The sequence below is a fragment of the Haemaphysalis longicornis genome, unplaced genomic scaffold (genome assembly GCF_048455015.1).
Source record: "Haemaphysalis longicornis isolate Haplotype H1 unplaced genomic scaffold, Haemaphysalis longicornis Haplotype H1 scaffold_2, whole genome shotgun sequence".
Taxonomy (NCBI): domain Eukaryota; kingdom Metazoa; phylum Arthropoda; class Arachnida; order Ixodida; family Ixodidae; genus Haemaphysalis; species Haemaphysalis longicornis.
The window spans coordinates 25,356,158-25,428,246 of NW_027526295.1; the positions used below are offsets into that span (position 1 = coordinate 25,356,158).

Consider the following 72,089-nt stretch of genomic DNA (forward strand, 5'->3'; position numbering starts at 1 on the left):
CATAGGAGTAGATTCAGAGCCCGGCCTCGGTCTGCTCATTGGATCCGACTACCTTTGGCGTTTGCTAACGGGAGAAGTTATTCGGAGCCCGGATATCGAAGGCCTGGCGGCGATAAACACTATTTTTGGGTGGACGCTTCAAGGTCCGTCTCGGCAGAAGGCATTCCTAGATGGGGGAACTCACCTCATGGTCTGCGTTCTGAGGGTGAGCAGCGTCACGGAGGACGAATCCGCGTCAGAGCTCTTGCAGGCTTTCTGGCAACTGGAATCAATGGGCATAGCGGACTCGAGCGAACAATCTACTGATTGCCTGGTACAGTTTAAACAAACAATTCAGAAGAACAACGGAAGGTACACTGTTGCACTCCCCTGGAAAGAAGGCTGGAAGAATTCCTTGACGGACAATCGTGACATCGCACTGAACCGGCTGCAGAGATTAGTAAAGCGACTTTCTCACCAAGAAGGGCTGCTACAGAGGTACGACACAGTGATCAGGCAGTACTTGTTGCTCAACCATGCTGAAGTCGCACCCAAAGTAGTTCCTGACGATCGGGTGGTTTACTACATGCCGCATCGCGAGGTCGTGCGCGAGGAGTCACTGACAACCAAGCTGCGTGTTGTTTTTGACGCGTCCTCGCATTCACAGGGTGTACCATCCCTCAATGACTGTCTCGACAAAGGAACGAACCTCAACCCAGAGTTACTTCAGGTTCTGCTGCGGTTCAGGTTGTATCCCATAGCTATAAACTCGGACATAGAAAAGGCATTCCTTCAAATCGAAGTGCAAGAAACGGATCGGGACGCTTTCAGATTTCTCTGGTTTGAGAACATTCCCACCAGTTCCACGGAAAAGATGGTCGAATGGAGAATGACGAGAGTGCCATTCGGCTCAACCTCAAGTCCCTTTCTGCTCATGGCCACTATCCACCATCATCTGGATACGGTGAGCGAGGACGACCATGACTTCGCCAGAAAACTGAAGAAGTCGTTTTACGTGGATGACTTACTCATAGGAGCGGACACATACAACGAAGGATTGGACGTTTACGAGAGATCGAAATCTATAATGAGTAAAGCTGCTATGAATCTTCGTAAATGGAAAACTAATAACAAGCAGCTTCAGAAGGTTTTTGACCAGAAAGAGGAAAACGTTGACGGAGCATCAACTTCTGGGACCGTGCTGGGAATGCTTTGGAATACAGAGCATGATTGTTTTGACTTATCGCCCAAAGCAGTAACCCAGTACTTGCCTTCGGTCCCATCTAACTCGAAGCGTTCTTTGCTGAAGACGGCGGCCAGGATCTTCGATCCACTTGGAGTTCTCGCGCCATTTAGTGTCACAGCTAAGATCCTGTTTCAACAATTGTGGATGAGGCAGGTGTCATGGGATGCTGAGCTACCCACCGATGTAGCTATGTTGTGGAAACCCTGGTGCGCCGATTTACTCCAGCTGGGTTCGATTAGGATCCCACGGTGCGTGAGACATGGGCTTGACACAGCAGTGAAAGCTGCTGACATTCATGTTTTCGTAGACGCCAGCTTGAAAGCATATGGAGCGTGCGCATACCTCAAGGCTTCAGACACCAATGATCATGTTGTCACTTCCTTGATTATGGCCAAATCTCGAGTGGCACCGATGAAAGCCTTGACTCTTCCGAAACTGGAACTGATGGGCGCAGTGGTAGGAACGAGAATGGTGAAATACCTGCGAACATCGTGGGATACGTTGTCGCTGAGCATTGTCATGTGGACGGATTCTACAACTGTACTCAACTGGATCCGAGGGCATCTGAACAAACAAAACCAGTTTGTCCGGAACCGAATACTTGAAATTACAACTGTAACCAAACCAGAGGACTGGATATATTGCCCAGGTGAAGATAACCCTGCAGATTTGTTGACGAGAGGTGTGTCGGCGACTACTCTACGTGAGAGTCGAATATGGTGGAGAGGCCCAGAATGGCTGCCGAAACCGCGTTCTGACTGGCCTACTGACCCAAGCAGATTGAAAGACGCTTGCGGGGAGCAGATGGTGCCCCCACAGCCGGGTGATAAGGTCTCTCAGTTTGCAGGGGTGCTTCTTCAGACACAGGGAAATTCAGAGCCCATTTTATGCCTCGAGAGATTTAGCAGTCTGCAAAAGCTGCTGCGTATCACAGCACAGGTCTTCAGGTTCATGGAACGTTGTCGACGTACGCAAAGGTCGTTTCCTGCGTCGATCACCGCCGAGGAGATGGACAGGGCCGAGATTTTCTGGATACGGCATACCCAAAATGAAGTTTTCGACCGAGAGATCGGGCAACTTCGATGTGGCCATTGTGTCGACAAACAATCTGTCCTGCATAACCTCCACCCATTTTTCGACAACAACCGAGTTCTTCGTCTAAGTGGTCGTCTTCAGGGAATGAAAGCTGCCTACGAGGAAAAGCATCCGGTCGTACTACCCAAGCGGCATGCCTTCACAAGGTTAATCCCAGGCGGCACAGAAAGTGTGCCCCAAGACCGGCCCGTCTATGGCCGCTTTCTGGCATGTCCGGCCAGCATTCAGGTTCTGGCAGCCACTGATCATGCATTGAACGGCCAACATTCGGCAACCAGCGCTTCGGCATTTTTCCGTACGCCCGTGTCCGGACGCACAACGGCAGCTAACCGGCTACCAGATATTCAGTTCTCTTACGGCTGCCGATGTTGAGAAAGAGAACGGCCGAAGTACGGCCTTAGGGCATCCGTTTTTTCTTCGGGAAGCGGTAATCGGCCGAAGCACGGCAGGCGACCGGCCACAGAATATGCGTATTCTTGCGGCAGTTGGTGTTCGAAAGGAGACCGGCCGGAGCGCGGCTGCCGTGCATTCGTTGTTTCAACGGTGAACCGCGCGTCCGGCGGACGTACGGCCCCAGAATATACGTTTTGCATTCGGTTAGCTGTCCTCGGCCGAATTCCGGCAAGCGAATGGCAACAGAATATTTGGCAACCGGTGTTCAAGAGGAGACCGGCCTACGTAAGGTATCTGGATATACGTCCTTTTTTCGGCAAACGGCATACAGCCGAACAACGGCTCGCGCCTGGGCGCCGAGAATTCATGCACAGACGTGTTCGGAAGGAGACCGACCGGTTTTTTCCTGGGGGGACAAAAAGCCGTTAGGGAGCCGAACGACGGGGACGCGTTTTTCATCCGCTCCGTGTTTCTACGTTTTAAATGAACGAACATCGTTTGTCAAACAGTAATGAGTGTTCTCGGTGAACGGGCAAGGTGCATGGACTCACTGGACATTAGCAGGGAACCTTTTAGGCCATCGAAATGTCATTTATTGCCACAAGAAGACTGTGCCACACCGACGGGTGAGCTAAGCCTCGCCAGTCATCGCCGCTACCACGCTTCTGCCGCCGGCTTCGTCGACGCATCATCTCGAGGCTATTCGCCCGCTCAAAAAATGGATAGCATTGGAGACATCGATCCGCCAGAGATGTCCGATCCGAGATGGAGATGGTTCACCAAAATAACTGGCCTTCAAGGGCGTCGAGCAAGCGGCAACCACGCAGGAGCTAAACCGCCACCATGTCAAGGACTCCCCACCAAAGAAAGGCAAGTGGGAGCAAAAGCGCAAGTTATTCTGCTTACGATTAAACTGCGACAAGCAATGTTGCACTATGTTGTTGGTGATAAACGTAGAAGAGACTCGCTCGTGCATTGGTAGGATCAACTTCATGCCCTGCACTATGTTACTTCAGCGGATTTTATGACTGCCTATTTAGAAAAAAAAAATATTTTAAATTTGCGATAACAACAGAGCGTTGTCACTGACGAAGCCTAGCTGTTAATTTAGTTCCGATGTTTGAAGGTGAGCTTAGCGACTCTTGGGATATGACTCATTTGGGTAAACATAATCGCCAGCATCCGAGCAAACACGGATTTTGTCAGGATTTTCTTGCTCAACGCAGATTGTTGAGTTCACGCACGATTTGGCTCTTGAAATAGATAAGCTTAAAGTGGTTGACTGTATATTCTTGGACTGCAGAAAAGCAAATGATGGTGTTGCTCTGCGTAGTACATTTCACCCTCTGCGTAGTACATTTCATCCTATGAACTGAATGAATCGGTTTTTGCATTGTTATTACTATTGGTCCTATAGCTTTGATCAAAAGTACTGTGTAGTTAACCGGACTATAGCGAATGAACGTGATTCCGTATACCTGCAGTTTTATTCGCATTTAATAATATCCTGGTGTGCTGATTCAGAAAAGTTTTTGGTTGTTAAAAAGTGTGTTAACAGCACCTTTACAAGAAAACCTTCATTCCAATTGAATAAGTATACCGTAAATTATGCTGCTGTGACAACGGCCGAGGAATATAAATACCTAGGAGTTTATTTAGGGAGTGGTTAGAGGTTAAATAGGCAGGTGCACACCGTAAAAGTTACAGCTGCATATGTTTTTGGCTTTCTGAGACGAAATTTCAGTGAACCTCCATCTAACTGAAAAGAACAACCGTATTTAACTCATGTGCGCTCAATCTTGGAGTACGAATGTGTTTTCGTGGATCCCTACACCAAAGAGCTCGTTGACACGTTCGAAAACATACTGAATATGTCAGTGCGATTCGTATTAGGTAATTGGCACGCTCAACTTAGCATGAGAGAAAGTAAAAATAAACTGAAATGGCAGGACGTGAAAGATCACAGACGAAACCACAGGTTTAACTTTTTTCGTAATATCTATCATTCGAAAACTGTTGTAGAAGGGGAGAAGTATGTCCAAGCGCCAATCTACATATCGCAAAGTGGGACCGCTACTTAAAGCAAATTATTATCTTTCCTTTAAAGGTGACGCCTTGCGCGATTCATTTTATTTTACATCAATACTTCAGTGTAATTATCTTCGACGTATGATCGTATTAACTGTTTATATTGACGATTTTCAGCGTGCTTTGTAGAATTATTTTGTTATTTTGTCTCATATTTAATGGTTAGTGTTATGTATCTCCCTTCTGTAATGCATGCAAAGGCAAGCAGGCATCAAATAAATAAATAAATAAATAAATAAAACAATGAATAAATAAATGAATAAAAATAAATAAATAAACAAACAAATAAATAAATAAAACAATGAATAAATAAATCAATAAAAATAAATAAAAAAAAATAAATAAATAAATAAATAAATAAATAAATAAAATTCCAGAGGGGCAAGTTTGCCTCCGACGTGTTGAGAACCCTACGCATTCAACCTTGACCAATAAAATATTTATTGCCCTCTTCGTTGCAGTATGCAAGGTTTCCTGTATACATGCTACCATTGCTATGTTATTGGTTTGAAACAAATTATGTAACTCTAATTTTACGCCTTTCCTTGCGTGAACCCAAAGGGATACAACTGCAGCCACCTGAAGCAGGGCGTCATTCGCGACGCGTCTAGAATTTCTTGAACGTAGTATGACATTAGAAGAAAATTAAACTCTTTTGGACTATTAAGTGGTGTGGACGTATACTCATGAAAACAACATTAAAATAGATTGAAAATGAAAGTACCTGTTCGCTCCTTCTTAGGATCAGCCCTGCGCAAGATCATCGGAAAAGTTGATCGAGTAGAAAATGTCTTTGCAAGAAAAATGGGCAAAAACTGGACATACTTTTTTGTGAAGGAGTTATATTAAATGCTCCTGAGTGTTTTGTTGAGAACCAAAACGCTTCGTAAAGGCATTCACGCCGGTTTTATATACATCAAAATTGGTCAAGCAACTGTTATAAAAATAGTTTATGTAGTCATAGCATGAAAGTGTTCCGGAATATTGCCCTAAAAGAAATTTGCTAAAAGCGGCGCAATTTATCTGCCTGAAATTCAACCCACTAAAGTATGCGCCCTCTGCCGCCTCGCCACTCCTCTTTCCCCGTTTATTACAGGTAAGCCGCCCCACAGAGGATATCAGGACCTGGACAATACATCTATTCAAGCTCTACAAAGAACTGAATATTTTCTGTGTTCGGCAGTAAAAGGGGCACAGCAATTAAATAAACGACAATTTGTGAGCACTGTTTAATAAACGAATTTTGCTGTCTACTGAGGCTGGTAATTAAGCAAGGCTGCGCTGAAAGCTTGACGGCTGGTGGTTGCGCGCGAGCTCACTTTGATGTGGCTGCATTGGACCCAAAATGCTGGGTTTGTGCTATTTCTGCACTGCGCGAATGAGTCATCTGCTTGCGCGACATGCAGTGACCGGCCTCAGTACAGCTAACCTACTGTGGCTGAACTGCAATGCCCGTAGCACGGCCGTATTTCCGGTAGCAGTAGTCCGGCTGGAGTCCGACGACCGCATCTCGGCCGTCCTCCGGCGGACGTACTTCGGCCGTGCACGGGTGGCTTTGGAATGGCCGGAGCCCTACGGCTGGAATCTGGCCGTATGACCGTAAGCCGGTCGACTGGCCGACGGACACTGGCCGTTGGACAGCCATGGGAGTACGGCCGTATACGGCCAAAAGGCCCACATTTGGACATGGGCCGAACATGGCTGCCGGAAAACGGCCGGACAGAAAATCACCGGCCAAAGTACACCGGCCTGTTTTAGGCCGAACAGTCCTGTGCTGCCCGGGATGGTTGTTGAAGCCCACTGTCGTGTATTTCATGGTGGCGTAGCGAGCACTATGGCCCAGTTACGTCAACGTTTTTGGGTTATTCATGCTCGGCAGGAGGCGAAGAAGGTGATTCGTGCTTGCTTCCTCTGTAAACGATTCAGCAGCAGACCTGTTAACGTACAACATGCTCCGCTGCCTGAGGACAGATTACTGGCTTCCAAACCATTTGAGGTAACTGGACTCGACTTCGCCGGTCCACTTTACGTGAAAAACACCCCGGGCGCAACTACTTCAAAGACTTATGTATTGCTGTTCACGTGCTCTACCACAAGAGCTGTGCACCTGGAGTTAACAACCGGACTCTCTTCGGACGCTTTCCTTCTCGCTTTTCGTCGGTTCCTGGCGCGCCGAGGGGTACCGTGCACTTTGTACTCCGACAACGCGCTCGCATTCAGCAGAGCTTCAAGAGATATCAAAGAGGCACGGAGGATAATGGGCACCTCTCCATTATCCTCATTTCTCGCCACCAACCGGATTAAGTGGAAATTCATAGTCCCAGCAGCGCCGTGGTGGGGAGGTTGGTGGGAGAGGCTGATTCGCTCCGTAAAGTCAGCCTTGCGGAAGGTGCTTGGAAAGACGAGCCTGAGCGCAGAGGAGCTGACCACGCTTCTTACAGAAGTAGAAGCTGTCATCAATTCAAGGCCTCTTACTTATACGTACACCAGTGCGGAGGAGCCCTCGCCTATATGCCCTGCGCACTTTCTCATTGGAACTTCCTTGCTGAGCATACCTGGCCCAGGCAATGAGGACGACTCCTACATCAACCAGGTGACACGTGAAACCACAATTAGCAAGCTTCGGTACCGGCAGAAGCTTTTGGACCACTTGTGGAATCGCTGGAGAAGAGAGTATATCCTTGAGCTGAGGTCCTTTCATCATCATCCAAGTGCGTCCAACCGAAGTTTACAAGTTGGGGACGTGGTCTTGGTGGAGGCAACTGGCACCCCCAGGAGCCTTTGGTTGCTGGGCCGTGTTACAGAAGTTTTTCCTGGACGAGACGGGCTCACTCGGGCCTGTAGCTTGAAGACGCAGGATGGGAAGATAATTAAGAGACCGGTGCAGACACTTCATTTCCTAGAAATGGGACCTCCATCTTCTGGTGGGGGGAGAATGTAGAAAAAGAGGTAGAGGAATAAAGAGAAGAAGAAGAAACTGCTCGGAACGGTGGCCTCCTGCCTCTCTGCTTCTCTTCGCCCGCCCCTTTCTTAACAGGAGTGGTACAGGAAGAGGTCCCGAAGGGAAGCACTGCCGAGGGGACCTCTTATTATTGAATGTATGACAAGGGATTAAGATTAGCGGTTTAGTCATTGTTGCAGGCGTACAATTTAAAAACAAATGTTCCAAATCGGCAGACATACATCCAAACAAATATAGCTTATACAGTCTTACGAACCAGCGTTTAATTTACAATAAGGTTATCAGCAGACAAAATAAAAGGAAAAAAAGAAAGGAAGAAAATATAGATCGAAAGAAATACAAAAGAAAAGTAAAGGGAAAAAATTAAATAAAGAAAGGAAATTTAGAAAGGAAGCAAAAAAAGTAAAGGGAGAAAAAAAAGGAAAAGGAAAAAAAAACGTTTGGTGCAATAATGAATACTTTATAGCACACAAATACCAATGGGAAAAACACGTGACTATACAAATTAACAATGCTCAATTACTTCATCAACAAAATGACCACAAAACAAAAACGAGCACAAAAAACATTTTAAGCAGAATTAATATAACGGCATTTAGTTAACGCAATATCGGTTAGAAATAAAGGAAGGTAACTTCAGTAAACCGGGAATAATTGAAACAAAAAATGCCAGGTAGTTTTCAACAGTTATTTCCACAATAGGAACGAAGTAGACGCCTAAAAGTAGGAAATCATGAGGTTGATTTGATTGATACAGGTAATTCCTACCAAAATTTGATTCCACTGAATTCAATTTGATTGCACTGAATTCAACGCCCAGTTCAATTGATTTATTCAATTGTTTTTTCCTAAAAACTGTTACTAATACGACTACGCAAAAATAGTTTTAAGAATTTCGCCCTTCGACGCCAGTAAAAGGGCGCAAAGAACTTAAAAAAACGTGAGACACGGCCTGAATTCCTCAGTCTAGAACTGTCGGCTGCCTTGATCTCGTCTGGCACTGGCACCTCGAACCTGTGGAGGCGTTTACAAACACCGCCGTTCCATCCGCGACTCTTGCAACAACTCCACGTTCCCGTCTTCCTCGTGCTCGTGCTGCCTTCGAGCGCATACCCGTGAGGGATCTCATTTCTCGCCGCTCGTCGTTGGCAAAATTCGTGTCATATTGCTCACAATATTACAGTGCCCCTGGTACGGTCTGTCGCTTTCGAGTTTCCAGCATGGATGCCGGTATCTCTTCCTGTTGTCGGGAAAGCGTTTTCGAATTATAACGCAGCCCACAACGTTGTAGCAGCGCTGCAGACTTCCGTGGGGCCATTGAAAACCGAAGAAAAAAGCGCAATTCTTGTTGTTGGAGGGCGAGCTTGTGAGGTAATCGTCGAATAAACTGCATAAACAGCGAGTGCTATCTGGTCTCGCTGGTAAGACGGCGTATCAGTGTTCTTCTCTGAGGCTATGCCGCAAATGACATACAACGCCGACAGCATTTAATACAACGTGTACAGCATTTCATGGTCAACTAAGAAGCGGCACAGCTGGCTTTAGTAGAGAAAGTTCGCAGAAAGCATTAATTTGTGGATTCGTGCAGAGTGCCAATACGTAACGCATTAACTTCTGAAAAGCCTGACTACGAGAGTCACAAGACAATCTTAAGTGCGCTCTAACACCAATTTTCGCTACTACAACTGCTTTTAAAAACAGCAACAACCCCCGCACAGTTTTAGAATTGTACTCGCTGCCTCTAGATGTTTTTGAGTCACATTTGTACAATAACTTGAGCATTTATTCTTGTTTTCTCAAGATTGCACTCTATGAAGTGCGTTGCTGCCTTTCCCTTTATTTTGGGATGTACTTTCATGAATTCTGAAGTATTTAATGTACTTCCTGCCTTGTCTGTGACGATGCTATTCTCGTTTTGCTTATTCTTATTCGTGATTCTGTTGCCCCGTCAGTCTGGGACTAAATAGTGGGCTACAGTACGAATAAATAAATAATGCAGTGAAACAAATGAATAATTACCTGCCGAGGTATCCCAATGAATTAGCCGTTGCGGTGCCAAGCCCAAGGACGTCTGTTTGATCCCGGCCGCGGTGGATCCTTTTCTGATGGAGGAAAAAAAACAAAAACTGCCGGTTGTCGAAATTTCGGCGCTCGTTAAACATCCCTAGGTCGTCGAAATTAAGCCACTACGGCGCGCCTCAAAGCCTAGGGTGCCTTCTGCGCGCAAAATTCCACAATGAATCAACAAAGCAATATTCGGATGTGAAAATGGAAGATGACGGTAGGCAGTACAGTGAACTACTACAGGAAGTACCGTGAACTCAATTCAATTTTTCAATTTCAATTCGATTTATTGTTTTATGTGGCGCTACAAAACATACCCAAAAACTGTTTGGACCCATAGCCAGCGGCTAGTAAGGGGTCCAATAAAAAAATGCAAGAATTGCAGACACGCATGTCAGTACACATCGTCAATAGTAAATTTAAAAAAACGTTAAAGACACTCTAAACACTTGTTAAAGCACATATTTCTTGAATGAATACAATTCTAAAAGCCAGTGAAATAAGCAAGAACACGTTGAATGTTTTCAGCAGTAACAACGGCAATTGCACTTGTCACGCAGGTTACAATGAATACATCATAATAAAGCACCAGAATCACTTAAAATTTAGGATGTCATCACATTGTATAAGAATAATCACGTCATTCGATAATGGAGTATAAGTGTGAGAAAACGTACAAATCATAGCTGCAAGCATGAACTCAAAGTGCGTCATTCATTTTAAGGTAGTGCGTTTTTATTGCAACAGAAAAATTGGTAGCAACTTTTACGTCATGCGGCAGGCTGTTCCAGATCTTTACACCAGTAAATTCTAGCATACGCGCACCGTACACATTTCTTTTTATGGCTAAGTTAAAGTTTCCAAAGGTATGGCCCCGTGTTGCGCGTGTAGGAGTATTAAGTGTAGACACGTCAAACGGAAGGTTGTTTCTTATTATGTTGTGGATACATTCAGCAGTTTTTTTCTCGCGAAGTAGATCAAATGGTAAGACGCGTAGTTCAGTAAGCCAGAACGCGTAATTATTCTAAGAGCTCGTTTTTGCACTCGCCTCAGGCGCTCTAGGTAAGTATTGTATGTCCAGCCCCACGACTCAATGCAATACGTAAGATGAGTGTGCACTAACGTGAAGTATAGGAGTCGCAGAACATCGGTGTCGAAGTATTCACGCAACTGGATCAGAGCAGAGCAGCCAGACGCAATCTTCGTGCAAACCGCGTCGACGTGATGTTCCCAGTGTATATGTTTATCTAAGGTGACACCGAGGTACGTAAAACAGTTGGTTGATTCAAGCTGTGCTTGGCAAATAGCTAATCTGATATCAGCCAAACCGAGAGATCGGTTTCGCGACTGGAAAAGCACATACTTAGTTTTCTTTGTGTTGACTGTCAATTTGTTCCTCAGATACCAGTCTGAGATTGCTTTCAGCTCAGCGTTTGCGATGCTTTCGAGTTCGGTAGTATGTTTGGCAGTAATTATAATGGCAGTGTCATCAGCGTACATGATAGAGTTGGCTGAGGTTAATATCTGAAGCAAGTCATTCACGTAAAGGGAAAAAAATAGCGGACCAAGAGTAGAGCCCTGCGGTACTCCTGTTCGCAGGTACTGCATAGATGACGTTACATTTTTCATTAAGACAACTTGTTGACGGTTTGTAAGATAGCTAGCAAAAAATTCAAGCACCCTATCACGAAACCCGTATATTTTTATTTTTGTTTAGCAAGATGTCGTGGTTCACCGTGTCGAACGCCTTCTTTATATCTAGAAAAATAACAGCAGCTAGTGTGTTGGTGTCTAGGGCACTATTGATAGACTGGGTGAGTGTAATGACGGCTGAGCTAGTGGAATGCTTCGGACAAAATCCATGTTGCTGCGGGCAAATATTATTATATTTATTTAGAAAATTGTGAATACGTTTAGAGAGAATTTTTTCAAATATGTTATTAATAACGCTTAGAACAGAAATAGGTCTGTAGCTGGAAGGGTCAGAAGTATCACCATCCTTAAATACCGGTGTAACTCTGGCTATCTTTAAGGAAGACGGGTATGTGTATTCAAGCAAGGAATGGTTGTACAAACGGCACAAAATTGGTCCTATGATATCACTGTTTTCCTTAATTAGTTTTGCAGAAATGCTGTCCAAGCCTACTGCTTTCTTTGTTGACAACTGCGCAATAACCGACAATACTTCGTTGGCTTCAATTTCGTGAAGGGCGAAAGAGTTAACAACTGGCGGTAGAGGAACACCGTCCAAACTTGCCACTGGAAGCTTCGAAGCTTGTTCAGGACCAACATTGGTGAAAAAAGTATTGAATTCATTAACGGTGTCTTTGGTAACGATAGGCGGAAGGGTGGAGCATTTTTTTGAATTTCTCGTTACCTCGTTGACTACTTCCCACAGTTTTTTTTGATTCCCTGAGGCATCTTCAATGCGGCGAGTAAAATATTCTTTTTTTTCTGGCTCTCATTAAAGACACTGATTTGTTACGCGCGCATTTGAACTGGTACAGGTAATATTCGTTTCCCTTATGATGTAGCCACTTATGATACCAATAGTCCTTTTTCCTTAATATGCTTAGAATTTCTTCGGTCATCCACGGACAAATTGGTTTATAGCGTTGCGACGATGCTACATTTCGGCTACTGCAGTCTATAAGCTAATTTAGGGTAGTAATCAGGTTCGAGAACTCTGTATTTACGTCTTCATGGTAGATATCATCCGGTCTGATTAACAACAGCTTGTTGCGGAATAATTCATAATTTACATTGGTTCTGCGTGTCGGCATGAGCGTTTTTACCATAGGAAGTGTGTTAACGTGTACGAAGATTGGCAAGTGGTCCGAAATTGGTGTTTGGTAGACCCCTCCGTTTATACCTGTATCAATGTTTGTCAGCGCATGGTCGATTGATGTTGCCGAAGATGTTGTTATACGCTTCGGGGCGGTGATCAGGTTGCGAAAGTTGTACGATCGAAGAAGGAGTGTGTAATCCATGAAATTCTTGGAAGCTGCATCAATGTTCATATCTTCGACAATTATGACACGAGTTTTGTTTTTCTTGGTTAAGGAAGACATGATTATTTCCATTTCATCGATAAACCCGGCAAGGCTTAAATGCGGAGGTCGGTAGACAACGCCCACTACGAGCCCCCATTCAAGTTTCAAAAATAACGCTTCAAGTGCCGGGGAACAACAAGAAACTGATAATAGGATAGTGTATTGTAATCTTTAATGGACAATGCCCCACCACCACCACGGAGCTAGGAGTCCCGTGGTTGCGATATTGTCATGTAGCCAGGAATTGCTATATTTTCGTGTTTTCTTAGCCATGTTTCAGTTGTCGCTATGATTTCAAACGGCTCGTCTTGTGTAACGATAAAAGAAATAAGGAAATTCAAATTCTTATTTATGCTGCGGACGTTACTGTGAAGAACGGATATGTTTTTTTTTCTGGGAGAAATCACGGGCTAGAGTTAGCGTGGCTTGCGTCGTTTTGCGGCTGAATGCTGGAATTGTCAGTAATTTTTAGTAGATCTGCTTCACAAGTATCGTGGACTACTTTAGATTTTTCAGCTTTCCTCATCAGTACTTTGCCGTCTGAGACCCAAGCAAACTTCCAGCCTTTAGCGCGCTTGGTTGCGATTGCCTTCCCAGAAAAATCTTATTTTCCGGGCATAGATTTTCATTGACAAAGATGGGATCCGCCCCTTGAAATCCAAGCATTGATACGTTCAGACGTGTGTTCTTTGCTGCCGGCAAAAATCTGTCTCGGGTAGTTCGGGAAGCAAAATGAACAACAATGTTCGGTGGTCCTTTAGCCTTTGTTAGCACTCGATGTGCAATCTCAATGTCGTGACTGCACAGTCGTGTAGACAAACGCGGAGCGATTGCTTCAACGACCTTTGGAATATCCTCATTGTCAGTTACAGGTATGCCCTTCACTTCGAGGTTGCTCCTCCTGCTGTACTGCTTAAGTTCAATTAGCTGTCGTTCGGTCTCATCAAGTTCTTTGCTTAGTGTTCGGTTCTCTTTCTGGCATTCAAGGACAAGATGTTTTGCCTCTTTCAGTTCATTACGGAGAGTGATAACTTCGGTTTTGAATTCTTCGAAATTTCCGTTCATGAAGTTCACTCCCTCTTTCACTAACGCAAGTTCTGCCTGGACAGAATTGTTCGATGAGTGCAGCTCTTTTACTTCATTTTTTAGTTCATTCATTACCTCCAGAAATTTGGAAGTCACGTCTGTCAAAACCTTGACTACTTTTTTTATACTGCTAGGCGCTTTTTCAGCGAGTGTCTGTGCAAATGTGGTCAAAGTGTCACCCTTTTTACTTCCCATCGTGCTAAGGCGTATTTCACACAGGTTACAGTCACACACAGATGCACAGGCTACAGTAAAACTCTACAATAACGACTACAGTAACACACAAGTTTCAGAGCAGTCCGGCAGCCGTAAATAGCTGAATTACAATGGGCAGTAAAATTGAATCCCCACCTGCAACGAGTGAAGACAGAGGTTTAGCCGAGGTGTCCACCACGGCCGCCGGTACCGCTCTGAATGTGGCTTGGCCGGTGCTCCAGTCCCTTTTGTAGCGAAGCCAGCACCTCCAGTCGTTGGTTGCCCGAAGTAAAAAGGCACGTGTCCCGATGACGGTGTCCGATGCGCATGCGCGTAGCTTCCGACGATTCCTCGCGCTGTTGACCGTTTTCTTATCGGATGCCTGCAACGAGTGAAGACAGCGGTTTAGCCGAGGTGTCCACCACGGCCGCCGGTACCGCTCTGAATGTCAACTGGTACCGGTACCGCTCAACTGGTACCCGTACCGCCGGTACCGCTCTGAATGTCAACTGGTGGGCGCAAGAGCACTAAAAAATTTGACGTGGTAAAAAAACATAATTACATGCTTTGAAGGCAAAAGCGTGCCTTCCTTTAGCGATGATTAGAGACTTTCTTGTTGCTACATTGTACTTGCCCCCGCACGGGGCACCTTGAGTAATCTCGGTGACGGTACTGGCGATACCGCGGACCCCGAGCCCCCCAACATAGGCTGTGTCCTACCATGGTGATGTGTTTTTAAGGTGAAGGGTAGAAACCTCTAACGGTGGCCGTCGGAGCCGTGGTCAAGCTCCGGCTGATGGGCTCCCTGCCTGTCTACCTGGCAGGGAGCTCCTGGACCTCTTTGACTACCAGGGTAAGGTCAAAGGAGAAAGTACCCCCGTCTCCCTGCTTTTCAATGTATCATATGGCATTTTCTAAACCCCCCCCCCCAGACGTGATCGGCCCCCGAAAAGGGGCCGCACCGAAGTTTCTTTTCCTCCTTTGCAATCGATCTCTTCCCCAAAGCCTGATAATTTCTCGCGGTTTTTGATCATGGAATCTGTTGACAAGACAAAGCCCATCACTTCCCAGTCTGTGTTTCTAATCTCCAAGTTTCTTGAAAGCCTTATCGGAAAGTCGTACAAGGCTAAGAAACTCCTAACGGGAGAAGTTTTGATAGAACTAGAAAACAAACAACAATCCTCTAACCTCCTCAAGCAAACGCGCATGGTAGATGTTGACATCAAGATCACGCCCCATCGCAGCCTCAATAGCTGCCAGGGCGTGATCTCTGATCGGGATCTAATGAATGAGACTGAAGCAGATCTGCTCGAGGGCCTCCGTGATCAGGGCGTGACAGCAGTGAGGCGAATCACCATACGCCGAAATGATGAAATAATTCCAACCAGGCACATAATCTTGACACTTGACCGCTCTAACCTTCCTGAGTCGGTCAACGCAGGCTTCTTGAGATGTCCAATCCGACCCTACGTGCCGAACCCACGCCGCTGTTTCAAGTGTCAGCGGTTTGGGCACGGCACAACGTCTTGTCGTGGTAAATTGACGTGCGCAAAATGTGCAGCACATGATCATGAAACTGACAATTGTAAATCCGAGAAATTCACCTGTGCCCACTGCCAGGGACCACACGCTGCCTATTCTAGGAGCTGTGAAAAGTTCAAAGAAGAAAAACAGATCATTGCCTTGAAAGTCACCGAAAACATCACCTTCCCAGAGGCACGGAAGAGGTTCGCCTCCTTCCCTCTGGGCAGGTTCGCCGACGCAGCTCGCCGGGGGGCGGAGCGGCGTCTGGTTTCAGCGGGGACCCAGTACCGCGAGTCGGACTTGGTCCCGCCACCGCCCCCCCCCCCCCCCCCCTGGGTTGCCTATGGCAGCCCAATCCACCTCCGCACCGCTCGCTCACCCAGCAGCGGCTGTGGTGGCAACGTCTGTTGGGGATGCCGCTGCATCCACTTCTTCCTCTCCACCGGCCCAAAGCACACGCAAGGGCACGGAGATGGAGACGGAGGCAGTCGCAGCGACCCCCTACCCCGCCTCACTGCCTGCGCCATCTGTGGTGCTTCCCACGCCTTCGGCACTGGCAGCGCAGGCGAAGAACACCCGAAAGGGTTCAACGTCAAGGGGGCCCAGTCCGCTGGGCACCCCTTTGCCTTCAGATGACGACATGGACGTCGTGTCCTTCCGGCTTTCATCGCAGCAGAAGGAACGGGCTGCGACGTCCAGGTCAGTAGAGAAGGCCAGAAAACCCCTTCCAAGAGTCCAAGCCCCGAAAGACCCTACATAAATAGTCACACTCCAGTAGCTCTGAACACATAATAATGGGAAGAGAAAACATAATTCAATGGAACTGCAGAGGCCTTCTGAATAATCTTGATGATGTATACGAAATACTGCATGCTTATCAGCCAAGTGTAATGTGTGTTCAGGAAACACATTTGAATTCTAAACACACAAATTTCTTGAACAGTTACTTGATATATAGAAAGGACAGGGATGGCTGCATGCACTCTTCTGGGGGTGTGGCCATAATTGCCCGGAAATCTTTAGCATGCCACCCTGTCACTCTGAACACTGTCCTTGAGGCTGTGACAATTCGAACAATAATATTTAATAGGTTGATAACGGTATGCTCCATATACATTCCTCCTGATGTTTCACTTTTAAGCTCTGACTTTGAGGCGCTGGTTGACCAGCTGCCCGAACCGTACATCCTGAAAGGCGACCTTAATGCCCACAACTCTCTATGGGGCTCTATACGCACGGATGCCCGAGGTCGCCTGATAGAGAAATTCCTTACATCTTCAGGAGCATGCCTTTTCAACAATAAACAGCCTACATACCATAACATAGGACACAACACATACTCATATCTTGACTTGGCGATTGGCTTCGCAGTTCTCTTTCCTCTTCTCGAGTGGGTGTGGGCACTGACCCATACGGTAGTGACCACTTTCCCACCTCACTAACGTATATAGGTAAAGGCCCATGCAGTCCATCTTCCCAAAACAGGTTCAATGAAGCAAGAGCTAACTGGAATACATTTACACAGACATCCAATCTACACCACACATCCATAGGACACCTACAGGTTGAAGTAGCTACCCAACTGCTCACGGCGCACATCCTCGACGCCGCCGAAAGGTCCATTCCCCACGCCTCTGGTGCCCCGCGCAACCAGCGGAGGCCGTGGTGGAATGAGGTCTGTAGGCGGGCGCGAGAGGCCCAGAACAAGGCGTGGGGTATCCTTCGTCGGTACCCCACGTCGGGAAACCTCCTCTTGTTCAAACGGGCCAAGGCATTAGGAAAACGTGTGCGCCGTGAGGCAAAACGACAGAGTTGGCGTACATTCATAACATCAATAAACTCCTACACAGACACACGGAAAGTATAGACACGAATACGCAAACTCAAGGGACAACAAAAACACAGCCTGCCTCTGGTCAGCACTACAGGGGACACACTCGAAGACCAGGCTGACACACTCGCACAACACCTCCAACACGTTTCTAGTTCAGCACACTACACAAACACTTTCATGAAACACAAACAAACGGCCGAAAAGAAGCCTATACTAGATAACAATAGGTCAACATCTTCTTATAACTCAGAGTTTTCACTGCATGAGCTGAGGGCTGCTTTGAGCACGTGTAAACCCTCAGCTCCAGGCCCAGACAACATCACATACACAATGATACAACACCTGCACGCAGACACTCTTCTAACACTCTTACACCTATATAACAAGATTTGGCTTTCGGGGCACATTCGAAACTCTTCGAAGGAGGCTATAGTTGTAGCTTTCCTGAAGGAGGGAAAGGACCCGTCGTCCCCCTCAAGTTACCGTCCTATTGCCCTGAAAAGCTGCCTGTGCAAGCTCTTCGAGAAGATCATAAATCGCAGGCTCGTGTACTTCCTTGAGTACAACGGTCTTCTCGAGAGCTGCCAGGAAGGCTTCAGGGCAGGGCGATCCACGAATGATCAACTCGTAGTTCTTGAATCGTATATTAAGGATGCCTTCGTGCAAAAACAGTATTGCGTAACTGTGTTTTTCGACCTCGAGAAGGCCTACGACACCGCTTGGCGCTACGGGATCCTCAGTGACCTGAAGTCATTCGGTGTCTCGGGTAACATGTTAAACACTCTTGTCAGTTACCTGTCAGAAAGAACGTTTCGAGTGAGAGTCGGTGGTGCACTCTCAAGGGTTCACGTGCAAGAAAATGGCGTGCCACAAGGTGGTGTGTTAAGCTGCACTCTCTTCATAGTAAAAATGAACTCTCTTGGTAAGGCACTGCCACCCACAATCTCTTCTTCCATGTATGTGGATGACGTCCAGATATCCTATAAATCATGTAATATGTCAATCTGCGAACGTCAAGTCCAGCTTGGTGTCAAGAAACTTGCCGGCTGGGCAGACAAGAATGGGTTTAAATTGAATCCTGCAAAAAGCTCCTGCGTTGTGTTCTCCAGGAAGCGCGGGGTCCATCCGGACCCAGACATTACTCTTAATGGCGTGTCGCTTCCTGTGAACAAGGAGCCCAAGTTCTTAGGTGTGGTGTTTGATCACAAACTCACATTCATTCCCCACATCAAGGAACTTAAAAATAAATGTCTCAAAACAATTAATATACTTAAGGTTCTCTCCCACCAATCCTATGGTTCCGACAAAGAACTCTTGCTTCGCTTGTATACTGCTTTGGTTGGGTCTCGTTTCGACTATGGCAGTGTGGTGTATGGGTCGGCGACTAAGACAGCCTTGCGAATTCTTGACCCAGTTCTACACCTGGGCCTTCGTCTTTCGTCGGGTGCTTTTCGCACTAGCCCTGCTGAGAGTCTTTATGTTGAGTGTAATAAGTGTAGTCTTGAGAACCAACGAACATACATGGATTTGCTTTATGCTTTTAAAATTTCATCGCTGAATAATCATCCTTTTTATCCTGTCTTTAACGGTACATCCACATCTCTGCTCTTTGTAAATAGCCCATCCGTTCCTCTGCCCTTTTCACTTAGAGTGAAAGAGCGAGCCTCGGATCTCAGTGCTTCGTTTTTAGATGTGTACAGGTCATCATTTTCAAACAGTTTACCGCCTTGGCAAGTTCGTCCTGTGTCGTGCGACCTTTCTTTTATGAAACTTGACAAAAATCAAGTACCGCGAGCTGCAATACTGCAGCACTTTCTGTCTCTGCAGTTTAAATACCCACTTGCAGAATTTTACAGCGACGCGTCTAAAACCTCCACCATGGTCTCCTGCGCTGCTCATGGTCCGGATTTCAGTGCAGCCAGAACCATGAGCGTCCACACAACAATTTTTTCAGCAGAAGCATATGGAATTTTACTGATTGTACGACACATACTTGAAAATCATATTCCAAAGTCTATCATCTACACAGATTCCTTGAGTGTTGTTCGCGCACTGTCACCGCATACACCCCCCAAAAACCACATAGTTAATCTTGTATTTAACACTATCATGTCTGTGTATGCGCATAAGCATCAGCTGCTCCTCTGCTGGGTCCCAGGACACGCTGGGATCGCTGGAAACGAGTTGGCAGACGATAGGGCAGCTGCTGCTGCACTCAGGAACACTGTAGACATAACAACCGTACCATATACAGACCTCAAGCCACACATAAGACAACACTTGCGTAGAACATGGCAAACACACTGGAGTGAACAGACAGACAACACGTTACACGTTATAAAACCACGCTTGGGACCATACACCACTGACACACGCAACAGACACAGAAGTCGCCTTGGGTAGGCTGCGGATAGGGCACACCCATGCGACGCACTCGTATCTGCTGACGGGATCTTCTAGACCCCAGTGCAGCAGGTGCGGAGAGGCCCTATCCGTAGTGCACATACTAATCACATGCAAGGCACTTCACACAACACGACACAAACACTTCAGAGAACTCTACAGACAACATATTTCCCTACATCCATCGTTTTTCCTAGGTGATGATGCCATTGTTTCCGTGAAACGTGTGTTTGAGTATTTGTCCGACGTCAAGTTCTTAAACCTCATTTCCTATCACGCATCATGAAATCTGGCCCTATACACCAGCCATGCTCATTGTCGTTTTGTGATTTTACTTTTGTTTTTGCTGATTGTACTTAGTGTTTAAGGTTTCACCCCTATCATCGACTACTGTTTTGGCGCTCTTTGCCCCAGTTGGCCTTGCGCCATAAACATCCAACCATCATCATACATTGTACTTGCGCCTCCTGCTTTGTTTTCACTTGTGGCGCAAATTAGTCGCATGCTTTCACTTGTGGCGCAGTGCAGCCAGAACCAGCCAGAATAGAGTAAAGGACATATTTTCCGTCTGATGTTTTGTTGACCACGTCAGTAGTATTGAATACCGGCGCACGCTGAATATTTATTTAATATCCTTCTTTCAGGATGTGTCTCATAAAGCGTCTTGTAAATCCTTAACTAGTTCCAGCTGTGGTGGTGCCCGCCTAACATGCCCCTCGGTGGTGACGTGTGATTTGAAGATGTCGACCACAAAGAGGACTGGCCGAGCTCTGTGTGGCACCTCTAATTTATTACTGTACGACAAATCATTTTGATTCCACGTTAGTTCGGCCTTGTTTTTGTTTTTTATCGCCTGCACGTGTGAAATAAAATATTTCGCTAACTTGTGGAACTCCTTCCCGCCTTGGTAACATGATTTTAACTTCAAATCACACCCGGCTAGCTTTGCAACAATTGATTGCAGGGCACGGCCTCGTATTCTTCAATTCTTCCCTCTTCAAACTTTTTCAATAATCCATTAACAGCCGTTGCCTACCCAGTCACTGGAAAATCGGTAAGGTGATTGCCGTTCACAAATCAGGTAGCAAAGAATCTCCTTTAAATTACCGCCCTATATCCCTTACGAGCATTCCTTGTAAAGCACTAGAACATGTCTTGTATACAGTCATCGTAACATTTCTAGAATCCAACTCATTTTTTCACGGATACACAACATGGTTTTCGAAATGGAGTTTCATGTGGAACAAAATTATTGTCCTTTACACACCAGCTTCATCGCATTCGTGACAGTCGCTCCAAAGCAGACTGTATTTTCTTATATTTTGCAAAAGCCTTTGCGAAAATGTCGCATAATCTCCTGCTCCTGAAACTAAGCAAACGTAACCTTGATCGTGATGTGTGCAAATGGTTGGAATACTTTTTGTGTGGCCTTACACAGTTTGTTGCAGCCAACTCGTATAATTCCCCAGAATGTCCTGTTCATTCGGGTGTACCCCAAGGTTCAGTCCTGGGTCCCCTCTCATTTTTAATTTACATCAATGACCTCACTGATTGCGTGTCATCGAACACCTGTTCGCTGATGATTGTGTGATATTTTGCGAAATTAGCGGCACAAGTGAGGTTATTATTTTACAAAACGACCTTAATGCTATTTCAAACTGGTGTAGTCTTTGGATAATCAAGCTTAATATTACTAACTGTAAAGTATTACGCGTCTGTCGAACGTCGCCCACTCCCGCCTCGTAACATCTTAATAATGTTTTACTCGAATGTGTTTCATCCTACCGGTAATTAGGGGTGCACATTACTTCTTGCCTAACCTGGTCCATTCACTTAAGCAGCATTATTAACAATGCAAACCGTATGCTACGCTATCTTCGTCCCAATTTTTCTTCTTCACCAGCCTCCCTAAAACTACTGTTGTATAAGAACTTCGTTCGAAGTAAATTAGAATATGCTGCTTTAGTTTGGTACTCGAGCATGGTTTATCAAATAAAGGCCTCGAAAACAGCTCTGCCCTTATTTATTCTACACAATTACGATCGAACAGCAAGCGTTACAGCTGTGAAAAACTTGTTGCAACTGACTTCGCTTTCTTCTCGCCGGAAGATATTTCGCCTTTGCCTTTTTCATTATATCTTCCATAATAACCCACACCTCATAGCTAATCTTTTTCTGTCACCGCCATACATTTCGTCTCGCATCGATCACCCGCACAAAGTTGGTATACCGGTATGCCAAACAAGAACGTGTTTTGAGTCTTTTGTCCCACGCACCAGCAAGGAATGGGACCAGCTTCCTCACGCGGCTGCTACAATTACCGAGTATCAGCTGCGTCGCACTGCACTTTCGAATATGGTAAACTGAGATAACTTATGCCGTGTGCCCTTTTCGTTTTTTTCTCTGTTCTTGTGTGTTTTAATGTATTTCGTAGCTAGCATTGCGTACTAAAATTACTTACAATATGTAAACTATACCTCCTTTATTCTGCTTTTGTGTCCTAACTTTTTTATCAGCTAAAATTGCTTATTCAGAAAATGTCGAATCCTGTGCTCCCGTTTATTCACTTTCTGAATCCTTTTTTGCAAAACCCACTCCCGTCTTCAATGCCTCTGGCCCTGAGGGTACAATAAATAAATAAATTAATTAATAAATAAAGAAATAAATAAATAAATAAATAAATAAATAAATAAATAAATAAATAAATAAATAAATAAATAAATAAATAAATAAATAAATAAATAAGTAAATCAAAAAATAAAATAAATAAATCTACGAATGAGCAAACCCTGCTCCCGACGGGGCAAGTTAAGCGAATGACAATGGGGAAACCCCTTTATTACTAAATACCGCCTAATGGTTTACGTGCGCGCCTAGGAGCATAGAATAAATCGCGCGTTTTTTTTGTGTGTGTAAGTCATCGTCAACTGCAGCTGCCTGCTCGTTTGCCGCCAAAAAAATGTCAGCTGCGGCTCACCGAGCTCCTAAGGTTTTATTATTCGCCCAAATTTGAAGGCGAAATTCTTAAGTGCCCCATCCTGCGAAACCATTTTTCGTGTTTCAACGCGGTTAAGCAAAGTTTGCAAAGAGAAAGGTCAATCTTCACACCAAGAACAATTATTGAAAGCCTGCACAACTGCACCACAAGAAAATACACAGACCCTGCTTGTGATGTCTCTGTTCTAGGCACTAACGCGTAGCGCGGTCATATCCAGCCAGCGTCTCCTTGTATCATTTTCTAATCGCATGCGCCTTTACTTTCCTTCCCACCCCCCGATCCAAGCCACCCCCACTCTAGGGAATGAACGAGCGATTGGGCGGCATCAGTCACTGATTATTTTCTTGTTTCATTATATAATTCAGTAACTGTTTCCCAATTCAATTCTACAGGCTGATTGTATAGGGCTATGAGGTGGCTGTTTTAACCAAAAAAAAGCCACCCCGTTTCTTGGCCAATCCACATGTGGGTATGGGACAGAAGGAAAGGTACAACAACAAAGACAACGACGACGACAAGGAAATTAACAATTAACAACACAACCACCACGACAACAACAACCACCCGCGTGGGTCGCTGGCTTGAACTTGGAGGTCAGATTCAGAATACGAGGTCTGGGTTTTTGCCTGCAGGAAAAGAGCTTTCGCTCCAAAACTGTCATCATTGTGTTCCGGTAAAGAAAATGGCGTCGCATGAAGGAGCGAGGTGCGCTTGCGTCAATTTCAGCATTTTTTTTTACTTTTTGTGCTTTTTGAGGGTGCTCTGTCCCCTATAAACTACTATTCAGTTCACGAAAGTCACTCTACGCCACCAGTTAGCAAGTTTTCATAAAAAAACAAGGATTTTTAGCGGACCAGGCCAACTTCGCCCCCAGGCTTCTGTGTGGGTTCTTGTACCGACAACAGGATAAATATGGCCATCGCCTCCTGTGGTGAGGGCCCTCTGAATGCTAACATGCCATCACCATCACCATCGACGTCTTTTCCGCCCGGAGAAGCCAACGAAATAGACACTTCAGCGGCACCGAGTGCTGACATCAGTCCCACTTCGACGCCTACAGCTCCGTTTCTCGTTCCTTCTTCGTCCTGACCGTGCTCCATCTCGCGGTCCGAAGCTGTCCTCGCGACAGGCGACAGGCTGTACATGTGTTCATGCTGTCACTTTAATGTCACTTTAAAACCACGTGCGTCAGATTCGCACGTGGTTTTCTCTAGAGAGAGAGAGAGAGAGAACATATTTCACTGTCATCCCTTTTAAGACGAATGCACCGTGCGGAAATGTCCAGTATATTCGTCGCATCAGACGGTGGTCAGGAACCCGTGGTCCCTGGCGGCGACATCTGCCAGTTGGATGACAGCAGCTTGCATCTCGGGAAGAGAGCCTAAACCCTATCTCTGCAGCTATCACTGCATGAGCTTCATACCGCGTTGCGCTTGCCCCAACTGTAGTTGCAAATACAACTAACAAAAACCCTGAACCCATCCCCACCACCATACAAGATGACCATACAAGCGCCAAATTTGATTCTCTCGAACGGCGACTTGGCGCCTTAGAAGAAGACCAAGGTCGTACCTTCCACAACCCTCACAAACGCGCTCGTTCCCTATCAGCTAGGCCTCGGCCTCGCAATGTAAGCTCCTCTCGTACAGCTCACAAACCATTAACAAGCGGAAACCTTTAATAATCTGGCAATAAAACTGTCGCGGCCTCCGCAAGAAACTTATCACCCTCAAAGCATCTATGAAAACTCACGATAACCCCCCACCCCCCTCCGAAATAATCCTCCTTCAGGAAGCCTTTCACATCCCAGCTGTATTGGGCTGCAACACGTGTCACACCGGTGACCCTTCAGACCCATATTCCATTATTTTTGCCACTTTAATAGCCAAACCCCTCACGTACACGGCCTTTGACACTTCACAGATTAACGCACCCTATTTTGACACTTAGGGCATTCTTGTGAAACTAGACCTTCACTCACCCGCCACCTTCACATTTATCAGCGTACACCACCATCAGAAACCGACACCTCCTCTTATATCCCTCTTCACGCGCTCTCGCAGTCCCCACCAGGACTCGTTCATCGTTGGCGACTTCAACTGTCATCACACTACGTGGGGCTACTCATCCATACTCCACCGGGGTCGAAAGCTCAGTCGCATTTTTGAAAGCGGCTCCTCTCGACTCAACGACACGTCCTATCCTACACATATAGGCAACTCTGTCGAGCGGGGTAGAAACCCTGACCTTGCATTTTATCAGGGCACTCTCACACCCCTATGGGGGCACTTACATGAAAACCTCGGGAGCGACCGTGCAATAGTTTCAATCACCCTCCCCTCTCATAAGTCAGCCCCGAGATCACAAGCCCGCATTTCGCTCACTAATTGCGCAAGGTTTCGCGACGAAGACACTCCCACCCCAGAAATCCTGACGCATGACTATCCTCCCATCTTGGAAACTATAAAAAACACACCAAGCTCATTGCTCCCACACTCGCAGTCCCCTACTTAGACCCACATGTACTTCACATATGGGACGCTCGCCGATCTCTTATGAGGCTATGCCGCAAAAATAAATCTATCCGCCGTCTTCGACGTGGCATAAACCTACTAACACAGGAGGCAGACGAATATGCCAATAAATTGGCCAACACGAACAGTTGGACACTCTGTGACTCACTAAACTCCCATTTAGCCGACACAACCCATGAATCCGATTGCGAAGCCCTTACTTTCCACACAGGAGTCAACTACCGATCTCGCAAACTCAATCCGCAGCTAACTGTTCCAGAATAGTGCAGACCACCCTACAAGAAGACTTCCCGAACGGTCGTTTCCAGTGTCGCCCATGGACACCGCCTGCACTTTTCAGGAGCTACAACGAGCACTAGACGCCGTGCACCGCAACACGCCCTCCACGCCCCCCAGATAAAATCACGTACAAGATCGTGACAAATCTTAACTCAGGGTCTCAATAATATCTCCGCACTCTTTTTAGCCTTCTGGGACGCTGGCACGATCTCCTCATCCTGGAAACATCCTGACATTGTTCTTATCCCAAACCCCGGAAAACCTGCTTCTAGAGACAATCTTAGACCCATTTCTCTTACCTCGTGCGTTGGCAAAATTCTTGAACGCACGGTGCTTACCTGCCTCGAATGGCACATGGAACACCACTGCCCCCTGCCCTTCACCCAAACCGGCTTCCGTCACAACATTTCGACACAGGACACACTGCCTCATCTCTCACGATATTTATGAATTCCCGAGCTCCTCCCAACATCGCGGCCTCCTAGCCCTCGACCTTGACAAAGCATTTGATACACTTTCACACGAGGCAATCCTCGCTAACCTTGCTCGAACAAACTGAGGGAGAGGAATGTACAACTGCATCAAATCCTTTCTCTCAGACCACACAGCCTCTTCAAGCATTCGGGGATCGTCGGCTCCATCTTTTTATCTAACCTCTGGCACCCCACAGGGCTCAATCCTGTCTCCAACACTTTTCAACCTCGCACGAGCCACACTGCCTCCCCTCCAAGACTCTATCCCCACCTCTCCTACTCCATTTATGCCGATGATATTTTACTCTGGTCCTCCCATAGTAGCCTAGCCCAACTCGAAGAAACACTTCAACAAGCATGTGTTGCAATAAACAACCATGTTCGCCCCATAAGTCGCTCTATCTCCCCTTACAAATCGGCCCGCATTATCATAACCAACGATGAAAGGCAGAGCCTCTGATCGTCACCTCATCAACATCTTTATTGATAATACCCCAATTCTCAAAACAGACTCACTAAAAATTCTCGCTCTTACTTATCACTACTCTGGTAGTTCCTACCCTACACTTTGAAGGATCCCCCTTCGAGCGTAAAGCGTTCGTGAGCCCGAACCCGCCGGACGAAGTAACGCCGATCCGCATGAGAACAAATCACCGGTTTATTCCGGGAAAACCAAGGTACGAAAAAACAAACAAAGCAAGTTGGGAGCAATACGAAAAGAGTACAGCAAGCAAGCACGGAAAGCGCGTAAAGAAAACAATGCGGCGGTTGACGCCCTTCTTGTCAAGAAAGTTATAGCATGGTGCTGTACACTCACGACGACGTCTTCAGTCACTTGTGCCGACGACGGGTAAAGAGCGTCCGCCGCGGGCGCTGGTTGCTCCTCGCTGTCCGGGCGTCATTCCTGTGGCCGGCCGCCCGTCGGTCCCGTCCGCAGCCCGCGGAAGCAGCCGCTCTCGCGTGTGCCCCGGTGCGCACTCCTCCCCCCCCCCCCCGGCGCTGCTGTGAGCGCCGCTTTTACGCCACTCCGTTGGTTGTGCGCATGTTCCGGGTTGCATGCGCAATACACGTATTTGTCCCGTCTCACTGTTCATCACACACGCGCGCACGGGCTCATGACGCACTGACGCCACTATCGCTGTTCGACGCGCGCACTTCACCGTAATCACCCTGCGCGGGCGCTCGCTCGTAGGGGCTGCGTCCCTACAACTTGGAAATATAGACTCTCAGATCGATCAAATGTCCATCTCCTGCACTGCGTCACAAATCGCCAGACTGGTTTACACGAACAACACCTACTCAGTATTATAGACGCTTTTACCATGTCCCGCATACTATACACAGTGCCATACCTGCATCGCACGCCCACCCAACTAACCATACTAGAAACACCTCCGTAAGCTCTACCGCATTGCCCTCGGCCTGCCCCACTATTCTCCTTCTAACAATTGTATCGAGACTGGCAGATATGACACTATAGAAGAACGTATTCAGATACACAAACAAGCCGAACTTCAGCGCCTTCGTATATCTCACCAGGGTCGGGCACTACCCCACTGCGTCGCTTCCTCAACTCCCCACAACTCCCCCTCCTTGGGCCAGATTCCCACGTATCCGCATAGAACCAATACCTAAGAATATGAACTCATGCAGGCATGCCAGCCGTCGCTTTCTGCGCGGTAAAGCCCTCACCAAACGTGTATGCTTTCTAGAAAAGCAGGGATCAGCGGTATATTTTACAGACGCCAGTCATTTCTCCTCCACGCAAACAGGAACCGCGCCGTTTTACGCCACTCGTCGCTGTTTTCCGCACAGACGCCTTTTTTTCTGCCCGCCAGATGCCACCTCCCTAGAAGAGCACTCCATCGCTCCTGCCATAGAGCATGCTGCTCTCACAGGCTCCATCGAACACCCCACTTACATTTTCACAGATTCGTAATCCGCCATCCGAAAATATTTACGCTATACCGTAAACCCCTTTTCGTCTAACCTAGTGACTGACACGGTCAACAGACATCCTTCTCACCTCTTTGTCCTGGTATGGGTACCTGGCCACGCTAACATGGACCGCAACGCAAGAGTAAACGCGCTTTCCCGAGAACTATCCCCGGGTCCGTCTATGCTCTGGCCAACCTCATACCATCCTCCTTCCACTCGCCTTCATGATCGTGAGACCCATAAGTTCACTTTACTTTCCTATCGCCTCGCCCGCCAAGTCTACCCTTCTCCAGACCCGTGCCTCACTCGTGCCCAAACCGTTCTTCTCCGCCAGGCTCATACCCGCTCCCTTCCATCTCATCACATTCTACATCGCATACGTAAGTGCTCCGGTCCCCCAACCTGCCCTTCTTGTGGCGCGTACACCTCGATTCCACACTCCTACTGGGACTGCCACCCCTCGAAGCTTCCCCCTCCCTCTCCGCATCACTTCATGGAACACTTGGCTGGCTCACCCACCCGGAACGGACGTTCGGGCCGCCCAAGAGGCTCTCTGCCTTCATATCGAGAAGATCTCCAAGGACATTCTGGACTACTATGGAGACAGTGACGCCTAAGGATCCATCATTTAGCCGACCTGGACATAGGTCGGTGAATGAGCAATAAATGTTTCTCTCTCTCTCTCTTTCTCGGGAAGAGAGCTGAGCAATGCGGCCTCCCACTGCTCACTACTTCTTATATGTGTTACTCGTTCAAAGGCCCGTGGTTTATTAGGGCATTGCCAGGTAATATGTTGTAGTGTGGCTGCTGCAATGTTGCAGCACTTGCATCTGTCCGTGTACCTATCCGGATAGCTGCGGTGACACAGCGCGGGGTGAGAGAACATATTTGATTGCAACCTGAGCCTAGCAACTGTTTGTCATTTGTTTAGCGCAGTGTGGGCAGCAGGAAATTTCAGTCGGCTCAGCCTATGCTGTTGAGTAATCTGTCTGTAAGTTGCCGGTGACTCTCCTCCCCCCCCCCACCGTCACAGACGGCTGGTTGTCGGATTTGAAGTCAGGCTGGTTCGTAAATCCTCGGGATGCTTCAGCTTCCATCTCGTCCCCCTGGAGAGACGAGTGAGCTGGCGTCCATACCAGGCGGATGTGCCTTGGAACTGGGGTCGTGCTGTACGTAAGGATTTGGGCGGCTGTGGTGGAGATCCTACCGCGCGCATAGTTGCGCAGGGTGGCCTTGGAGTCCGCAATTATGGCAGCAGCCTGCGGGCCCGTAATTTCAAGAGCCACGACCACCTCTTCAGCCGTTTCTCCTTTGGACATAGGGATTGCACAAGATGAGGTTGTATTCCCCTACTGATTTACCACCACGACCACTACCGCACGTTGGCCAGGGTAGTCCGCCGTGTCGACGTAGCATACCGCCGGGTTTGAACTGTTCTGCTTGTGGAGCGCCTTCGCACCGTAAAGCCGTCGGTCTTGATGGTACTCCGGATGCATTTTCAAGGCAGTGGGGCCACAGTTATTTTGTCTCGTAGGTCCGCGTGAATTACGTCTGTGGTGCCGCGTTGATTTTTTAAATGCAGAGCATTTCAGTAACTCACGATGTCACCCGCGTTGACTTCCGTAGTCCGCACCGTCGTTGTCCCTACTATATAAAAAAAATACTATCCGGCGCCCGGTTTCGATCCCTCGACCCTGCGAGCGGAACGCAATGTACATGGTGGTTTACCCACTGCGCCACAAAGCCGACACAGAATGGGACGCTACGAACGCGCCTTATATCGTTGACTCATTCAAATTACTGCTGACGAGCGCTCACTCGTCAGCAGTTGCCACAAGTGCAACAACATTAACGTAATGCAAACTACTTAACGTCGTACGCCCCCAGAAATGCTCTGCATTTGATCGTGCCCCTCGCGATGGGGATGTTTCACTGCGTCTTCTCTTGGTCGCGGGACCCGTGGCGCCATCTGGCGGAGGCGCGGCACAACTCGTAGCACTTTGAAAAGATGCGGCGCCAGCCAGCTGTGTGTGTGCGTGCCGCACTTGTACAAATGGCGAGTGCATTGGCTGTTCACAGAGCAACCCTTTCGAAAATGCCATATATGGCCCATATATAAATTATATGTGGCCATATAAAAACATATATGTCTTCATATAAGACTACCGAACGCCATATATGGATGCAATAATGGCCATATATGGCGCGGTTAGCCCATATATGGCGAAAATGTGGCCATATATGGCATCAAGTAAAGCCATGTACGGCGCAGCCAGCCCATATATGGCGTCAGACACAGCCATATATGGCGCAGCCAGCCCATATATGGCGTCAGGTACAGCCGTATATGGCGCGGCCACGCCATATATGGCGCGGCCAGATATGGGGTGGCCTCGCCATATAGGGCGTAAATGGACCATGCAGGGTGCTTTAATACATGACAAACTCATATGTGGCACTGCTGTGGATTTATCCAGTCAAAAGCATCTATGCTAATAGTAGTAAAAATTGCAGGAATTGAAATTTCAATTTGCTGTGGCATATCTTGTATATAATTATACACCATATCTAAAAGTGCACCTATAGTTATCTACAACAAAGGAATTATCAAATAATGATATTTGTTTCATAACCACAAAAGCAAGAAAACTGATTTATATGCATCAATAGTATGCCAACATAAAACTTGCACAAGTGCACACATTTACAACAAAGCAGTTGCCCTAATTAATACACTTGATGTGCATGTGAAAGCCACTTAAAGTGAAGCTTTCGTGTTCTGACTGATGGCATCTGTAACACAAAACACCCTGCAGGAAAGTCAACTCTCTGACAATGGTGATGATTGAGGGTGAAGTGAAAGAAAAAAATGCTTCAGTGACCAAACTCGAACCTAGGTCTCTCGCATTACAAAGTCAGCGTCTATCCGACTGCTCCATTTCGACATGGTCAAAACACAGTCTAAACTCAGACAACCAAAGTATCCATCACACAAGAAAGCTTCGCGTTCAACCATCATCGTTGTTAGATGGAGGGGTGCAAGTTTTTGTTTACGAAAGAACAACCTCGTCACCAATCATGCATACACACCAAGCTTCCGAAAGTCTCACAATTACCATTAACCATTCTGACTACTGCTTCAGAACCTTAAAAATTCTGTTGTTTACTCAAATTGCAATTACTTTGTCTTACTATAGCGCGAGAATACAAGGTGCTTTAATGCATATAAAAATTGTCAGCACGCCTTTCAGGTTCATGATGACATGAAACTCAGATTTTGCTGCCTGCACAGTATTAACTAAAAAAATAAGTAACCTTTGCATGCTTGTTTGCCGCATTAGTACATAATGCGCGAGCATTACAAGAATGTTAATAACTGAGTCATCAGGGTTTTGCTAACCCCCTATGCTGTGTATTCAGATACTTTAAACTGCTGACACCTTAAGTGTTGCCAACAGAACACATTTAATGGTGGGTGCAATAGAATTGGAAACACATTACACAGTTTCCAAATTGTGTTGGCCACCTTTTATTTTCACAGTTCAGACAACACTTAGAATATATACACAATGTTGATACAGCACACAGCTCCATTCACCGGTCCGTCAGTTTTAATCATTTCTTCACTAATCTGCCCACATGCAGTAGCACTGACCGTGCATGCATAGGCTAAAGTAATGGGATACTCTACTCTGTATGTAACAACTGAGCTTACAGTTGATTTTAAACTTTTTTAACAATGGTACTTTCACAAATCTTGCAAATGTGCTGGGAACACGATTACTCGAAACAATCAAATCAAGACCCTGTACATGTGCACAGATAATGTCTACCACCCAGGGAAAGTACACATACTGTGTTTGAACTTGCCAAAAGCAAAGTACACTTGAACACATTGCAAGCCATGTAGATTACACAGGTACTATTTCAATACAGTGACCTGCCTGAACACCAACTTTTCATTCACAAAAAAGCAAAGCATTGGCCGCACGCAGCCCATTATAAAAAAAGCATCCACAGAGTAAAAGACGCAAAAACTGATCTTAATTCAATCAGGATCAAACACATTTTTGCGGTGCCTCCACCTTGGCAACCACGAAGCTAAAGGTACATGAACTACAATCAAAGAGGAACACACACATGATCACTTATTGAGAACAGAAGTATGCATACACTTACAGTGAGTGAAATTATGCTCATTTTTTTAACATCTAACAAGATGTGATCTGTTCATTCACTGATACAAACAGAACAGTAAACAGAAGCAGCAGGCTGCACTACCAAAGAAACAAAAAAATTCTGTTTACAGTGTCTCTGCAGAGTAAAACTCAGACAAAAATAAAAAAAGCACTAAGTATATAGGGTGCACCAAATAAATCGTAATTGACAAGACACACACAAAAGGATGCTTAAGTACAAAAGGAACAATTCCGAAATTCTCATACCATAGTTTAATCAATCTGTTTGAGGTCCATTGACCACTCTCTAATTATTATATTTGCCTTCTGTAAGTTTCATTTTATCAGTTAGCTAATTAAAGCTGATTATCAGGAATTTCATGCTGTAAAGTTCTAAATACTTGGAAGTAACTTTGTACAATGTTCAAAACCGAGAATGGTTGAAATGAACTGGTCTCAATCCCCATGGCACACTACATACAGCCTGGGCAAACACTTTCAAGTTAAAAACATGGTTACCTTTTTCAAAAGTGCCAGCAAAAATTTAAGCTAAAAAACCGTGAGTCATTCCACTGTGTGCAGTTGGATGACCAAAGAATTTTTAGTGCATAACATAATGGTATTACGTAATTTAAGTGAAAGGCATAAGCAAATTTTATTTCGCTTCAGCACTGGCGGCAGTCATTCCTAAGTAATTAAGACACATACAGTTAGAGCAGTTTTTTGCTGAGCATTTACAATAAAGTTGTCCGCGCTGCAAGGCACCTAGGTTAAAAGATCATCAGTTAGAAGATATAGTAGATGGCACCTAGTAATGTGTTCTTGTGTAATATTACTCTTAGCACTCAAATGTCCAGCTATAATGGGTTAAAAGCAGACATCCATATGTCGAGATTTGCGCGCGTCAAGGATCCCTGGGTTTTCACAATGGAGCCCTCCCCTACAGCACACCTCGTAGCCCAGGTGTAGCTTCGGCACATTAAACTCCACAGTCAATCAACAAGAGTGCCCCACACAGGGAGCCAAATTCTGGAGCCTTTCTGTTATGCTCGGTGACAACTTAAGAACGGTACCGAAAGTTGCCGCTGTGCCTTATAACCGTAGCCGGATGTTTCTCCACGCGGCGCAAGTAGGGCATTACTGGGAGTATTTTGAACATGGCGTGAGCCGTTTCCGTGATTTTTTGGACTTAATATGCTCATAAACGACTCCAGTGACGACAAACAAACTGCGTGGGACAAGGCAGACGATATCACGCATTCATAGCAAACCCCTTTCAAAACGCGCGCGCACTGACGTCACGGGTCCGGCGCTTTGGCGAAGTGATACACTACATGAGGTGGTGCCGTTCTTGAGTTGTAACCGAGTATAGGAAGAATGATGAGGCATTGGACAGTCATTGCTCAACAACACTTGCTGCAGAGGTTAAATGGCTGACACGCCAAGGTGGCTCACTGGATAAGGCATTGCGAGCCTAACGATGCGGGGTCTGACCCCAGCTGCAGTGGCCACTTTTCTGATGGAGGTGAAAAGCAAAAACGCCCACGCGTAAAGATTTCAGCGCACATTAAACATCCCCAGGCAGTCAAAATTAATCCGAAGCCCTCCACTACAGCCCGTTTCATAACCCAGATGCAGCTTCGGCGTGTTAAACCCTACACTCAACCAAGGCTCCAGGGCTAAGGCTTTCCACACTAAGCACAAGACTGCTGACTCAATCCTGGGCCCCAGCAAGTTTTTGTTCCTTGTGTGGGAGTGAAAAACAAAAATGGCCACGTGTACGAGATTTTGGCACACGGTAAATATTACCAGGCGGTCAAAATTTACCCTTCACAATGGGGCGCCTCAGTCACAGCTATGTGTAGCTTCAGCACGTTGAAATCCGGAATATCTAAAAACTGCAAAACGTGAGCTAGGCATGAGTAGCTACAGATTCATCTCAAAAGAATTTGGAGAAATGCATACAAAGTCCAAAACTCTTAGGCACTTTGTCATGTTGCATGGAGCTGGAACTACATTAAGGTGAGCACTTGAATGTACCTGTACAATGTGCGGTGATGCACCTTCTGTTTGTTCACCATGCTCAAGAAGCTTTTTAATCACAAGGAACAACTAACCTTTCCATTTTACAAAGCACTGAACTAAAGCAAATGTTCTCTCCTCCCCGACAACCCACATTACGGTGAAGTTGTTCCTTCGAGACTGATTGCTACATAAGGTTGAAGAGAATGTCTCAGAGCCGATAGTAACTTTTTTATAAACAGTGATGTCATCGACAGTTTGGAAAAAACCCTCAAGTGTTTCTTTTACTCCTGCACTTGTCCAACACGGTGCTACATGAAAAATGGTGCTACATGAAAAATGCCATTGGGTGCCGAAACTTTCCTAAAATGAACACTGTCTAGCTTGCTCAACACAAACTCGGCAGGAGACTGAGGTTGGATTCGTTTGTAAAGCACACTCAATGCAGTATTAACGCCAACCAACGTTGCAAGTTGCTTTGCAACTGCTTGTGTTCCCTTTGCGAGGCGCACGAGCTGCCCATTTCTGTCCTCAAATAAAAATGCTGATGTAGCCCAAAGTGGGCCCCAGTTTCTAACAGAGTCAATGATATGTGTTAACTGGTGCACATTAAAGGAACAGAACCGCTCCCCATACAACACATGGTGGTCAGCGACAAACCTAACCAAAAGTTGCTCTGCAACATCCACCTGTTCTTGAGTAATCGACTCTAAAAGCAACGTGTAGATTGCACTAATGAGCAGGCCAAAGTGATTCAGGTATACAGCAGGGAGAATATTAAGCAAGACCAGAAAGGAGGAGGAAAAAACGTTTATTGCTCCCATTGAACAGGAAGAAAGGAGCGCGGGATGGTTGTCAGTCATCCATGGTGGGTGGCGTCCCTAGTCCGGGATGCCATGGCCAGCTGCAGCTCGAATGGCCCTGGTCACCAGGCCACGCTGGTTTTCCAGGACATCGCTACTCAGCAGGACCTCCCACTGCTCCTGTGTCGGTGCGATGACTTCAGGTAGTTCGGTGACGCCTTTACACTCCCACACCATGTGGTACAGGGTGTTGGGCGTCCCAGAGCAGAAGTTGCAGTCGTAGCTGAAGAGCGTGGGGTGTATTTTGGACAGCTGTGTGGCCTGCGGAAATGAATTTGTCTGCAGTCTCCAGAATTGTGTGGCTTCTTCTTTGGGTAGCTTCGGGTGGGGTGGCGGGTATCGTCTTCTTGATAACCTGTAGTGCTCTAATATGTCTCTGCTGCTCTTGGGGATGGACGGGTGGTTGTCGGCAGTGTGGTGAGTGCCTATGAGGGTTGAAGCCTGGTGTGAGTGGCCTCGGGCTGCGGTATCTGGCGCCTCATTACCCTCTAAGGACTGGTGACCTGGTGTCCAAATGACAGAAATGTCCAGTGGAGTTTTCCGTGCTTTTAACGCCTTATGTAGTAGGTCAAGTGCCATCGCTGAGATACGGCCCTTTTGAAAATTACGGCAGGCCGCTTGCGAGTCGGTGATGACGGTCACCCGGCCTTGGGTATCTGGTACTGTGGTGGTGGCAAGCACGACAGCTGTCTCCTCCGCAGAGTCGGTGTCATCTGTGTTGACCGTTGCTGAGCACAACTCATCTCCTTTACTGCTTGTCACACTAACCGCGTACGCCCACTTGGTTCGTGCCGGGTACCTCGCAGCGTCGACGTATCTTGTTGAGCTGTCCTTGCTGTAGGCTTTTCGCAAGGCCTTGACCCTGGCTTCCCTTCGCCCCTTGTGGTGAAACGGGTGCATGTTGCGTGGGACGTTTTCAACCATGATGTATTCCCTCAAGGCATGGGGGATGCGTCGTATTTGGTTTTGAGGTCCCACGCTTGGCTCGTAACCGAGGCGGTACAAGGTAGCTCGGCCGGTCGGGGTAAGCTTGAGTCGCTCCATTTGGCTGGCTTTATGCGCCTCGGTGAGTTCTTGCCATGTGTTGTGAATTCCTAACTGAAAAAGGTTCTCTGTGGAGGTCTTGGCTGGCACTCCCAGTGCTAATTTGTAGATTTGACGAATTAAAATGTCCAGTTTCTTTATTTCAGCAATTTTGAGCCCCAAGTAAGGGGTACCGTAGGTGATTCTGCTAATTACCAGGGCCTGTACCATTCTGATTGTGTCCTCTTCTTTCAACCCGTGTTTTTTGCTTGTTACTCGCCTGATTAAATGAGTTAACTGGGTGACAGTGTTTTGTAGTTTCTGAAGGGTGGCAGCCCCTGCCCCGTCTTTTTGAAACGTCAGACCTAATACTCGGAGTGTATCGACCTTTGGGAGGGTAGCGCCATGAAGCGTCACTTCTGGGTCGGGGGTCTCGGCGGGAGGTCTACCTCTTGTTCGCTTCTTGAGTATAAGAAGTTCAGATTTTTCCGGTGCAATAGAGAGCCCACATCTTTTCAGATAGGTTTCCGTACAGTTAACGGCTTCCTGCAGGGCGTCCTGTTGTATGCCTGCTGGACCTTTGGTAGTCCAAAAGGTCAGGTCGTCGGCGTAGATGGCATGCCTGAGACCTGGGATAGCATTTAGCTGGTCAGGTAGGTGCATCATTGATAAATTGAATAGTAATGGCGAGATGACGGAGCCCTGCGGAGTGCCCTTCGCGGTGGCGTCGAATTTGTCGCTCCGTAATTTGCCAAGTCCCACGGTTGCCGTGCGACGCGAGAGGAAATCCCTGATGTAATTATAGGCTTTCTCTCCGCAATGGGTAGTCCTCAGGGTTTCAAGTATGGCCGCGTGCGACACGTTGTCAAAACAGTCAAAAGCCCCTTTGACGTCCAAGGCGAGGATGGCGCTTGTTTGTGAGGTGCTTAGGTTGTCGATAACCTCTTCTTTAATTTGTAAGAGGATGTCCTGAGTGGACAAGTTGGGGCGGAATCCATACATGGTGTCAGGGAATCCTTTTCGCCCCTCTGCTGGTTCCTCCATGTGAGATGTAAGCCTGTCTAGCACCATGTGTTCCATTAGTTTGCCCGCGCACGAAGTAAGAGATATCGGCCTAATGTTCGATATGCCCAAGGGTTTGTTGGGTTTTGGAAGCATGGTGGCATCTGCGTGTTTCCACATGGCCGGAAGCCTGCCGCTGTCCCAAATCAGGTTTATTTTCCCCAAGAGATCAACCTTCATCTTTTCGCTGGTATTGCGTAGCATCTTGTTTGTTATTTTGTCTTTTCCCGGGGAGGTGTTTCTCGTGAGCTTGGCCAGTGCAGCATCAAGTTCTGCCCGCGTGAATGGCTGATCAAGTTCTGGGTTGGGGTTTCCATTGTAGTCCGGGTGGGTGACGGCTGTTGACGTGGTTTCCCCCAAAAATTTATTCTTTGCCGCTTCGAGGACGTCTTTCTCTGTGCCTGGAAAATTGTGAATAAGTCGCTCCACGTTTTTTCTGGTCGTGGACTTTGACTCCGAATTGTATGGAATGAGCGACCTCAAAATGTTCCATGTTCCCCGAGTGCTCAGGGTTCATTGTAGTTTATCACACAGTTGATTCCAATTTTGTTTTTCTAATTGATTGGCGTACTCTGTTGCTTCTTTTGTTAATAGGGCGATGCGACGTTGCAATTTCTTGTTGCATTTTTGTTTCTTCCACCTTCGGGTAAGGCTTCGTCGAGCCTCCCAAAGGTGTAAGAGGTGGGGATCCGCGTTAGGATTATCTGTCGTAAGTTGAATTTGTTTTGTGTGTTTGTTGGCCTTGTCAACCAATCGTCTGGTCCAGTCTTCGAGATCAAATAAAATAAAAGCCAGGCCCGCAGCTCACTGGTCTTCCAATAACGCCACTGTTTAACTGAACGCGGTGTTCTGGTAATATACTCTGGGGGTTTAATGGACAGAAGCCGGTTGTTAACTAACTTGGCCTTACCGCCGAGATACCAAGGCCTCCTAAAGTGCTTAGACTCAAACCACAAACAAATGAACATTCTAACTACACCACGAAGCACGCAATGCATGTAATCGACGACAAATCCGGTGCCGCAGTCAAATTGAGGCAACAGATGCAAAACTGTAGGCCCTTTCACACCTTTTACTACACGGCCTGTCCGCACTGCCTGTTTCGCATGTCGCTTCATACGTCGACTATTCCTCAATGGATACTTTTTTCCTGGTGGATAAACACGCACAGACCCTTTCTTTGGAAGTGAGTGGAGTGAAGCACTCCTAGGTGCTCACAAAAAGAGCAACCATGCAAGCCATTAAATTGCTTAATGCCTTGCAGCATTGCCCTTGCAACAGCGTCTACAGAAGACAGAGGAGCCGTGATATAAGAGACTATTTCTTCACCCGTTTCCGGATGCCGCCAGGTCAGCCCATTTTTTGCCAGCGCCATCACCTCCAAACAGAAAGGCTTCAGAAATGTATTCCTGGTGGGCTTTTCTCCCAACCATAACAGAGTCAAAATCTGAAATTTTTTGCGCATAAGAGGCGGAAGCTCTGGAATGGTGCAATGGACCGGCCAAAGAGATTTTGCCGCGCTTTTGAAAATTTGAACCCCATCTGTATTCCAGAAAAGAGAGAAATCATACTTGGAACGACCCCGATGTTCCCGATGCTTGGCGCCATCTACAATGTCTTGTAACTCATGGCCTCCTGATTCATTAGGTGCTCTAGAAAAAAACTTGTTTATCTGGTCATCTTCTAGGAATGACCGCAACGTGTCAGCAATCTGCATCTGCAGAAAACTGCCCTTTTTCTTGCAGGCCTGACCGCAGTTAGGACAAACGCTTATTTCTTCTTCTAGGTACTCATGGCAGTGAAGGCAAAAAAAATGGCTGTGCACTCCACTTCACCTCTGAAAATGCGACAAAAGTTTAAAGAACTTGTACGTACTGTCTGGAAGCGAGTTTGGCGATGGCAAGAAGTTTGAGATGGCACACAACAGTTGACCTAAACATTCTCTTGTTAGCCTAAACTTGAAAAACAGGGTTATAAGGACAAGACAAGCCTCAACATTTGTAAAACTGCTTTCCTCGTACAGATCATGCTCACACGGGTGAGGCTCTCTCAAACAAGCTCCGTTAGTAGCATCCCACTCTCTTTGGAGCTAGAGCATGTGTTCCTGTCCCCGTCGTCTCCGCCGTCTAGGGCTGGCATTGCAGGTTGCAGGCTTGAGGTCGCAGGTTCGTTGCCCAAGAATGCAGTAGGCACAAGGGTCGGTGCTGCATCACCAGGAGCTGTGTCAGCTGCTGCCTCAGGAGGTGTGTCAGCTCCTTCCCCAGGGGCTGCGTCAGCCGCTTCCCCAGGGGCTGTGTCAGCGGCTAAACCAGAAGCAGCCCAGCGGCGACGGGTCTCTCAGGGAACCTAGGACAGACGGGAATAGCAAGAAGTAAAATGTAGGGTAAATAACCCCCGAAAAAAGGCAAACGTTCGCACAAAAAAGGCTCACATTGCAATTAAGGTAGCAAACTTTCCACTGCCTACTTAGCAGCAGGCAAAGGCTGCTTGCCAGGGCTTGACTTTCAGAATAGAAAAACTACAAATCAAGCTTTTTGGAGCATGCATAAAAACCATAATCATGAGCGTGTCCTTTTTTTACCAGCAGAGCTGTTGTAGCTGGCCGTAATTTGTGGCGCGTAAACCACTACAAATACCAGAAAAATGCCCAGTGCTCATGAGCCCGTGCCTTGCAGTGACCGCCGAGTGTTCTCGACTTGCGTAGTGGCTTGAGGAAAACAAAAAAGACTGGCGAAAACCCCGAGGAGCGCCTTATGTTGCCTTGCAACCAATGCAACAGCTGGCGCAACACCTGCTCCAGGGAACATTGACGCGACTCCAGAAATGCTGCGCATGCGCTGTGCCCCAGCTATCGCCAAGCACTGCCGCCCATGTAATGCTTGGCATGAGGAACACGACATCGATGCATATGACAATGACTACTAGTAGCACAGTGCAAAGCAACAACGGAAAATGTAAATAAACAATTTTAAGCTTCCATAAATGCATGGTGATATGTCAGTAGTGCTCATGTAGAAAGAAATCCTACAGCTTCGCTATGATTCCAGCCTTGTGTGACTTGGTACCAGATTTGCCAGTTTTTCCCCAAATAACCTTTTAACTGCCAAAACGGTGTTGCATACAAATGAGTAAAGGTTGCGCTCCATATTTTGAGCATGTACAGGCGTCCACAGAATAAACCGGACCAAGCGAGCGCCGCGCGATAGCCATCGGTGCGACACCTTCCGGCCCAGCGCCTGCTGTCGAGATAGCGGAGGGCGCATGCGTGTCCCCCCCTATAGTTTGTGCATGTCAGTTTCCTTTACCGCGGCTGCAGCACTCCATTCCTCTCGAATGCGACGCGTGGCGGCGCCTTGCGCGGCTCGCCTACCGAGCGGGCGTGATGCTTGGCAGCATCTGGCAAAGTGCGCCATGAGCTGATGCCGCGTAACTGTGCGTTCATCTGAGAATGTTCGTTCGGCGCATTTTTTATCATTTTAATGACTGGAACGCAAACTGGCGTTGAAGAAAGGCTGCGATAAAGATTCACACATGACTAAAACAGTGCTGGTCGTTATGCGACGAACACAGTTGATAGCAAGAACTGAATACAGCGAAGGTTTATTCGGTTCGGAACAAAAAAAAAAAAACATCGGTGATTGTCCGAGTAGTTCCCCCTTATAATTGTGTGTGAATTTGCCGTCGTTTTTGATACCTTCACGAATACGTCGGGGGAGCGACTCATAAAGCGACTTTATGATTTCGGGACGGGGGCGCAGGCGTCCCCATTCATCTTCCACTGCCTGCCACAACTCGTCCGCCGTGCGACCCCAGTCATTTCGTTTGCCGAGATTCATCTTCATAATCCCCCACACGTTCTCTATCGGATTTAGGTCTGCCCCGCACGGAGGCCACCGCAGCTGTCGCACCGCGTGGTCCTCGAGCAGTGAGCTCACGGCTCGTGCTGTGAAGACAGGGCTTCGGTCCTGTTTCAGGATGAAGCACCCGTCCAGGACGTAGGGGAGCAGACTTGTCGAAATGATGTTACAGTACTGGGAAGCATTGAATGGCCCAGAAATTCTGACGAGGGGTCCCAGGCCGTCCGCAATCATTGCGCCCCATACGCTGACGGAGCACCTCCCACTGGAAAGAACGCTTTGGATGTAGCCGGGCTGGTATCTAAATACCATCGGGCTAAATACAGAAATACATTCAGGAAAGATATCTCCGAGGAAAGATATCTTCGAAGATGTTCGGAGGGTATACTAGATAAATCAATGAAAGGACATTCGCCGTGTTTGATAGTTTACATCGATTGAAATTACTGGCACATTTTTTTAGCGGGAGGCTGCACCCCCACTGCCACGTAGGCGAACAGTATCCTGTATAAAACTATGCATCAATTTGATCCTCTTTCCACATCGGGAATTACAAAAGCCCCGTTAGCCGATGCGGGTTACCTGAAGTGTTTCGTAAAAAAACAGCGACAAGAAACGCTTAACAAACGGTGCTTATAAAACTACGATTAAAACGTTTCAAATGAACCCAGCTGAATAAAATTTGCAGGGACATTGTATATCGGTTGCTCCGAAATATAGTTATTAACAGGTAGTTATGCATTGCTAGACTTAACAATTACGCTTAGCGTTGCACTCGGGACCCCCGAAGGAATGCTCAGCAATTCTCACATTAAACCGTGCTCCCGATTTGACCTCTTACACATTAAATTGAGACCGACTCAGCGTGCAATTGAGCGGAAAATGACAGGTGTAACAATAAGGGACAAGAAGAGAGCGGAGTGGGTCAGGGAACAAACACGTGTTAAGGACGTATTAGTAGAGATTAGGAAAAAGAAATGGACGTGGGCAGGGCATGTAATGCGAAGGCAAGATAACCGCTGGTCATTAAGGGTAACAGAGTGGATCCCTAGAGAAGGCAAGCGTTGCAGGGGGCGGCAGAAAGTTACATGGGCAGATGAGAAAATTCCCCGCATTTCCCCGAGGGGAAGAATGGGAAAGTGCGAATGCACTAGTTGAATTTGCGCGGTTCGGTAATGTTCGCGAAAGAGAGATCACACACACACACACAACTACAAAGAAAGAAAGATGCATTTATTCACAGACACCTATTTGTGTTGTCGTTGTACTTGATTGCTAGAGCGGATCTCAGCTTTGAAATTTCGTGTCAGTACTTCTTTAAGCTGGAGTGTAATGATGGAGTGACGTGACCTTTACACGAGGCGCACGTGTGGCATTCTGCCCTTTAATAGACGTTGCACAAAATATATACACGCACAAGGACACAGTGTTGCAAACCCAAACACTGAAACCGAAACTGAAACTACATCAATATATACAGAATACAACATATTTCCCTCCCTCAACTTTTAGTAAATCTGTTAGTATGTTAGTAGAGGTTAATCGCGCTTAGTTTTTGCATGGCAAGAGAATACACCGCAAGAAAGAAATTGTATAACCCGAATTACAAATACACATCAAAACACTACATCAGTGAATACACTCAAAATAGGCACACCAACACTGAGAAAATCCTTGAACACATTCACAGTTCGTGTCCATATCTAGCCGGCGGCCGTCTGTCTCGGTGCGGTTGAATACGACTGCCGGGTGGGCACGACACAACTGGTTGTTCTGTAGTGTTCACGAGCGGCCGTGACACAGTTTCTGATGCAGGACACTGTTCTGTGGCTGACCTCGTTGGCGAAGCAGGATCACATACTGCACTAGGCACAGGTTGCGCTGCAGGAACACTTGCCCCTGCAGACGCTGGCACAGTTTCTGATGCAGGACACTGTTCTGTGGCTGACCTCGTTGGCGAAGCAGGATCACATACTGCACTAGGCACCGGTTGCGCTGCAGGAACACTTGCCTCTGCAGCCGCTGGCTGCCATGTTGCAGCGAGAAGTGTCGCATCGCCGGGGTCGTGATAAAGGGACGAGTCACGACAAACGGGATGTTGCTGAAGGCCATTGTTGCTCGTGCGACGAGCAGGCACCTTGCTCAGCTTTGCGGCGTTCCAGGTTCTGCCGTCATCGAGGAGGAAGGATGCTGGACCACGTCGCTCGACGACTTCCCTGGGCTTTGAAAAATAAGTGTCACCCTTGAATGAAACCGATGGTTTCTTCACCCGCACCATGTCTCCTACCACCACCACTGTCGGCTTTGCCGCTCGCCTCCTGTCGGTGTAGGCTTTGCTGTACTGTTGCCTGTGCTTGGCACGCTGTCGAAGCCTGGCCAGTTCCTGATAGGGTGTCTTCGCGAACGACTCTGGCGATACGTCAAGGATGTCAAGCTTTGTCCTTGGCAGCCTTCCATGAAGCAGTACCGCAGGGGCCACTCCTGTTGTGGCGTGAGGTGTACACCTGTAAACGGCGAGATAATCCCGTACAGCAGTTCGCAGCGAACGCTGTTCCAGACGAGCCAGTTGGAGGTACGTCTTGAATGTGCGGTTGAACCGCTCGATCTGTCCATTTGCCTGCGGATAATAAACAGATGAATGCGACAGGCGGATCACTCGTTCTTTTAGGAAGTCGATAAATTCTTTTGAGGTGAACTGGGGCCCATTATCGCAGACTATCTCTTCAGGATACCCTTCCCTCGCAAAGATATTGAGCAGGAACTCGTTCACGGTTCTTGTAGAAACGTCTCTGCACAACTGCACTTCAGGCCATTTTGAGAAGTAGTCCACGAGCGTCAGTGCAAACCTGCTCCAGGGGACCAACGATATCAATCGCCAGTTTCTGCCACGGTCTCTCCGGTAGCTCCACAGGTTTCAAAGGGGCAGGGGACGTCTTGGCCGATTTATCCGCTGCTTGACAGATGGTACAATTGTGAACTGCTTCTTCCACATGACTGTCCATGCGGGGCCACCAAAACTGCTCCCTAAGTCTGGCTTTGGTGCGTCCGATACCCTGGTGGGTTTCATGCGCTGTTGCTACCAGTTGAATCATGAGAGATGAAGGAACGACGAGCCTCTCTGCCCGCAACAACAATTCTCCCACTACTGACAATTCCTCTCGAACTCTGAAATATGGTTTCAGCTCTTCACGCAAGTTCTTATGCGAGGGCCAAGACCCCTGTACGTACGCCTTCACCTTCTGAAGCGTGACGTCAGCAAGAACTGCTTGTTCAAACTGCTCTCTCGTCAGGCAAGTTGGTTGGACCATGCAAACAATTTCTTCCTCAAAAGTCAGCTCCGAATCTGCCACATGGACTGGCAACCGCGAAAGAGCATCGGCTACTCTGTTTGACGAGCCTTTCTGGTACTCCACCGTAAAATTGTAACGTAGTAGCCTTGCACACCAACGTGCAATTTTGAGTGGGCGGCGGCCTGAGCCCTGCGAGGACAGAAGTGAAACGAGTGCCTGGTGGTCTGTTCGGAGAGTGAAGCTACGCCCCCACAGGTAAGAATGCCCATGTTCGCATGCCCAAATGCAGGCAAGTGCCTCTCTTTCGCCAACTGCGTACTTCCTTTCCGCCGACGAGAGCGTGCGCGATGCAAAAGCGACAGTACGAAGTGTGTGACTGGCGCGCTGCTGGAGGACTGCTCCGAGTCCACATTCAGACGCATCAGTGGAAATGATAATTGGAAGTGCAGGATCAAACATCTGCAAGACCAGATCTGAGGACAATACAGACTTTATCCTGCGGAAACTTGTATCCACCTCAGCAGACCAGGCGAACTCTTGGTCTTTCCTAAGTAGAACACTCATTGGCTCCACCATCTCGGCTAAGTGTGGAACGAACTTGGCATAGTATTCTACTAACCCAAGAAACGAACGGAGTTCGGCGGCATTGTTTGGAACTGGAGTGTTCACCATTGCGTCGACTTTCCCTGGCAGTGGCGAAATACCAGAAGGAGTCACCTTGTGGCCCAAAAATTCAAGCTCCTGAACTCCGAACACACATTTACTGTTCAGCTTCAGACCTGCGTCCTTGATATGCTGCAGAACTGTCTCAAGGTTCTTTAGGTGCTCCTCAGCCGATTTACCAAACACAATGATGTCGTCAATGTAAAAGAGGACACCAGCACAATTGCGGAGTATGAGAGACATCATACTCTGGAAAGCCGCAGGTACTGACGCTAGCCCAAAACAAACGCGTTTGAACCGGTACAGCCCATCATGTGTAATGAATGCAGTCAAGTCCCTACTCTCAGGAACCAGGAGAACTTGGTGATAGGCAGAAGCTAAGTCAAGCTTCGAAAAATGCGTTGCTCCCACCAAAGCATGAAGCAACTCATCCATGTGCGGCAGTGGAAAGCTGTCCGGAACAATCGCCTTGTTAGGTTCGCGTAAGTCTACACAAAGTCTAATACTGCCATCTTTCTTCTCAATGACTTCAATGGGGGACACGCATTCTGATGCATTGATACGTTCAATGATGTCCAAGCTTTCCAAGCGCTGCAGTTCAGAAGAGACGCGTGGTCGTAACATCAAAGGAAGACGGCGAAGTTTTGATGCTACCGGCTGAACACCCGCACGTGTCGTAATCCTGTGAACAAAACCTTTTGCAAGACCCAGCTCATTTGTGAAGAGGGAGCCAAACTTTTGCTGAAGTTCTGGTGGCAACTGCGTGGACAACTTGAACGGACATGACACGGCTACTTCGGCATTCGGTACCGCGCTGGTTTGAAAGCACTGGAGTTGAGACCCTTCAATGCACAGCTTCAATGCCTTAATACCATCCAAGCCTATGAGAGAAGTGCCCTGTTCGACGACATAAAACAACAGCGGTGCGCTGCGATTCTCGAAGGAAACTTCCGAAAAGAAGCAGCCTCGAACCAAAATTGGTCGTTTTGAATAGTCCAGAAGTGTGTGTTACACGAGGAACGGGAAGCAGGTGCACACTTGGAAATTGCTGGTCAAACACCTTCCCCGAAATAATTGAAACCGAAGAGCCAGAATCAACTAACAGTTTCAATTTGACCTGCCCGACTTGAACGTTAATGTGTATTGCAGATGCAAGAGGCGGTTGAACCACAAGAACCTGGGCAGTTTCATCCTGCGACAGGCTATCAGCTGAAACTTCGTTGACAACTGCATGAGACCGTTTCTTGTTGCAAACATTCTCAAAATGCCCTATACGCCCACAGAAGAAGCATTTTCTTCCTTTAGCTGGGCAGCGTTGCCATGAAGCGCGATGCTCGCTAGAACCACAACGAAAACAATGCGAAGAATTCGCGTGTTGCTGCAAATTCGACGGACGGCGCTCTCGAGAAGAGGGGCGGTTCCCATGCGTACCTGCCTTATCACGTTGACCGATAGTGCGAGCGCGCGGCCGTGAATGCGGTGACGGTGACAAACTGTCCTTTGCGCAGGAATGCGCAGATACTGGCTGCACAGAAACAGAAAATTCCTTCATTTCCGCGGCTGCTTGCTCGATTTGACTCGCGAGAGCAACTGCCTTGTCAAACGACAGGGAAGACCCTTCTAACAAAAGACGTTCACGAACGCGATCCGACGACACACCGGCAACAAACTGGTCGCGTAACGTCTCTTCTGGCAATTTAAACGAGCACATCGCGGCGAGCTCTGTAAGAGCGGTCACGTACTCTTGAACCGACTCGCCTGGGGACTGAATCCGGCGGTGAAATCGGTGGCGCTTGAAGACCAGGTTGCAGGTAGTGTCGAAGTGCTTGGCAAGTGTCGCTAACGCGGGGCGTACACGTCTGGCGTAGCTGCAGCCCCTTGCTTCTCCTCGGTCTTCTCGGCCGCCTGCGACACAGGCAGGGTGCTGAAAATGCGTTGACCTTCGGGTCCCAAACAGTGAAGTAGAAGAGCCTTGCGACGCTCTGGGGGGAATTCGGAAGCACCGGATGCCAACAGGTACACCTCGAACATGTCGTGCCATCGTGACCATGGTTGCACGGGGCGACCGGGTGTCGGGAGGAACGGCTCCGGTGGGATGATTCCGGCGAAAGCCATCGGGTAGGCGTGGTTGGTTGGGTCCCGGGGAATTACTTGAGAATGCGGTTCTAAATCCTCGTCGCCATTGTAATGATGGAGTGACGTGACCTTTACACGAGGCGCACGTGTGGCATTCTGCCCTTTAATAGACGTTGCACAAAATATATACACGCACAAGGACACAGTGTTGCAAACCCAAACACTGAAACCGAAACTGAAACTACATCAATATATACAGAATACAACAGGGTGCATTAGCCCTTCTCACGCCCGATTCCTGGCCAATCCCCCACGTGGGTATGTGCCATGTCAGCGGCCAGGCAGCGCGCGCCCATCTCCCCCCGTTGCCAAGGAAGACGAGGAGATTCCTGGCCAATCGCCCACGTGGGTATGTGATGCGGACATCGCCGGTGGACGCAGGTTCAGGGTCGCTTAAGAAGTGCATTGCACTTAATAAAGAAGTTTGCGGCGATAACTTGGTCGCAGTTGGCACAGGACCGAGGTAATTGGAGAATAATGGGAGAGGCCTTTGCCCTGCAGTGGGCGTAGATAGGATGATGATGATGATGATGATGATGACTGTGGTAGTTTATATATCATCTAGAATGCACATTACCAGCTACGTTTCGCAGTTTAGTTTCCTACCTGCAGCTCATCGGACGCCAAGCACGCCGCTGTTGATCCCAGCGAGTGGAGGAAGTCGATTCGTCTGTGAATATAACTTCCTTCCACTCGTCCGTTGTCCATCGCTCAACTGCCCGGGCGAACTCCAGCCTTTCCAGCCTCTGGCGGTCCGTCACGCGCGGTTTCTGCGCTGCCACGCAACTCCCGAGTCCCGCCTCCTTCAGTCGTCTTCGAATTGTCTCGCAAGAGACATTCAATGACAGCTCCTGTCGAATTTCTTTTGTAGACAGGAGGGGATCTGCCACAGCGGCTGCGACAATCAGTAGTTCCTGCTCCTCATTGGTGACTTTAGGCCGCCCGCTGCGCTCTGCGTCAATGAGTTTGCCCTGATCATCGCGGTAAGCTTGAATAATGCGGCTTACAGAAGTCCTAGACCTCCCGGTGAGGTGGCAACTCTCCCACTGAGTAGTCCCTTCGATGAAAAGTCGCACGATGTGCCTCCGTTGCTCGATGGGGACGCGGGGAGGCATTCTTCACGAATATGACCATGCAGGACGAGTTACGTGCTTTATACGCTTCATAGCTATCACTGTCCAATGGGTGACATGGAAGGAAACGCCTCATTGCTTTTCGATAGCAATTCACTCACACCGAAAGCTGTGTATTTCGGTCTGTTTTTCCGAAGCGAATAAACTCTTTCCTTCCTACTTCTTCCCTCCTCCAATCTTTAAACCGCCTCTCATATGCCGCACGGGAAAAACTCGAAAAAAAAACATCGCTGTTTTTAGTTCTATCAACTCTGTGTTTGTCGCATAACGACCAGCACTGGTTCAGTCATGTGTGAATATTTATCGCAGCCTTTCTTCAACGCAGTTTGCGTTTCAGTCAATAAAATGATAAAAAGAGCGCCGAACGAACATTCTCAGATGAACGCACAGTTACGCGGCATCAGCGCATTGCGCACGCTGCCGGCTGCTGACATGCATCACGCCCGGTCGGTAGGCGCGCCGCACAAGGCTCCGCCGCGCGTCGCATTGGAGAGGATCAAAGTGCTGCAGCTGAAATCAAGGAAACTGACATGCACAAACTCTAGGGAGGGACACGCATGCGCCCTCCGCTATCTCGACAGCAGGCGCTGGGCCGGAAGGTGTCGCGCCGATAGTATTCGCGCACCGCTCGCTTGGTCCGGTTTATTCTGTGACCGCTTGTACTTGTTTATAGGATCACTGATTTTTTATCTTCACTTTTAAATGCAGTTTTGGATTTTTGATACCTCCTAATCAATGCAAATTTGGATTTATTTCTTTCTGTATTGTGAATGTTCACAACGTACTAAAAAACACCTTCAACAAAAGTTGGCCTAAAATGCACGAAATCGTGTCCAGGTCAGAAATTAACAACAAAAGGAGCTGTGATGCTGTCTGGCACCACAGGCTTAAGTGTTTTTCTAGACCTAACACTCAAGCTAAACCTTTTTTTCACATTTTAAGTATGCATAACAGAACACTGGTGGTATTGATCCATGTTATGTGTGCATTCGTCACTGCAACTTAGCGCAAGTGCAAGACAATCCTTTGAAAGGGCTTTACTTCTGTTTCAACATTGATGGCACTTTGCAAGTAAATTCCATGCTTCACTCTGAAAGGAATAAACAGCAACATCCTCCTTTGTCACTACTGTGGCTATCGTTTGCAATTTAGTCTCTACGGAAACCTTTCCTGAGGTTGAGTTTGCATCTGCATACTGCTGCAGCTAGGGTTGCCACATGCCCAATTTTGGATCGGCCCAACCGGTTTTTTCGACAGCACCCTCGTTGCCGGTCCGTACTTAAAACCAGCCGGAATTGGCTGGTTTTTCAGCCACCGTGCTGCGATTTCTTTTTCTTTGGCGTTCGTTTTATAAGCATCAATTCAGAAACTATGGCTATAGCCTGTATTCAATAGCGAGGCACGCATGCAGGCAACCATGGGAGTGCGCCGTCACTGGCTACGTCAGGCTCCGCAGAATGGCGGTACTTGTTTGTGCTAAGCGTATGATATGGGTTGGATAGTCCGAGCTCTAGCCCGCCGAACGCAAAGTAATGCCTCGACTCCAATGTGAGTGCGATTAATAACATCTCTGTTGACACCACCGTTGAGAATCGGGTTGAAACGGAGCAGGCGACGCACGCCGGTGATATTTTTTTTCTTCAGCGTGCGGCCGCAGTGGCACAAGCCGCGCCATGTCCATGGCGCTTCAACCATGTCCGTGGCAGTTTTCAGTGTTGCCAAGCGAAGAAATTGACAGCTAAACTTTTCAATGAATACCAACTATAAATATAAGTCAACAAGCTGTGCACAGACACATGATCAGAGAAAATATGCAGGCGACCGCGCTCTCTCAGACAGAGGGGGATGGACGCGAAAAGCAAAAAATCTCGTGTGTAAGAGACGTCGGTGCACGTTAAAAGATCTCCAGGGGGTCAAAATTATTCCGGAGCTCTCCACTACGGTGCGCCTCATCACCTGCGTTGCGTTGGTGCGTTAAGCCCTACAATCAATCAGATAGAGGGGGCCCAAAGGAAAGAACAACACAATGAAATGCCCCCATCATGGTCAAAACAAGCTACTTTTCAGTGCGACACCTTCAGAGCAATAACAAAACCAAAATCTCAATCACTTTTAGAACAAATGTTATGTTTATGTAAAAAAATATGGCGACTTTTTTTCAATGCAAGCTGCTTTACTGCCCCCCCCCAAATGTTTTTTTTTTTCTTTAGTGGAAAGGCAGCAGCCCTAGTTGCAGCCTCGAACTGTATTTTAACCGCTTCCAACGAATGCCAGTAGCTACAACCAACCATCCAATCATTTTTTTGTCACTGCAATATGAAGAAATAACGAAGTGTATGCTTTTAACATTTCTTTGTACCGATGGTGCAGGATGTTGAATAAGCTGTACTAGGGTAAAGAGCATTTATATGATGTTACCAGGCTTTAGCTTTCCTATATAATTAAAAGACTAGGAAAGAAACTTCAAGGGACCTCACAATGAATCTACTTGGGCAACAATGGTGCCACCAAGCGTCTTCTTTTTATGACATCTTTGGACTTGGTCCAAGGAATTTTTATGAATCTAAAGCCTTGAGAAAACGCGTTTTAAAAAATAATAGCGGGAGACTGTAGTCCAAGTAGCTGCAACACAACAGCAACATGAACAAAACATTACAACGAGAATGTCTGAAAGCTTATAACAATAGACACGTTCAGCATTTTTCTTCAGAGCGAAACAAATGTTCTGTAGGCATAAAAAATTCCTTGGAGCGGAGAATCTCAGCTGCTGTTGTTTCACTTGGGTGGAGTTGCAGCTAGACCTTTCGTATTTGTTTGCATAAGCAAGGGATACTGATTGTAAAATAAAAACTTAGTTTTCAGATCAACTTACCGTCTTTGTTCCATCCGACAAGTACTGCTTGTAGGGACCTCGTCTACGGCTCGGGTTCATCTTGGCTTCCCAGCAACGTCAGGATGTGTCGTCTTGCTTACTAAAAATGAAATTACAGGTTCATTACTTCTCACACTTAAGATGACTTTTAAATTTTCTACAATCCAGGAAACAGAGATTAAATCTGAAATTTAATTATATATTGCGCCCTAACAAAATAGGATATTTGACCTTGACAGGTGACAGGAAATGCAACACCAGCAGGCACTGGTTTAAAACTTTTCGTTGCGATCCCAATAATCGACGATTCATTGCATAAATATGTGTCCTACGGCCAGTTCTGATAGCTTAAATTCATTCTTCAGTGCATCGACTGTTCATGACAGCCTTAGAAGATTTTATGCGCACCTGAACACCTATAGCTGGGCAGAAAAAGAGCCTGTAGATTAAATTTTTATCGAACCTACTGCAAACTGCTATTTGCAAATGATCTTACTGATTGTTCTGTGACTTTACAATACCCCAAATGATATTTTCCAGAACTGAAAAGCGCAAGCAACAACTATGGGACGCTTTGTCCTCAACTCGGATATTGCGGCGCAGCCTGACCCTAGAGCTCACACAATACGGTTGTGCTCAAGTGCTTTCTTTGAATTACAGAAAGGTCGAGCACTTTTTTGACAGCACTGAGTTGACATAAAACAAGGAACCATTCGAAAGCCAACAAGAGATCCAAGGTCGAAATCCAGGAATCAAGTTTGCGCCCTTCCAGGTGGGGATCCTTGCTGCGATTCGAACGACTCAGGGCAAGGACAATTCCATCCCGACAAAATTACAGTTGTTGCATAGCTTCGTCTGGGAGCAGCTTTATAAGCGATCAAGGGATTACTCATTTGCGGCACGGAATGCTTTCTTCTTAGCTCAAAAGCTGGAAGTCATGCGAGATCTAATCGATCGGAATTTCGCCTTTTTTTTAGGTTGGGAGAGAATATGCAAAAATACTTACCCTTGACAAGGTCTCGACACGCCAAAGTGTGCGCAACAAGCACTCACGTTGACAGCCATGCGGGCACGCCGAGCTGCATAGGCCACCACGTTGTTCTGTGGAACCGGCTGGGAAAACAAGGCGAACAGTAGAAACGAAGCGTGCACGATTTTTGATGGGCCACTGAAGCTTCCCGATCATCGCGAACTACAGCAGACGTTCCCGTTGCAACGCAGTTTGCATTCTCTGTATTCACCTGACAGACGATACCGAGAATTTGCGAATGCACGTCGCAGAACACAAAATACATGCGGAAAGAACCGTCAACAAACAGCCACTCCTCGTAGTGGCTATGGGCTATGGCAATGGCCGCGAGCCAAACACACCAAACACTGGTTGAGGGGGCGCTGCACAAAAGCTGAGAAAAACTTGATCTTCAAAATAATTACATTTAAGTATGTACAGGTACCCCAAAACGTAAACGGACCACGGCTTCGTAAATTAGAAAAACTTCAATTTTATGCGGCTGCCAGCATAAACAAAATATGTGCGGTCCGATTTTATTCATGAAAAATCATTTAGAGGTTTCTGGCTAGGCCCATGGTGGAGAAATTTCGTCAAAATTTTCAACCCATGCTCCGTTTGCTTTTTGGGGTACCTCTACTTGGTTGTGATTATTTATGCTACTTGTTCAAAAAACAATGCAAGCAAAGCTTCACAGCAAGTGAAGCCGTATTCTTAGTGGCTGGTATGCAAAGTAAAGCAGATAACCACATAACGCAGTAGGAGGATCAGTCAATATCAGCAACCGACTAGAAGGTGTTCATTAATAGGTTCAAATAATAAAATCTGGCTTTCCTCAGGGTTCCATTCTGGAATCCTGATTCATGCAGTAATGATAGCCATGGGATGATAGCAAACTGTTTCGCTGTTTGCCGACTTCCCTGATGACAGCTTAACTCTACGAAACTTCTGGAGTGTTAACGCGTTGAGGCGTGCCGTAGTAAAGGGATAGGGAATAATCTAAACGCCCTGAGGATCTTTAACGCTCGCCAAAATTTCGACACGGAACGATTTCATTTCGCCGGGCCAGGTTCGAATCCGCGTCTCCGTGCACATGCAGCAGCTGCACGCATCAGCCTCTGCGCAAGGACGTTATCACTCTCACCATGTTATAATGTGACCCTGTGACCGTGTGAGAACGGCTGACTAACCCTTTAAAATTACGTTCTCAGTATAAAATACAAAGAAATGAAAGGGACGACGTTCACCATGCGAGAATGCGCACAATGCATGATCGAGACAAACGTCAACAAAGAATACTTGCTGGTTAATCTCGCTACAAATTTCCTTCGCTGGAGCATATTCAAATAGACAGAATACTAGATATCATATAAACATCTGTTTTATTCATCGTAACTATTGCGGCAAGATTACGAAAAACAAATCTATAGGAATGTGCCGTGAATCATGTACAAACTTCGGTTCCTGTGTGCGCAAGAAATATTCCATCTTAATTGCACGCAATTTTCATTTCGAACAGGGTTTTCATGGGATTGCAATAATTTTGTATCTATCAAGCGTCTGCACTGTAAAAATTAACATTTGCACTTCTTTACACCGACTATTTAGAACTACGCTTCGTAATTAGGCCTGCAGGCGCCTCGTCTAGGCAGCAGCGCAAGTACTGATATATCACTTTAAAATCTTCTTAGAGTCTTAATTAGGATGGACAAACAAGGTATCATACACTACTAAGTAAAAAAACAGTATCGGCTAGAGAATGAACGAAAGTGCCCAATAAAATGATCATATTAGCGTGTGTGTGCGAAGTCTGAGAAGACCCAGCGACTCTCATTCATCTTCGTTCGGTTGGTTTAAATATTTCACTTTCGTAGCACATGTCCTGTTATTTTGTATGTATTATAATATTTCTGCCTGTAAATATATGCCCAAGAAAGAAAAAAAAGAAAAAACGTGACCTTTCCTACTCAGTGCACGAGCCGGTCGTAACTGTGCCCGTATTTTTTGTTGCAACATTTATCGTTTGGCCGTTTGGCTTGATGAGTTCCCAAATCAAGCCAGGTCGATCCGAATCCGCGGCTTGACCAGGGCCGAGGGGATCGCCATATTCTTCTCGCGGGGCTTTGTTGTGCCAAATATGCAGTACTGTCTCGTTCGTTTTGAGAAGGGCGGAAACAAACGGATAACTTTTGATGTTGTAAAAAACAAGATGTATTGTCACCAGTGACGAGGATGGCCCCAAGGAGGGATCCCAGGTGGAGGTGCGGTGGCGAGACAAAGGCCTGTTTCAGGCTACGCTCATTTCGATCTCAGGTAAACTGGAATGTTTGTTAACGACATCCTAATACTCTCTAGAGGTCAGTTCAGATAGTAAAAAAGAGCGTGTTCGTAGCTGTTTCCCTATACTTTTTCACCATCTCCCGTCTGGATAAACGACTCGTGCTCGCCGCGCCAGCCTAGCGTATTCAGTTGCGGCGTGGCCATGCCGTCCGGTGGCGAAGTACAAATGTATCCAAACAACATACGGCAGAGCCTCAAACAAAGGTGTAGGGATCTCGCAATCTTGGTTTTATTTTTTGTTATTATTTTTGGCTCCGGCGCGCCACTAGGCGAGGGCGACCCGTTATAAAGGGCATAGCCGCCAGACGCTGGGACAAGCTTCACCCGTGTGTCGTGCGTGTCGACGTGTGCCGTGTCTGATACGTCATATCCTTCGCTCTTTATTCGCTTGTTGTCGAGATGTTCGAAATCGAAATTGTAGGTTCGAATTTGAAGGTGAAATGCGCGCATACGACCTCGCAGGAGTTAAAATAGTCTCGGGTGAGCGGGAAGGGGGGGGGGGTTTCACAACGCCTACGAGGCGACTGCCGTAGAGCTTGTTTTCATCAGTGTACTGGCGAGTTTTAAATCACCTGCATTAACAACGCGGCTCTGATTATTTAATTTATTGTTTTTTTTTCAAATATTGTATTCGGACCACTATGGGAAGCAGGGGGTGCTTTGAAATTAATCCATATTTATCAAACTCGCAACTCTGTTGTAAAACAGAGGCACATTTAGTGTTGCAGTCATCAATAGCATTATTTTTTTATTAGCTTAGATCATAGGTATGGTCAGTAGTACAGTGCGCGTCAGGCTTGTCTAGGGCAAGCGAGCGCACGGCTTGGGAGCGTTTGGGCAACATCTGCTGATAGTGGCTGGGTTAGAGATAGCTTGCCATTGCGTGTGCGCAAATCTCGGACAGGGTCAGGCCGGCCTTCGTTTAGCATGTGCCGCTCAAATTTGCAGACGCCACCACCCTCGAGGGGCGATTGTCTTTCACAGTGGCAGCTGGTAGCGTTGATAGGCCGGAGAGACGCGTCGTTTGACGCGGTGCAGTAACTCATCAGGCGGTTACGCAATGCTAAAAAACAACCTCCACTAATCTTCTGAATCTCATGTTTAGCAAACGAAAAGCATGCAACGAGAAAGCAGTGCTGCGCTTTCCGTCAAAACTTTTGTGCAATTAAGTAACGGCTACACTGATAATGCATGGCGTCAAATTACGCGCTTACCCCGTGTCACCGCCTGGGACTGGCACTTCAGAATAAAAGCGCCCCCTGTGGGGCATGGCGCACAGGCCCATGCTTTAAGACGACCGACGCGAGCCTGTCTGAGATCCACGCATGCGCAATGGCAAGCTATCTCCAACCCAGCCACTATCAGCAGATGTTGCCAGCATGCTCCGAAGCCGCGCTCTCGCTTGCCCTAGACAAGCCTGAGCCTGACGCACACTGTACAATTATCAACAGCTCTGTCTTCTACAAAATTTAAAACTGTTGATACCGGTTTCAGAGGACCGCTCTTCCATTTTCCGAAACATGGATAAGGCAATTGCAGAGCACAACAAGCTGGCCACTACGGATACAAAAAAAAGTGTAGGTACTTTTATTTGCCTTATGTAGTTATAATTTTATGTATTAGTTTCTATCCCAATAGTAATTATATGCTTTACAGGAGGTGTTCACGTGGCATCCAGTAGAGATGTTTCTGTTGTTCACAGCCACTGCCATTTGTTTGGTCTCGCACACTGAAGCAGTTTTGTTGTTTTGCTTGTCATGCTAATTTTATCTTTATCACTCGGTAGTCAGTTCATTCCAGCAACATATTTTATCACTGTGGTGAGCACATCACTAATGGAGCGCCTCAGCGTGTATGCATGCAATCTGAAGAAACCATAAAAGCTGCACTATGGGAAAATGTACATGCATCGCTGGTGTTTTTAAATCAAAGACGGCCTTGTTAGCGCTCCAGGCTTTGTGACACACGAAGAATTTAAAGCCTAAATATCTATCCTGCAATTGCCTAACCAGCGATTTCGTGATGCAACCCTTCGTCGTCTTCGTTGGAAATGTAACTGAATGCATCTCGCCATGGCCCTTATAAAAAGTACATCACTCATCCCGAGGATTGGGAGCATAAAGAACAATGGCACACCTAGCTCTGACAAATGCGTATGACTGGCTGAATCGTAAATTCAACATTGCAGCTTTGCAATATGAAGGGGGCAAGTGCGATAATCATCCTGGCTGTTTTTAGTCTAAATTCCAGCAATTATGAGGTCCTTGTGGTGGGAGATTTTATTGATTGGTTATGCTACCTTACCTTGGGCTATGTTGGTAGGGTAACAGGTGCACACCAGTGGGTGCGTCCAACGAACTGGTTCTGGTCTTCACTGACGCATGATCTATGTTTAGACTGCTTGGTAGAGTTATGTTCCTTTTACAGGGTTCGTACAGGCCCTTGGAAACCATTGAAATTGAGAATTCAGTTTACAAGGGCCTTCAAAGCTTTTAATGTTTTTCCTCTCCTTGAAAACCCTTGAATTCTTCGGGCAGTAAAGAGTCCCAGATATGTGACCTGCTTTTTATGGCTTATATCATTGTGGCCCGGCACACTCCCCATTAGAAACATGCTTTTACAATTTAAGGCCAGCTTGGAAGCACAGGCAGGCGTCTATGGAAGGGCGCGTATGGAATGGAATCCCCGCATCGGACTACGAGAAATTAACATCGGTACCCTTTCCGTGTTAGATGCTGCTTTCTGCATTGCCTCAATCTGCTATTCACTTTGCAATTTCTTGTGCCCCACCATAGCTACGCCCTACTACATTTTGGAAAAAGAACGGTGCTGACACCCCAGAATGACATAAAAATGAGCACAGATAAGCAAGACTCCGAACGTGATTGTGAGAACACGGTGCATCTAGCTCATAAGCTTTGTTGGAATATTGTATTTTGGCAGGTGTGATGGCGGGCAGAGTCTGTGGACCTCCCCTCTTGATGAAGAGACATTTAGGGGAAGGAAGACAATGGCAGGAGGTATTGACACTGAAAGCTCATTGACCATAAAAGGGGACATAAAAGAAACCCATTGATCTACCCAACATAACTGAGGCTAAGCTAACCTAACAGAAACAATCAATGAAATCTCCCATCTTAAGGAATACATAATCACTGAAATGTCAAGAAAAAAAATCTCTCTGGGATGGGAATCGCACTTGTGCTTTGCATATCAAAACATTGCAGTGTTAACTGTGCAATTGAGCCAGCCATACACATCTATCTTAGCTAGAACTGCTGTCATTTGATATATCTTTAGGCCTGTGTATTCTCGTACAGTCGCCATACCTTTAGGCACAGGACAGAAAGTTATCCACACGCATTCACTTACTTTTTGACTAAAGACAGCACAGGGTTGTCTTTGTTGATTTAAGGACTACAACTTCATAATTTGTAGGCCTTAAATTCTTCCTGAGTCACAAAGCTTGTAGCACCAACAATGCTGCCTGTGGTGCGCTAAGGTGGTCGCGAGGAAACGCCTGACATTGTGTAACACTTCATTACCTTGAAAGTAAAGCGGGTCAAAAACACCGTGGCCGCACGTGCCTTTTCTTAAAGAGTGACTGACTTCTCTGGTTCCTTCTTGAGTTCAATAAGTTGCTGGAACATAAATAAGCGTTACACCCGTGCTACATGGGTGTTTCAAAGGCATACCACCTGGGGATTTTTAACCTGTACAGAAACCTCGACACAGTTTTCACTTTTTGCCTCCATCAGAAAAGCAGCCATCATGACCGGGATTGAACACCCGTCTTTGAAGTAAGCAGAGCAGTGCCTGCGCCACTCACCCACCGCGGCGGGTAACTTGTAAAGCTGAATCTAAAATTATTGTCCACTTTTGGTGGGCATGCCAGTTTGGAAACTGATTTTAACCCAGAATCCTAGAAATCCTTTGCTGATCTCGGAGCATGAACCAAAAAGATAGTGGCCCTTGCGGGCTGTCTCTGTACAGTCAGATGCAGTGAGCACATGCAGCACTTCTCATGAGTGTTCATTAAATCAAACGGAAAAGAATGGCTCCGAGTGTTCAAACAGCATCTTCAGCATTGTTCTGATAGGTGCATATCAAAAGCAGCGAGCAAATGCTGGATTGGAGGCGCATGTGTGGTGGTTTTTGTAGGAAATACCAAAGAACCAGATGGGAAAATGAGTGTTTGCTATTATTCCACTTACCCTCGTAGTACATTTGTAAGCATGGTTTTTAAACTCCCTTTTTAAATTTTTGAATGTGGCTTCTGCCGGTTATGAAATACAAATCACTTATTATTTTTTCCACTAAAATGAACCAGACAAAGCAATCAGAGTCACTTTGGGGGTGGTCACAGCGGCTTGATGTTTTTATCTAGGATTGGTTCTTCTTTCACCTGCTTTTTATTTTGTTTAGTTTTCACTTTCGTGTTTTTCCTTCCTTTCAGAGGCTCACCTTTCCCCAAAAGTAAATTTCTATATTCCACTATACTGGCACATAAGACAAAGAAAATATGCACGCTAACACTGCACAATAGTTGATAAAGCAGCAGCTGGGGTAGATAAAGTTCTTGTTGCCAGCAGCGAATTTAATTCTTTCACTGCCGAGTTTTTTTTAGGCTGATCCTACCTCGCCGCGTTTTTTTTTAATCTTTGGAGGACATTTTATGCTTCATGCACTACAATTCTCTGCAGGTCATGTAAACACTTTACCTTATTCGGTAAAATTTACTGAATACAAAGTAATTATTACCTGATTATTGCAAAAATAATTACATTCTATTTAGGAAGTCCAGGTGTTTGCAAACATCTTAGTATGATATTCTTCAAAACAATACACCACATAAAGCAGCAGCTGGCCGCTCGGATGCAGATAATGAAACTCCCTCCGCTGCTTTTGTTGCGTTTGACTCTCCACGGCCAACGTGGCCCGGCCGCTGAGATAGCACAAAAAGACGCGGATGAAAAAACATGCACTCTATCTATTGTCTAAAATCTACCCAGCTTGGTCTATGCATTTCTGTGACTTTTCAACAGATGCCCGTCGCGGTGGCTCAGTGGCTAGGGCGTTGCGCTGCTGAGCACGAGGTCGCGGGTTCGATTCACGGCTGCAGCGGCCGCTTTTCTGATGGAGGCGAAAAGCAAAAACGCCCGTGTGCACGAGATTTCGGCTTACGTTAAAGATCCCCACGTGGTCAAAATTAATCCGGAGCCCTCCACTACGGCGCGCCTCATCGCCTCCGTTGCGTCGGCGCGTTAAACCCTACAATCAATCAACATTTCAACAGATGGCGTAACATGCCCGCAATAATTTTTTTGCATCAGTTGTCTCGATAATGGCAGGCAGCTAGCTAAAGAGGCAGCACAAGTATACTTGGGTGTGGCAGGGGGTGCATGTGTGGTTGCCAGAGTTATCAGGAGTGGCACTGAAAGGGGGAAACCATGTCAAGCGAGTCGGTTTAACTTGTAGGCAGCAAAGCACTAGTATGATTAAACAGGCTCAATTTATCTGTACTCGTTTGGGTAACCAACCCCTTTTTTGCTTTACAAAATTTAGTCTGTGGGTTAGCCAGGCAGTGCAGTGGTTTCATGCAAATAAAGAAAATGGTTACTTTGTTTTCTCTAAATCTCCATGCAAGGATACTGCGAGATTGCCTTGTAGAATAAATAGCTTATATACACCAAGGCTGTGGCTGTATGGGAATCTTCCAAGCCTGGGGCTGCGTATTCTGACCGTGAATGCCGGGCCACACAAAAATCTATATCTATCAGAAGGCTTAACTGCATGCAATTTTATGTATTATGATTCAAACTCCAGAATAGACTTTCTGTAGCTAAGAATCCATTAAAAATTCTGGGTCTACATTTATAGAACAAATCGCCAATTCGTTTAATTAGCCTCGTTTTTGTTTCTAGAGAGAGAAATTGAAGAAAACCCAGGACGAACAGTTGCTGGACGAAATTCAGGACGCAGATGACAGCGACCTTCACACGGAGAATGAGTGCCTGCGGAAGGACAACAAGTCCCTACGAAAGGAAAATGAGAGGCTACGTCAAGAGCTCAAGAAATACCAACGTAAGCATTTCAGAGGCAGTTCTACCTTTTATATCTCTGTCAAAGATGCAAATTTAAATGCACCAACCCTGAATGGACTTGAAACTTTGCGAAGTACACTTTGGCTTAGTAGAGCTGAGAGATGAATTTGTGTCTTTGGCTGCAATGGCAGTGACAATATCAGTTGTTGTGCGAAAAATACTTAAAGGAGCACTGACACCAATTTTCGGCGTTAATATTATTGCACAGTTCGCTTCCTTCACTCAACCGAATGCCCTGGCTGAAATATGAGCGGCCTGCGACGCGAAGAACATAGTTCAATTGGATCGCATTTATCGCGCCGACGGAGCAGCGCGCGGAGCGGCACTCAGCAAATGGACATCAGCGTGACATCACTCCAGGAGAGGAAAAAGAAGTGACGCGACAGCGCTCGCCAAAAACTCGTGACGTCACTTCACCCGCGCGGCCCCACGAGCGGCGAGCGGGCGCAACACCCTCTCAAGCGGGCGCCGGTGACGTCCGCACAAAGCGGTGAGGTCAAACTGGGAGGCTGTCATATGCGCCGTTCGGGATGAAAGCGCGGGAATTTGAAACAAACGATTTTCAGGCCGTTAAATGTAATTAACTATCGTGGGCTGAAGTATTTGAAGTGCTGTTTCAGGTTCGCCAGACCATTAAGCATCGATAACAGCAATAAAAGTGTAACATAAAATTTTCGTGTCAGTGCTCCTTTAAGTATGTGTAAATTTCTTACCGTTTCCTAATTCTAAATTGACCAGTGTACAGGAAATTTCCAACACTGAAAAAGTTTGCGCGAGGGGAATATTTGACATTTACCTGGAATGCAGCCATGCAGTTGGAGAGGAAAACTACAGGTTTGTCAGAAGCTTTGCGACTGCAGAAAAATTTGCTGTGGTCCAAGATGATGAACCAGGATGAATTTTCTGCAACTCCAAAGTTCGACAAATCTGTATCGGTTTCTTTTGTAGCTTTAATGCATTTTAGGTGAATGTCAAATTTGCTTTTTCGGAGAAACTTTTTTCACCGTGGAGATTTTCCCTAAACCCATCGATTAAAGGCCAACTGCACTCAAAATTTCGACCTCTTGAAAACCCTATTTTTGTATAGTCTGCCTAAAAAGAAAGCAGCATGCAAAATACAACAGCTGAAATACGCGCGTGGATGCCACAGGCGGCCAGCAAAAATCGGCGATTTTGAAACCGAAACCAAGGAGAGCCCATTGTAGTGACGTTGCAGCCGTCCAGCGAGTGGCCGGACGTTCAGCAGCTCGGGAGAAAAGCCTGTGCACAAGCTCTACGCGTTCACGGGGCAGCGAATGGGTTAAGCGTGCGCAGCAGAGCTCGACTGGTTCGCCAGCTGCGTGGCTGGCCAGAGGAAGAAGCCCCCGTTGGCTGGAACGTCGCAGGTGCGTCATGGCTGTTTACGTGATCCGCCAGCAGGTGCAGCGTCGTCTTCGGCGGAGCTTTTTTAAACACTTCTGGTTGATCCACGAGGCGTTTCACGGGGCTACCACTCGTGTCCCAGTTGATTTGGGGGTACTTACTACGCATTAAAAATACATTTGGGTGAGGTGAAATTTGAGTGCTGTTGGCCTTTAAGCAATCTGTAGGGGTTTACTTCTACAGGAAGGTACGTCACAGGGTACCAAAGTCTGCTTGACCCCAACATTCTGATTTTACATGACTCCTACTAAGGGTCGGACCAAACCACAGAGCTCTCCAAAAGTGGACTTTGGCAGGAATCTCATGCCAGTAGGGTGTATGCCTTGGGCTTTCGACTATGCCGTGGCTCTACCTGCGCGGCGGCGCCGACGCATATGTGTGGATGCACTCTGCCGCGCGGGCAGCGCGTTTCCCGACGCGAGCGGGGTTTGCGGCGTGGTGTAGGCAAGAACGTTCGTGTGGACGGTGTTTTTTCTGAGTTATTCGTGGGTTTGCAAATGCCTTGTCGTGATGAGTAGCTAGCATTGCTTTCGCTTGGAAATCCCGAACTCCGCTATTCAGCCTCCTACAACCGCAGACGCAAAGCAGGCCGCATGACAAAAACAAGCGCACCGGCGTGTTTTTTCTTTTTTGAAGACAAGGCTAGGACGGTATGAGGAGGAGGGAGATAAACATCTTCATTGTGTAGCGAATTTGTATGGCGTCTTCAGGAGGTGGAGTCTCAGTCCAGGACCCCACATGCTTTGCCAGCCGCTACAGCCCGCTCCACCAGTCGAAGCTGGTTGTACAGGCATGAGCTGGACAGGGTGTGCCTCCAGAGCTCGGGAGAGTTGTATGTATTCGGTTTGGGGAGAGGATGGAGGTGCATCTACCAACCATGTGGATAAGATACGACCACTAGTGCACTATTAGCACTAGTCATATTTGTAAAAACTCAAGTCGTCTTCGATTCGAATAACTGCTCGCCAGACTATAGGCACAAAAATTCGCCAACCTGTACTTACTGGAAACCAAAGCATGTAGGCATTTTTTAATGCTCAAGCTGCTTTAATTCATCCAGTCTGGCTCATGGAGATGCAAAAGTTTTGTATTTTATTGGGAACCAGGAGCTTCTACACTAGCCAGAATTATTTGGTTAGGTCTAGTTTAATATTCAATTAGCTTGAGTTTATGTGTCTATATTAATGAGCCTACTATGATGGTCCAATGATAGTCTTTATTAACATACTGTGTCTGCTTCTTGTTTTATTCAGGACTTCATGGCCTTTTAAAGAGCGCGGAGGCTATTGTGCAAGGGCTGACTTGTACAAGCTGTGCGAAGGCTGTCGCGGGAAAAGAACGGGCCGAACCAGACGCAGAATTGTGTGTGTGACAAGCCTACTTCTGCTGCAAGGAGAGTGGTGCCTCCATCAAGTGCTGCACATGTCACAGCACAGGCACACAGCTCAGCATCAGCTCTGCCACAGCCCGTCAGCAACCAAGACGACATTGAGGATGACAGCGCAGGCGGCCATGGCTCTCAACAGCCTTTTTTGAACGGGGGGCCTGGAACGTCGGTATCAAAACCAGGCAACCAGCCCAGCCAGTCCAGCCCAGTGCAGCAGCAACCAGCAGTCCAGCAACCAGTCCAGCCCAGCGAGCAGCCGGGGACATGTTCCTCAAGTTCTGGGCCCAGCAGCGAACCGGCCTCTCTGGCTACCGGGTCAGCCACCCAGTTGCAATACACTTGGAGCGACCCAAATGTAAGCTCTTTCGTTCAAGGTTTTTAGAGTGGCGGAGGACATGTTGAGATGAATTTGCAAGGATGTAGGATGAAAACTTGTAAATTACAAGGGGTGGAGCCCTTATTTGATAAATAAAGAAGCCTGTGCACAGCTATAAGATGAACGAAGTTAGTCAAACATTTATAAAGGGTAAAGGCGATTGTTTTGGCATCATGCTTTTCCCCGGTCACCATTTTGTTGAGGCCTTTTTGTATTTCTTCCCCCTCCACCTTCGTTCACCCCCCTATTGCTGGCTTAGTGAAGCGTTGGGCTTGTACATTGACCCTTTGTTTTCCCTTGAAGGTACTTTGCAGATATTGAAAGTATTTTTCAATGACCTGAAGAGGAAATACAACTTTGCTTAATTTGAAAGAACTAGGATTCATTATTTCACTCAGCTCCATTACAGCCACAAAAGATGCTTTTTAACGAAGAAAAAGCAAGACGTGTTTGAAAACTTTCAAATTTTGCGCCACAGTGACGTGTTATGAGCAAGAATGGCGTCATACGGGCCAACAATGAAACATAATTTTCAGTGCGTTAACTGCACGTTAGCATTTAAGTGGTGCGGTCAAATGGAACTAGAGGCCCCATTACCGACGTCCAGTCATGTGTCGTCGCGACAGGTCAGTTAGGCGGCCGCCAATCGCACAAACAAGGTTCTGTGACGTCATAGAAAAGTTGCGGGAAATTGGCTAGGGGGTCGTGACTGCTTCACACGTTTTCTTCAATATCTCCATTATTTCTTCGAAGATTGCGATGATATTGGTATCATTGCTATCGGGACTAAGCAGTCTTTCTAATAAACCCAACTTGTATTTTGTCTTCATGGCTCCTTTATTGTTTTCTAATTACTTTTTTGAAAAGAATTTGCTGACATAAAACTTCTTTGACATTTATAGATATGCAATCTGTAAACACAAGGTGTTTGTAAATAAAAGCCAGTGCATAAATTTGGCATGTAAAATTTTAAGAACACCTACTAGAGAAAACAACATTGTTAGCGCTCATAGTGCCTGTGCCATGCAGTGAAGCAGATCGTCGATTCCTGGCAGCACGATATTAGGCGGTCCTCTTGCAGACGCTTGGCAGTTTTAGCTTGTGGGGGAAACAGATCCTCTCCAAGTAGTGTAAAAATCTTGTAAATTTTCTTCTGGGTGCTTAGATTCAGTACAGATTTTTCTGACGTGTGGTCAAAAATGTGCCTGCTGCAGTGTAAAACTCCATTGAGGCAAATGCGTAATGATGTTAACTGTCAATTTATAATGGTTCATCTCTCAGAACTTTCATTCTGACTCTCAGTTGGAGCCCTAGTTGCAGTATTGAGGTGCAACGTGTTGCAATCGAGACTGCCTTCACCCAGGAGGTTGCACACAACAAAAATGGTTCAGTAAAAAATTAACCTCCTGCCTTGCAGTGCAATGTAAACTCTTAAAGAAAGAAGGAGGGTGATGCCGATACTGTTTAAAATTTCAGAACAGTTGGAATTACCACTATACCTTTCGAAATACACGCATGAGAATAAAACTAGTCAGCGAACAGCTGGGAGCTTTACGGACCTATTTAAAATGCTTTCCTTAATAAAAATATCTGATGGATGGGTGTTTTTTCAAGAGGCAGCTGGTGGTAAAATTACGAGGGACATACTTTTTTCAAGGAAAAGTACAACAAAGGTGCTATGGTTTCGCTCACATTTTTGGAACTTTGCAGTAGCACTAACTATTTATTTCACAGTGCAGAAATGAAACTGGGACTTCAAAGAGGGGGGTTGGTTCCAGTCACTGCTGCCATTTTTCTGATGGTAGCGAAACTGAAAATGCTTGTGTCAGGAATTCGGTGGCTGCTGCAGGTCCTCAGGTGGTGCAATTAATCGATTGCTCTTCACTACGGAATGCATAGCCGAGGTGTAGGACCTTTAAATACAACTAGATTCCAATGCTCCCTTTATGTAGGTAACGCAGGTACCTTACCAGTGGGCTAGAGCTAATTTTAAGTTAACTTTTTTCTAGATCATTGACTAGGTGGGTCTGGTCTTTAGTCCAGCAGTCTTCAATAGCACTGTCCTTCTCATCAGGTGTAAACTATTGCGGCAGTAGCTGCCCGAAAAATGATGAAAATAGTGTTGAACTTTGCTCAACTTGAAACCATATCGTGCTTTTTACAAGGGCAGTTTTGCTTGTCTTCCAAAAACAAACATGAAAATATTCTTCTGTTTGCTGCCTTCATGAGAATCATCATTGGTGAAAATTGAGCCTAATAAAATTAGGTCCTACTTGCATCCAATAAAATGTTTCAGTAAGTCCTAAAAATCAATTCTATGCTAATAAAGGCCCAGCAGCACCACCTTCATTTTGAGTATGTCGAAACCATGCATGTCTACAAGCATGCACTCTTGCCAGATTCTTTTATTAAGACATTTTGGGTCATTTTTGCTCATTATTCTTGATGTGCTGCGCAGCTGTTTGATGGGGGTCCTTGAGGCACCTTTATTTGCCTATGGGGCCTGTATTTCAATTACAGGTGAAGTATTTTGCATGTGAAGACCACTGGCTGTCAACTGCCTACATTGTGTTTTTTTGTCTTTTAGAGAACATTTTTTTTTCAATTTTAGGTGTGCACGCTTGCTTTTGCACAAATTTACAAGTATGTTCTAATTTTATGCACATCTTTATTATGTTCTTGGCCTAATGTTTTTTTGTACTTTCTGCATTTTGCGTCTACAGGTGGTAGAACTACAGACTGGTTCGAGCGTCTATGTGGACAACCAGGCGCTGCGCAGTATTGAAGCAGGGGCCAAAACCCCAACTGCAATGGCCCGGGGGCTCCTGACGGCGGTATTTACATGGCAGGCCCTCCTCACATGCCTCATAAGGGGACAGAAGGCGAAAGGCCTTCACAAACCGGTTGTACAGAGACCACCACTCCTTGCTGCAGCAATTGATGCAAGTTTGGGTAATTTTTTTCTTTAGTGTGCACCCCTTCCATAAAGGTTGCACCAAGATTTAGGCAAAGGGACTATGATAATAAATTTGTTACAGGCGTTCAGCAGCTGAACATTTTTTGTTCAGAATGATAATGGTAGGCAGGCCACGCATTTGCTCCATAACCTACAGGAAAGAAAATGGGTGGGTTAGAGGTATTAAAAAAATTGTTCAGGTTGTCTATTTATTTGAGGAAATGACTAACTTTAACTAGTCGATTTGCAGGGAAGTAAAACAAAATAGTGCAGATAAAATAAACCTTGTCATAATGAAATTCAAGGGGTGTCGCGATTTGTACTTATAACCAATTTTTCGTTATAGATGTAGTGGGCATTTTACTGCAAATATTGTGCACTGTACTTTCCCTAAACAAATAGCGGGCAAAATTAAATCTCTCCACTGGGCGGTACATCCGCAATCCGAAGATAAAAAGGAAAGGTCACGCACCTAATTTAGTGCAGTTCAATTAAAATACATAATTTGTATTTCAATGAGACAGCTGCAAAACAACGGCTTGCTCTGCTTCGTGCCCGATGTGACAGCTTTTATTATAGTCGCCTTCTGGCTAGCCTTATAGTCTTGCCCTTTTGCTTCCACCTGGTGTATTTATGCGGCTTGAAACACACGTGCAGCATGATAAAAGATAAGGCTGAAGCATTAAAAAACTTGCACACAACTTCAGGAATGCGGTTCCCACAGCGTACGTCCGCGAGTGGGAACAGTTGCAAAGGAGGAGTTGAGTGCGCCATGGCTAGAGCAAAAGTTCTAGTCAACTCTACTGTGGTCATCCATGCCGTGAGCAATTGGCTGCTTGCTGTATGCAGCGAGAGAAAGCTGGGCTTTGCGGGCACAACGAACTTGTGGTGCACCATTCAGCTTTGTGCACATTGCTGGAGGATTAATGGCGGGAGTTTCGAACTGGTAAATACAGTTGTCGTTTAGTACACTGTCTCAAATCCATTTAGCGCTTTGTCGTGAAATTGGCGCATAATTTTATTTCCTAACGAAATTTTTTCGTTATATCCCACAACGGGAAAAGTTTACATCGTTAAAAGGAGGTTTTAAATAGGTACATTGAGGTGGCTTCAATGGCAACTTTTAGGGGGAATTATGATTTGCTCATTATATCCATCATTTCGTAGTAGCTAGCCCATCCCGTTATAACAAGGTTTAACATTTGAATACCATAGGCATTAATGTTGATTTAATTGTTCTCGTTTTATTTACAGGATTTAGAAAAGTAGCATCGACAAGCAAGGGATGGCAGTTTAATGAAAAGCTTGTGGTGCCATCCATGGCGACAAAGCTTGCGAAGATGAGGGCGGACGGCAAGAAAACAACTGCCGACAACTCGCCACAAGTTCTTCCGGGCGCTTTAAAGCTGCTTGCACGTTTGCGTAAAATGCATGCATGCATGTGCACGAATGCATGCCACATAATGGCCAATTGCATTATTGTTTGAAAAATAAATTGTGAAATGTACGTGAAGTGTTTGTCAGCAGTCATGGCTGCAGTAATTATAGCTGTAAAGCATGTGATTTGCTCAGCTATAATTCATGCTGCCCCCATGCATGCACATTATGTATATGCTAGATCCATATATAGCCATATATAAATTGGACATATAAAGCCATATATGGGTCTCACCCATATAGGGCCACGTCAGGAATTGGGCATATAGGGCCACATATGGCACATCCATATATGGGCTTCAGCCATATATGGCCACGTCAGGAATTGGGCATATAAGGCCATATATGGGCAAATATGGGTCAGCCACATATGGCCTTAAATGCCCAATTCCTGACGTGGCCATATATGGCAATTTTTATATATGGCCATATATGACATTTTCGTAAGGGAAAGCATTCGTGCAAGTAAGCCGTTGCAGTCAGTCAGTCAGTCAGTCAGTCAGTTAGTTAGTTAGTTAGTTATTTAGTTAGTTAACAACTCCGCAAGCATTTGCGTTTCTTGCTTTGTAAACACAGCGAAACACGCAAGAATGACGAAATTTCCTTGACTCATTCAAACTACATCAAGAAGCTGCTGATACAACGCATTCACTATCACCAACTCCCCAAACACTACACGTTTACGCAATACACCCACCCCCTATGCGACGCATTTACTCGAGTCCCCCTCGCGGGGAGATGGGCCCAATTTGTCGTTCGCGCGCGCTCCGGTCGCTAACATCTGTGGCGTGATCATGACGTCAACATCACGCGTTCGTGTGGTGGCGCGATTTCGGCGCTATAACACTCTCTCGCGAGGGGCATTGGATTGGATTCGATTTTTCTCGTTTCCTCTCTTCTTGTTCGGGCACAAGTTCGCCCTAAATAAAAGTCCTTTCTTTACCGTTGTGTCCTATCCTACGTGACAATATTTAACTGGCTGCAAGGCAACGAATGTTTGTTCGGAACATTTCGTAGAGAGAAGAGCAGTTTCTTTATCTATGCTTTCGTCCTTTCCGCAAACCGTTTAGAAAATTTGGGCAGTCTCAACGCGAGTGCTTAGCAAAGAACGGAACCGTCGTACGTTTATAGCGGACAGTCGCCACGACGTTGGGGCAAGGGCACAAGATTAAGCACAATTAGAACTCGACGACTAAACGAGTAGGCAACAATAAGGCTACTTGTTCTTAGTAACAAATCCTGAATTCGTTTGCTGAATTCATCATCCCAGACGGCGTTATTGCACGCTGAAATTATATGATTTTGTAGGGTCTGTCAGTCGACTACCTTGTCGAATAATAGTCCAGAATATGCTGCTCTTCAAACAAAGGAAGAGCAGCAAGGGTATTTTCCCACCCAGTCATGGGAAAACAACTTTATGAGAAGCCGCGGCGGACGTTAGCTGCTCTGCGTTTGTTGCCTTTTCTACACTCTACCTTCTCGCTGTTTTCCTTACCTTCATGATGGCGGTGCACAGTGTTGCCGGAATGGCTTACGTTCCTCCGAAAGCGCTCGGGCCATTTTTCAAAGGGCCTATAGCTTGGCTTGCTGTTGAGTCGCTTTATTAGCTTCCTAGTTAAAACAGCATGACTCCTGATTTCTGCGAGTTAAAGTTGAGGCCTAAGTACGTTACTTCAACAAAATGTCGGGCAGTTTCTGCAGGTCTTCCGCATTTCCTGCCAGGAACATTATATCGCCCACGTACATCAGTCCCGAAATCCGTTGGTCCATTAACTCTCCATTGCGTCGGTACAAGTCAGCCTAATCTACTCCCCTCGAATCGTCTTTCTATTCCTCTAATGTAAAATGTGAACAGCAATGGCGAAAGAGGGCATCCATTTTCACTCTTTTTTCTTATTGCGTTAGCGTTGGATAGGGAACATAACTAAAAGTTCTTCCCCTTGGTCCGTAGACACAGCGCGTCAGAACGACCTAGAAGAAAACAGGTCGGGTAAAAAGGGGTGAGGTCGTTGAGGCTGGCTCCGACGTGGCTGCGTACGAGCTTCCGGTGGCTCGGGCGATGTGGCGAGGTCGAGATGGCGAGGTCGAGCTGGCGGTTGATCGTGCATGGTTTACGCTTCTCGGCTTGCTCGCGGATTTTTCTTGCACACGGGGTGTGACTAAAACCCATTCGCGGGCTTCTGAAGCGATTACAGTCCTTGCAGGCCATCAACTCCAAATATCACAAAATACATATAACACAAAAAAGTCAATTAAGGCGCTAAAAAGCCCACAAAGGCCCATAGTGTCAAAATAGGCGCTAAGCAGCCCAAATAGTCAAAAAAGGCATTATAGGCACAATAAACTATTGCTTGAAATTCTCCGCTTCCCTTACTTTACGCTTGTTTGTTAAATAGGCTTCATACGGACTCAAGGAAAAAATAGGCATTCTGCCTAAAGTTCCGGTCTCTACTAATAAGGCTTTCGCGTTATTCGTGGTGTCGTCCAAGTGGACCCAGCGGACCGTAACCAGACTATTCTCAGTCGGGTGCGGTGCGAACAGGCCGACTTCCTCAAAGTTAAAAAAATCCGTAAAACTGACCGCGCAATTCTAGCATATGACTGCAGAACTTTTCCAAGGACAGTCAAGTACTACATGGAGTCGGTAAGCGTGGAAAAATACAGACCAAATTAGAGGTGCTTCCAATGTCATCTGGACCGTTCGCCACTAGGGAAAAAGCTTCAGAAATGGGACCACCTAAATAGCGACTTTCAAAGCACCGATTCGCCGCCAGCCATCGCTCCGTCGGAGCGACCCTCCATCGGAGTTTCACGTCGACGCCTGAGTCAGCGCGGTAACCGCAGTACGTGAACAAAACGTTCGCACGCTCGCAGATTACAAGGCGGGTGATGAAGCTAACATGTTCATTTGTATAGAATGACAGCCACATCCCCATCCACGTCTCTGGACAGCCACAGATGTGCACGAAATGCATGGACCACACATAAGGCCTCGTAAAAGTAGAACTCTTGCGCATTCTCAAAACCACCTGGCAAATTTATGACCATTCCGTCCATCTCCCCACGAAAAAACTTCCCCTCACCACGGGTACTTACGTTGCCGTGCGAGAATTGAATCATCCGTTCTCCCCGAACACAACGACAAGAAACATTCTGGCCGTGATACGAGACCTACAAATGGAAGGCTGCTAAATTCGCATGGTTCGGACTCCGGGACGTACTTCCGGCGCATAAGATGACCGCATGGCTCATGACGCTGGCAGGAAGACGCTAAAACAACATCTCAAGGTGCCTGCGCCACGCTCTTTCCCACGCACAGAGCACATTGGCAACTCCAGCTACGCCACCTCAAAAAGGAAAGTAGCAATCGTTTGCAAGATGATTCTCCCGTAGGCATTTTTGTGCCTCTCAAGCCCTTTTTGCGCCCAGTCAAGGCATTTGCCAGTAAAGTATCTTGCATTGTATACTCTAAACATTGTACATATTTGGACAGCCGCAGCAGCCTCTAAATTGCGTTGATGCCCTCACCGTAATCGTTATACCCTACCAGATCTCTTGCACATAACTTGGCTTTGCCCTGTATCCGCCCGTAACCGCCGTCAGCATTTCACTCTAGGTCTTGCTCCCGTGACTGTACAGGAGCACGTTAGTCGCGTCCGTGAAGACCCCGCCACTCTAGAAGTCATCACCCAGTACGCCATTGAGGACGGCCTCTACAAATTGATGTAGCGGTGTGACGACTCTCCAGGACTAGCCATACCAATTCACTACCAATATCACCAGTGTGAAGTGTGCAATTCTAGCGGCACTGACTG

General features: G+C 46.7%; 1 long non-coding RNA gene and 1 pseudogene across 1 annotated transcript; both read right to left on the reverse strand.

Annotated features, from left to right (window-relative positions):
* Positions 1–38,586: 38,586 nt before the first annotated feature.
* Positions 38,587–52,630, reverse strand: LOC144167022 (uncharacterized). Its single transcript, XR_013321819.1, has 3 exons — positions 52,250–52,630; positions 51,244–51,343; positions 38,587–39,638 (listed from the first exon to the last, which is right to left on the reverse strand). It is a non-coding gene; the product is annotated as an uncharacterized LOC144167022 (long non-coding RNA).
* On the reverse strand, positions 46,210–47,430 carry LOC144170892 (uncharacterized; annotated as a pseudogene).
* Positions 52,631–72,089: the final 19,459 nt, after the last annotated feature.